The sequence below is a fragment of the Lytechinus variegatus genome, chromosome 15 (assembly GCF_018143015.1).
Source record: "Lytechinus variegatus isolate NC3 chromosome 15, Lvar_3.0, whole genome shotgun sequence".
In the NCBI taxonomy this organism is placed as follows: Eukaryota; Metazoa; Echinodermata; class Echinoidea; order Temnopleuroida; family Toxopneustidae; genus Lytechinus; species Lytechinus variegatus.
This window is the reverse complement of record NC_054754.1, coordinates 858,358-930,446: the sequence shown is the minus strand read 5'-3', so window position 1 is coordinate 930,446 and position 72,089 is coordinate 858,358. Positions and strand designations below refer to the sequence as shown.

The 72,089-nt window shown below is 35.8% G+C and overlaps 1 protein-coding gene and 1 long non-coding RNA gene across 5 annotated transcripts; one reads left to right on the top strand and one right to left on the bottom strand.

Moving 5' to 3' along the window:
- The first annotated feature begins 37,180 nt into the window (after positions 1 to 37,180).
- LOC121428323 lies at positions 37,181 to 47,860 on the top strand. The gene is made up of 3 exons (XR_005971767.1): positions 37,181 to 37,400; positions 45,844 to 46,057; positions 47,217 to 47,860. It is a non-coding gene; the product is annotated as an uncharacterized LOC121428323 (long non-coding RNA).
- A 1,865-nt stretch (positions 47,861 to 49,725) lies between these two features.
- Positions 49,726 to 64,944, bottom strand: LOC121428322 (THAP domain-containing protein 5-like). 4 transcript variants are annotated; one of them, XM_041624889.1, is made up of 6 exons: positions 64,731 to 64,944; positions 57,677 to 57,882; positions 54,765 to 54,905; positions 54,111 to 54,445; positions 51,132 to 51,248; positions 49,726 to 49,938 (listed from the first exon to the last, which is right to left on the bottom strand). In XM_041624889.1, the coding sequence occupies exons 2-5, from the start codon at positions 57,833 to 57,835 to the stop codon at positions 51,245 to 51,247; spliced, it is 639 nt and encodes a 212-aa protein (XP_041480823.1). In that variant the 5' UTR covers positions 57,836 to 57,882; positions 64,731 to 64,944; the 3' UTR covers positions 49,726 to 49,938; positions 51,132 to 51,244. The 4 variants fall into 4 exon arrangements, with proteins under 4 accessions (XP_041480823.1, XP_041480822.1, XP_041480824.1 ...); XM_041624888.1 differs by lacking the exon at positions 64,731 to 64,944 and adding an exon at positions 63,323 to 63,383; XM_041624890.1 differs by lacking the exon at positions 64,731 to 64,944 and adding an exon at positions 61,430 to 61,793.
- Between the last annotated feature and the right edge of the window lie 7,145 nt (positions 64,945 to 72,089).

Below are 72,089 nucleotides of genomic sequence, written 5' to 3'. Positions count from 1 at the left end.
GCAAAAATAACCATCTGATTATGATTTTTTGCATTATTACCCCCCCCCCCACTTTCGGTTCAATCAACTCCCTCCAATTTCAAAATCGTCCGCAGCCCCTGTCTATCCCTTGCCGGATGACTGTAGCCTGTGTTTTGTGTTAATGTGCCCCTCCCATGTTTCATTGACACCTAATATGTAATAGGGATCACACTTTCCCTTGGATAGGCTGTAAAGTGGAGACACTGTGAAGAGGAGACTCATTATCCTTGTGCATTATTTGTCTAATCAGTAGTTGGTGGGCACATTGCAGATTCTTTCCATTTTTAGCACCCAAAGAGTAAACATTTAAAATTTGCATATTTAATATGTAAATACTGCCTGCTAAGAAGTATTCAGCAAACGTTATTATTAATTATTTGATGAAAGCTGTTTTGTATGCATGTACATGTGTGTACGATGAAAACTCCAGGCTAGTTTTGTTGAATAGATTAAACACGGTCAGTTCAGACATGTCATGTTTTTAATACTGTTTAATTACCAATAATGATAATAATTATGATGATGATGATAATGATAGCAATTCTATAGCACCATATTTTACTAAACACAGTAGGTGCAAAGTGCATTACACAAAGACAAAAAGTTATAATGATGTAACAAACCACAAATGTAACAAACATTAAATGAAAATGATAGTCAATGAAAGGCCAATGCTAGTTGTGGTAACGATCTCAAAATGAGTTTGAATAGAATCCAATGCCCACCATAGTGTTTGCAGCTCCATGGTGTTTGTATGTTTAAAATATGTGACAAAAGCTCTGGAAGAAAATGCATAATTGCTGAGAAATTAGCAAAATAAACACGGAATTCCATCAAACAGGACAAATTTTCCAGTTGGATTAATGCTGGGTACTTTTAGAAGTAATATTAATACACGGTCCCACATATGCTTTTTTGTGTTTCATCAGAATTATCGATTTGAGCTGAGATGTCATGATTTTACAAAGATAAGTTTACATTAATGTACCAGATCTACATTAGATGTATGATAATATTTTGACAAAATACCTTGATTTAATTTTAAAAGACGTTCTTATGAAATAATTGTTTTGCTGCAACTGCTGTCTTTATTTTTTTCAGTTAACTTGCTTGGGAGCTGTAACAAAATCCCAATGAAAGGACCTGATGTTCATTCTCAGTCAACTTTAACAGGTTTTTATTTGTCTGAATTACGTCAAGTGAAACTGCATTCTTGATAAAGTTGATAGCAAATGATAAAGTCCTGCAACAAATTTGGTCTCAACCACTCAAATCATACCATTCCAGTCATATATAAATGCAATATGTTGATAGCATTGATTGCAATTTTGATGAAACAGGTTCCTTTAAGATAGAGGTCATTGACTCTATGCAGAAAATAGGAATTTAGAGTTGTTAGAGTGAGTAGAAAGATGTCAGTTGGATGAATCAGATATGTGTGAAGGGCATTGAGTGGTGGCAGCAATTACTTCTCCAGATGTTATTTCTTCCCTGTATTATTTTTAACAAATTCGGAAATACTGTCTATAGATAAATCAACCATCTTTGCTTAATTGTTACAAAAATGTTGTGATAAAGTGACCCATGATTTGATTATGACAAGTGGGGACGGCGTTGTCTAGTGGTTAGGACTCTCATCTTTCAATCAGACAAATGTGGGTTTGAATCCCAGCCATGGCGTGTTTTTCACTGCAAGAAATTTACCCACATTGTGCTGCACTTGACCCAAGTGAGGTGAATGGGTACCGGGTAGGATTTTTCCTTGAATGCTTTAGCCCTATATGGCGGCTCAGCTACAGCCTGGGTAATAATATGATAACTAAGTATCAGGCGCAATAGGAAAATCACATTTTTAAAAAGTTCAATATCTGCTCTTTAATTTGATACCTCATATACACAAAATAGTCAAGAAATAACAAAGTTCTGGTTATTTGACATAAGGTTTGAATTTCGATAAGAGGTTCTACAGGCTAGCGTTCAAACTCACTTGACACTCCGTTTTGTTGACGATCAGCAATGCATTAAGTCTTTTGTTAACCATGCAATAGATTCTGTGGGAAACGGGTGAAAACATGTTTATTTAATGAAATTATGGAAATACAAGCATTTTTTCGAGGGAACATAACCTTTTTACTTCTTGACCCTTTTTGTGATTAAGGTATCAAATAAAAGAGCAGATATTGAACTTTTTAGGTATGTGATGTTCTTTTTGAAATTTAGATACCCCCTGCCAAATGAGTTGTTGGTATCCTTTCTTCAAATTGTTTTTGCTCACTCATGCGTGAATGGGGAATAATCTAAGTAATATCAGATGAAAGAAGAGATTCTAAGCTTTACATTGGTAGGCCATTTGTCTATTGTATTTGTGATTAAGTTATGATAAATCATCGCTTAATCTCAGTTTCGTTTTTTCTGGGATGCACTGCATAAACGGACCATATTAAGTAAAAAAAATTTTATACATCACATATGTACCACATACATATTATCCTTGATACCTGATTAGATGAATGCATGTCACATAACATTCAGAGGGATCAGCTGTAGCACACCAACACATAAAAGCAATGTAATAAATTACTATTGCGCACCCTCAAACAAGAATGAAACTTGAAGAAGGCATCATTGGGCTGCATACTCCATGCGCAGTTAAAATTCAGCAAAATAAAAAGCTAGTGTTAGGCTGACATTGATCTATACTTCTATTAGATCAAGTCCTAGTACTATTCCTCCATAGGTCTAACATTCAATCTATTTTAGTTATTTGGTCTTGTTAGACTTGCCCTCCTTTCACACTGAAAAAAAATCATATTTTGAGTGATGATTCCAGTGAAAAATAAGGCTAATGAGGAATTTTTAGCACGGTTGAAATCAAACTAGAATCACAAACGCTAATCACATTCACAAATTCAATTTCTCCTCCGAAGGTAAATTCCAGTTAAGTTTTACTCAAATTACGGTACAAATTTTTTGTGTGAAAGGTCCGATGATTCTAAAAACGAATTGCAGTCATCATTACAATGATAATTCAAGATTCACGTGTGAAAAGGTCGTACATGTACGTCTGCAAATTATTTGTGTCTGCAAAATGTTTCTAGTTTAAAGCACTATTCAATGTTTTGTCATTCGTGCGACCATTTGAATATTACATTCTCTACATTGAAGGCATCAATTCAACTTGGCTTCACATTGTTGATTAGACTCTTTCAATTTGCACTATATTCAAAACGTTCGCACTCGCTGCCCTTTTACACAGTAAAAAAAAATCATAATTTGAATGATTGAATTTGAATGATACGGCTAATGACGTATACTTAGCAAGTGTGAAACCAATCTAGAACATGATTATAATCACGAACGCTAATCACAGTCACGATACTAGTAACAATCAAGATTCATGTGTGAAAAGGCCCTCAGAAACATTGAATATTTGTACAGTGTACCATCAGAGTCTGGTAGAAAATGACTAGCTGGCTAGTAATTAGCAAATTATATGTGCCACTCTTTAATTTTAGTGAATTTTCCAACAAATATGTGTTTACATGTATGTTGTCAAGTTTCAGCACATTTAAAGGCGAAAGACAGTAGTTGCAGCAAACAATTATTTCATGAGAAAGTCTTTTAAATCAAGGTAAATTACCTCCAAATTGTCATAGATCTAGGTCTGGTACATTGAAATGAACTCATCTTTGTAAAATCATGAAATCTAAGCTGAAAATTGATAATTCTGATGATAACTAATACGGAATATTTAAGCATATGTGTAGTAATATTGCTTCGCGAAATACCTGACATTTGATGGAATTCCGTTCTTATTTTGCTCATTTCTCAGCAATAACGCATTTTCTTCCAAAGCTATTTGGCACTTTATGTTGTTTACACATCTAAACACTTTTTGGTAATTTCATTGGATTATGAACAAACTTATTTTGATATCGTTACCAAAACTGGTATTTACCTTTAAACCTACTGTTAGATTTCAATTTTGTCTCACCTGCATAGCAGAGTGAGACAGGTGCCGCTTTTCAGATGGTGGCGGCAGCAACATCAAATCGTAATTGAAGGTTAAGTGTTTGAAATGACGGTATAAATTACAAAGTATATTGACCAAGTTCTGGAAACTTAGACATAAGGTTAATAATATATTACTGAACATCCTGCCTTAGTTTCAGGTCACATGACCAAGGTCAAAGGTCATTTAGGGTCAATGATCTTGGACCATGTTGGGGGAGTTGATATCGAAATCTTAACCTATGGTAAAGTTTTTGAAATGTCATCAAACTTTATATGGACCTAGTCCATGAAACTTGGCCATATATTACTGAACATTCTGCCTGAGTTTCTAGTCACATGACCAAAGGCCAGATGAGATTACATGCCGTGGTGTGGCATCCTTGTACTTCCACAATTTCCAAATGCTTCTTCTTTGTAATTTTAAGTCAGATTTCAATTCAGTTTGCTTTATATGATAGCACTAGGTGGGGGATTCAAAACTTTTACACAGTATTTTGAAACTCATTGTATATGCTAATTTATGCACATTTTTCAAAATTTACAAAATATGCTAACTCTTGACCGATTTTGATTTTTCTTTCTTCCATCTGTTAGAGCTTTATGAGGTTCACCAAACTTCTGCACAGAATTTTGAAATTTTGACTAGAAACATTTTAATGCTTATCTAGGCATATTCATAAAAATTGTATAAGATGGTTCTTCCTCTTTATTTGTTGACTGAATTCGATTTTTTTAGTACGTAGTTTGCTAAACCTTTTTTTTTTCAAAATAATTTCTCTCTGAAACTTCTCAAGAGTTTTTAAAATCTTTTATTCCTCAATGTAGTTATAATGATGAATGTTTACTGATATTCTTATATTCTGATCTGGTAATGCAGAGAGGGAGACTTTGTTCAAGTATTTGTGTTGATGTGTGCTTGGTCAGCTTGATGATCATACTCAGCTCTCTAACAAGATTTCATAGGGTAATGGTCTCTTGTCTGTGTAAGCATGACCTCAGATAAAGTACAACATGTTTCACTTGAATAATAAGTAGCCTCTTGTCAGATGTTTTTGTATGTGTGGGTGCATGAAGGTGATGGTGATAGATAGGCAAAGATAGATGATTGATTGAGACAGAATGGGGGAATAGAATGATGCAGAGAGAAAGAGAGGCTTCTGCACAGAAATGCTGTTAGTGGCTGTGTTGTTATAGTGCTAAGTCACTAACACCATGATCAGAATGAAAGCGCTGTATGATGCAAGTGTTGTTAGTGGGTTTGAGTCATTGAGTTCAATCTCTGATTTATGTGTAGTGATCAGTGTGAGGGACCTTTTTGGATTTGACTAAACTGATTCTTAATTTGCACCACAGTGTTTATTACCAATTATTATTGGTGTCCTCAGCACTGTTGTGAGTAGTTCAAACATTAGCCCTAATGTTCTGTGTGGTCATGTACATGTAATGTTAGTCTAAAGCCCCTTTTACACCTTCACGGAAGCAACACGGATCATCCCGGATTGTCAATCCGGGGTCATCCGTGTACAGTCCGGGACTACCGTGTACACTCCGGCTACTCATCCGGCGCCATCCTTGATGTACCGGCATGTCCGGGAGAAAAATTGAACATGTTCAATTTTTCATCCCGGAATACACGGACTGATAATCATCCGTGTTCATCCTTGTAGCCTCCTTGTACATCCGTGTAGCTACCGAATGCATCCGGGAGGCTCTTTGTAAGAACCAGGTGATCCTTGTTGATACCGGCTTTATCCGGGGTCAAATGTTTGTATTGTTTGCGTACATGAACAATAGTCTGTATTCATAGCTAGACAAGACCAATATTGGGAGAATTTGAATTCAAGAAGCATTTTGGGGTAAAAGTTGGGAACCGGCCTATTTCACCTAATTTGAAGGTGCTGAATCTGATAAGACCGGTTCCCAAGCCAAATTTTAATGTCTTGACCACCTAATTTACATAAACAAAATGGCTGCCAAATTGACCATTTAAAATCTTATTTCTACAATATTCTTTTATAATACTCGCTTTCATCGACATGGATACTGCAAAATCCTGCATACATAACATGTACCATTCGGGAAAATTTGTTATTTCTGTTTGCGGCTACTTAATTATTCAAATTTATGCATATTTTGCAATTTTATGTATAATTTGATAATTACACCTAAAAAGTTTATTATTTTGGGTACAAATAGCATTTGTATCATTATGATAATTGTTTGGCCCTTAAATATAATATTTAGGTCATTTTTTTAAATGTATTTTATCGTCAGAATACTTGCCTAATGCACTTGATATATACCAGTACAGAATGTGAGCAACCGTGAAGGTCCGTGTAAAGACCCAGTAACATCCGTGATCATCCGGGTATTCCGTGTTGGCTCCGGGAGCATATCAGACAGGATCCCTATTGCTACCTTGCCTATCTTTGTAGACTCCGTACTTTTCCGTACATATCCCTGTTAATAACCAGCTAACTCCGTACTCACTCCGGGAATGCTAGGAAAATACAAATTTGGCACCCCGGATCATCACGGACTGAGATCCGTGATGATCCGTGTTGCATCCGTGAAGTTGTAAAAGGGGCTTAACTGCGCTGGTTAGTGATTCGGCTAACATTATGCTTCTGTGTGTCCAAAGTCTTGCTAAAAGGTACTATTAGTGCTCTGTTGGTGCTAATAATGCTTCTATGAGGCCAGTACAGGAAGAATTAATTGAAAGGAGGGCTGATAGGAGCAGGCAAGAGAGAGAGAGAGAGAAAGAGAGAGAAGTGAGGTAAGAGATTGACATTTCTCATCTACTTTAGATAACACAATAATTACATTGTTGTTATATTTTAATTATTCATAAGGTGGAGGAAGGAGAGGAAGAGGGGAAGGGTGGGGGGGGGGGTGAAGGTTAAGAAGAGGGATTTTTTTTAAAGAAAGAGAGAACACTTTAGATAAAAAAAAATAGATCATTGTGTTCAAATTTTGTGGAGGGTTGTGTTGGAGCTAGAGAGACTAAAGGAGTGGTAAGAGAAGGATATAAAAAGAGAAAAAATAAGAGTAAAGGAGAGAAAAAAAAACAATGTCAACAGAAGATGAAGTTGTTTTTCATCTTCTTTAGATAGCATATGATTTCTGTTATTATCACATCCAATAACACATTTGCAAAATTCTAATGCACCATTAACTACTTTAAAATCTTAGTAGAGGACATTTCACAATTGAGTATCAATTTTCATTAAGTTGAAATTTTTGAATTAAGATTTCAGTAACTACAGTTATTTTCTTAGTTATGTTAGCTTTTTTTTTATATTTATACAATTTTAATCAATTATGCTTCTGATAGAAGTGAACACACTGGTATTTATATTTGACCCAAGTTTAAGTAGATTCAATAAAATGAAGCTAAAGGTCATTTAACATCTAGAGATGCTTGGTGTGTGCTTACCACACTCAGGTGAAATGGCGTAATTTGAATGGAGATCCAAAGATATTTAAGGACATTTTTTTAGGAGGAATAACATAACTTCCACCCCAAAACAAATAACATTGAGGGTTAGTTAGAAATTTGATTACAATATTTGACATAAGCATTATTCCTAGCTGTATGTAAGTGATTTCTTGAATTTCCTTCATATAGATTTTCAAGCTTCACTGCAAAATTTGTTCAGAACCCCAATGAAATACATAGCAATAACAACATTGAAAGTCAAGCATGACAATAATACATTTGTATAAAAAAATGTTACTCTTTGCATGTGTGCTGATAAACCTGCCATTTATGAGTTGGCCTGGACTGTGTGGGATTCATGTATAGCATACCTTATGAGTAATCAATACACCATAAGAGCTACTTTGGGAGCTTATAACAGCATTTGGAGGCTTCTTGCTATTATACTTCAGTATGTGCTTTGCCTCAGGCGGGGAAGATGTATTGAGTTTATGCAGCTCTAGCGCTAGTGTTCAGTTTAAAGGGTCAATACCACCATTTGGGCATTATGCTACATTTAAAAGTAAAGAGTAGCAAATTTTCTTGCATATTTTATCCATTGATTTTGCAGTATATAATTTGTCCATGGTGTAGACGGGAGCAATTTTTAGATTTGTAGCATTTGATTTGCCAACAATTCTGACGCGTTCAAAGGAACGTGTCATAAAAGGGTTTTATTTCCCTGTAAAGCTAGTAGAAAAGAAATATGTTAAGAAAGTAAGTTCTTGTTATAAACTTGCATAGTCCATTTGAGAGGTTGAAATATCTGTATACAATCATGTTTATTTATTGTGAATTATTATACAGTCACCAACAAATCTGAATGCTTTAGAGGAATGAATTACTGTGTTAAAAAGTCAGAGTTTACATTTTTTGTCCAATCTAGAACTTTTCCATCTAATGCCACTAGAATTTTGAGAATGCAATATTTCAATAAATCAATTTCCGACTCTTTTCATGATTTTGAAAATTGCCAAATTTTTATTGATGCTTGTCTGCATGGTAATACTATTTTGGAAATGATAATTCAGATTAAAGTCATTTATTAGATTAATCATTGATAGAATATCATTTAGACCTGATGGGTTAATTTTTATTATAACCAACTCCATAATTTAAATGACCAATCATTGGTTAAAAAATTAAATAAATCAATTTTAGACTCTTTTCATGATTTTGAAAATTGTCAAATTTTTATTGATCAATGCTTGTTTGGTAATACTATTTTGGAAATGATTATTCAGAGTAAAGTCATTAGATCAATCATTGATATAATGTAATTTAGACTTGATGGGTTAAATTTAAATTCTATTTTAACCAACCCAAAAGTTAACTGACCAATTGTGGGTTAAAACAATTCTGGATTTATTTTGCAATCAGTTTTGACTTAAATTTGGTAGGTTCATAATTGAAGCAGTTCATACATTGGTTTTCTGATAGTGTTGTACTGCATGTATTGGCTTTCTCAAGGGCAACATTAGTGTGTTAAGGACACATTTTTTGTACTTATTGTGAACTCAACCATAGTAATTAATTTTCTCTTTAATTATGGGAAGATTAGCTTTCCAAAACATCGATATACTCCTTGTATGGGTCTGTGGCCTTCAGCCCCTTTTTTCCAAAACCAGAAACGTAAAAATCACCATCTGATTTTTTGCATGGTCAGCCCCCCCCCCTCCCCACTTTCAGCTCAGCCACTTACAAAACTGTTCTGCAGCCCCTGTATTTTGCTATTATCCTGCCCCCTTAACTGCTCCGACCAGATTTACATGTCAATTTCAGCGACCATTCTCTGATAGTGTATTTAAAATGCATGAGTTATGTCACTTGCTGTAATACATCCATGGCAGATTTAACTCTTGGTGTTAAATTTGGAAATTGTTTCTTGACATACACATACTACTATATAATATGATTTTCTTTGTATTAGTCTCTGCCATTTTAGACTCCATTTTTAAAGATATCATAAACTTATATGATTAATTATGAATTGCTGCTTTAAGTTTCTTTTATATACTTGTAAGCACAATTTTTAAACAAACATACTATGAATTTCCTATCTTAATTGTATAGATCTAGAAACTATTTAGTGCATTTCACTATAATTGTGTGGAAAATCTATGTCTGATTTCTTTATTTTGACCTAGTTTCTTGGGTTTTCAAGTGCTAAATGTATGTAGATATTTATTTTGAAAATGTGACCACTTATCATTTGATACTTGCATGTAAATTAGTTTAGAAACTGTAGTTTTGCTCTTCATTTTTCCCCCTAATTACTGAAGAAAATAAATGATAGTACTAATTTTAGGGCTCACTGGGAGAACAGTTTTTTGGAAGTTTACTCCCCAGGGTAAATATACTATTATCATTATTATAACATGCGCTGCAATCATATTTCAGAGCCAAAGAAGATAAACACTTATTTAACAATCCTGGGTTCCATTGCATAAAACTTTTCCATAAAAACCCTGGCAAATAAACAAAAACTCTGGCAAAAAATTTGCCAGAGTTTTTTTTATGGCAAAAGTTTTATGCAATGGGTCCCTGGTATGGAAAATCACCCTGAAGAAATGTACATGTAAATGTATGTTGTAAAACTACCAGAAAAATTAGTAAAAAATATTGTTGAGGGTTTGAGGAAAATCCATCAAAGATTAAGTAAGTTGAATATTGAAGGTTTTGATTTATGATATACAAACAGCTGCTCTATGTGTTACATAATATAAATTTAATTTTTGTCTCACCTGCATAGCAGAGTGAGACTAGGCACCGCTTTTCCTATGGCAGAGGCGTCAACATCAAATCTTAATCGAAGGCTAAGTTTGTGAAATTTCATAACTTAGAAAGTATTCAGACCTAGTTCATGAAACTTGGCCATAAGGGCAATCAAATATTACTGAATATCCTGCATGAGTTTCAGGTCTCATGACCAAGGTCAAAGGTCATTTAGGGTCAATGAACTTTGACCAAGTTTGGGGTATTTGTTGAATTACCATCATAACTTTGAAAGTGTATGGATCTGATTCATAACACTTGGACATATAAGAGTCATCAAGTATCACTGAACATCCCATGCAAGTTTCAGGTCACATGACCGAAGTCAAAGATCATTTAAGGTCATTGAACTTGGGCCATTTTGGAGGTGATTATTAGATTGCTGTCATAAATTTCAAAGTTTATAGATATACTTCATAAAATGTGAATATAGGGGTATTCAAGTATCACTCACAAGTCTTAGGTCGCATGATCAATGTCAGATGTCATTTATTGTCAATTTTTTTTTTCAAAAACAAGTGCACACCTAGGTACCAATAATGCAAATAGCATTTCCATTTATTTGAAATCAGGATAAAAGAGCATTGTAGTGAAAATGCCTTGCTCACGGGCATAGGAGCCATGGCCGGGGATCGAACTCCGGACTTTCCATATATAACCAGGTGCCTTAGACCACTCGGCCACGGCACCTCCATTGAACGTAGTATTGTATCGTTATATAATTTTTTTGTGAATAATTATTCGATAGTAGATTTCAAAGTTGGCACTGCTGCTATATTGAATCGCTTGATGCAGGTGAGACTGCCAGAGGCACTCTGCTTGTTTTTTGCTAGAGCAGTTCTAAATACTGCAGTTATTGTATTCCCACCTTAAGCGGTTTCAACCAGGGGCCCGTCTACAAAGAGTTGCGATTGATCCGACCTTGCAACTATGGAAAGCCTGCAAAGTCAACATATAAAATGCATGTTTGTTCAAAAAAATTCTAGATATGCTGATGTATATCCATAAATTCATTGATTTCTTGACGATTTGGTGTGATCTCCTTTGTTTACAAAGGACATTTTGCAAATGATGTAGAAAAAATATGACACTGATGGATTTCTATAGAGTTATGATTGATTGGTTAAATCGTAACTCTTTGTAAGACGGGGCCGTGGTCTACATCATTATACATGTATCATTGATGTTCTCCATTTCTGTACACTTGTAAAGCACTCTTGTAAGATTACTGCTCATATCACACAAGCTTCTACTTCTGTACAGAAGACCATGATAACACACTGATGGAAATCCCATGCTTTCAATTCTGTTGCCTAGCAGCGAAATGATGATGCAGGATGGAGAAAAAAAAGAGAAGTGTAGCCATAAATGGTAAAGATATTGCTCTGCTGTTTTTATGCATGGTTGATTGTACACTGAGCAAGGATGCTTGACAAGTTACACACAAGACTGTCTATAGCTTTGCTATAAGTATTGCAATGCCTTCTATTACTAGATTGTAGTGGTTATTGGAGGTATACCCAGCCGTTACAAGTCAAATTTTTCATTTTTAGTGATAGAAATTCAAATTTGGCATCTAGTGCAATTTCTGGTTATTTTTTATAAAATCATTTCTTTTATTTGTACTTCAGAATTAGAATGATATAATGGTTACAGCTGAATTTTTCAGCCCATTACATGCTTGACAAGAGGTTTTCTGTAAACAAGACAAAATACACTAAGCATTTTAATTTGACCATGCACAAGCTCAAAATGAATTTTTATGTACAATCTGTATTTTCTTTCAATAAAACACATTTCGTTTTTATAACCTTCCCATTAAAATCGTTTTAAGGGCACATATATAATGTAGCAATGAATTTTAATTATGTCATGCACTTTTGGGAGATTTACCCAAACTGAAGGAAAAGACTTTATATGCATTTTCAAACCACGGGTTAATTTTGAATGGCCATCATACCATTTTCCCAGTACCATAATGCAGGGTGCTACATAAGTACTTACCTGATTGCACGGGGCAAGTCGGGCAAGTGTTTTCAAGTTAGGAGTTTTGCGTTAGGAGTTTTTAATCCTTGATTATTTTCTTCTGGGAACCTATATGTCTACAAGCTTTGCTTTTAAATAGGTTCCTCATATCTCACGTAATTGTATTTCCTTGTTAAATACTACAACTATGTTTTTTTTGTCATCATGTTTTCATAATTGTGTTCAAGATGTATGTTTTTGTGGAATGTGAAACAATAAATCAAATCAAATCAAAAGGAAAGACAAACTATTTTCCTGAATTGGGTAAGCAAAATTCACACAGTAGAATGACCAAATTAGGGTCGATATGATATTGACCCTAGTTTTGGTCATGGCAGGCAAGATAAAATCACTTTGGAAAAAGAAATGCAATAACAAAGTAGATCAAGGTTTCATGTCAAAAAGAAAAGGGTCAATGGTTTATAAAACTTCAAAACTTTCTTTTGAAGAGGTAAACAAATTTGTTAAAGGATTTTTTCAGGCAAGTGAAATAGATTTTTGGGCAAGTATTTTCCAAATATTTATAAATTTACTAGCCCAACCGGGCAAGCACTTCTAAAAAGTTAAGTAGCAACCTGCATAGTGGATTCCCCCCCAAATTTTAATAAATCAATCTTACATAAATTCATAATGGAAGGATGCAGACTTTAAATGCAAATAATGGAATATTACACAGATGACACCAGTGAAAACTTCTCCTTGATATCCTTCCATCTTGATCTTTCCAAAACACTTCTGTTCATTTTACCCCAGAAACAGTTATAAAGCTTCAGAAACATCTAAATGCTACATGTGTCATTTTTGTGTCAAATAAATGCATGCATATTTGGTAATTTTTTGAATTTGGTGCACTTGGCTCCCATATAAAAGATCCAATATTTTTTAAAGATTTTTTTTGCTTCTCATATTCATTGATCATCCCAATCTTCCTCTTAACTATAGGTGTCTATGCTCTCCGACATCTCGTTCACTTGTGGTTTGGTAATTTTGTAGGGGAAATATCCTTTACCCGTGCGTTCCCCATATATGCTGTGGAATAGACTGTATGGAGAAATCTGAAAAATCTCTGTTAAATGTCCTTTAAAACTGTTCTTAAAACCTTTCTATTCACTTCATAATTGTTGATGTGCCTTAAGCTCCCTACAGGGTGGATTTTGTGCTTTTTTAAAATGTAATACTTCCACTATTTTAACCCAAAGTAAGAAAAATAGTTATTTTATTTTCTTGAGATGTAATTCTTACTTTTACACAGATTGGATTCTCCTCTCATCGAGGCCTCCAGAGCTTACTAAGGATTGTCATAGCTGGATATATGGATATGCATAAATGATTTAATAATTCCCATAAAAATGATTTAAGGTTTTTAAACTTATGCAGTTGCCATGGTAATTGGAAATTAGGAATGGGAATGGTATCCATTTGCATGAATTTAACACAATGACATGATCAGATATGGCTTTGATGTTAAGAGAGAAGAGGGTCATGTCATACTGGGTTCAGTCCCCAAATAACCATGACCAACTAATCTGAATCATTGTTCAAAGACTAAAACCTTTATGACGTTTAAATCACCCTTCAAGTCATTATATAGTTTGTAAGATATCATGTAAGTCGAAATCATATTTTTTTAGATTTCAATGAAAAATTACCAATATGTATTTTGTACAGTCTCCTTTTACAGTCTGTAGGTAATAAAAAAGATAGATAGAAGGGAAAAGAAGTTATTAAAAAAGTCTCAGTTTTTATGAATCTTTGTAATACTATGGAACTTGTATGTGACCTGCAAGTGATCTGATTAATGATATGCATCAGGGTAATGGTCTTCCATGATGTTCTTGTAATCCATCTTAAATCCATTGGGAAGATGCCCGTAATTAAATAGCCTTGTTGACACATACATGAATATCAGTAAGTGGGCATAGACTATAGCCTGAGGAGATGCCGCTTGTAGAATGCTCCTCTGGTGCCTTGAAGCATGAGTGCTCACGCTTGTCAGATGGGGGAAACGCCATGCGTTGTCTAATTTCTAATGTACCTACCAGAGGTATTAAAGGGGAAAATTACCATCATGCTCAGTATGCAGATGCTTGAAAGTTGCAATATATTTTCTCTCTGCATCTATGGTAAGTGGTGAAGGTATATTGTGTTCAGTAAATCAGAGATAGATAGTAGGAATTCATTACACTTATTTTTAGTTCAGTGGCTGAACTGGTTTAATAATACATCATTAATGAAGGTATTCCTACTTTATCTTTTCTGAATCAATGCACATTTTGTAGGAGGCAAAAGGGTGGCAATATAAAATGAAACTGTAAAAAAGAATCAGTGGCTAGAGCATATTTAAATTACAATACTAGTACTAAAGGCCGAAACTGAACTACAAGTAGATGGGACTAATATGGCTAAAAAGTTTGATATCATATTTTAATACTGCTTCATACATCATTCACTATCACAAGGTCTCTAGCTACAAAGATAATTAATTTTCCTAAAATTTAATATTTCATTTTATTCTAAAAACTTCTAATCACTGATATCTTGTTGATGATGGTACACTTTACTTGCTTATAAAAGCATCTAAAACAGAGACACTTCAAATAAAAACAAATTAGCATTCAATATACATAGACCCAACTAAAAACAGACTATGGATGCATCTCACTATGAAAGAAATTTTGAAGCCTTCCATATGCATGCCAAAGCAAAAGTTTGTAATTGATTATCGCAATGCATATTTTTGATATTTGCGGGGGGATGCATTACGATAAAAGCATGGTAACATATGTGCAATACAGCATCTCCCTGAAGCTTTATATTCTCGGTCATATTAGAAGAGACTTGAAGTAGAAGGCATAGTAATTGCTGAATATATATGAAATATTAGGGCCAATGAATTTGAATAAAGGGGGATATAACCTACCTGTTCTCAACTGATTTTTATTTTTCCTGACACACATAAGGATGAATGGAATATATAGTTTCTCTTCCTGTTCCCTATGGATATGGGAATTTATGTTATGGTATTAAAACATTAAACAGATTTCTTTTAGTGATATAAGTAATTTATAAGTGTTGATTTATTGTCTTTTAAATAATTGTTTTAAAACATGCAAATGTTCGAGCTATCAGCTGGATTTATTAAAATGTTTTAGTTTTCAAATCTAATTTTACAACAAATGACAACAAGGTTATTATTCTTTGTTGGCATATGTAGTAACAATGGCCTACATAGCTCAATTTCATCATTGCATGACATAGTATTATCTGATGAAAATGTTGAAAATAGAAAAGAGGCCCAACTTTTTTTAATAACCTTTTCCGCGTTTTTAAGATGGCAATAATGAAATGATTGATCTCCTGGCAAATCCAATATTAATGACTGTTTCATGGCAATCTACACAAAGTTTAAGGATCAATCATGCAGTGGCATTTACTATTGAAAATAATGCAATGAATGATAAATCCACCCTAAATCAATCAAATTGGGTGATTTCAAGTACGGTGTTGAAGTCTAGTGTTGGTGTTGTGACAACACCAACACTAGCCACAACACCATACTTGAAATCAGGCTGATGTTGGAACTGACCTCGGAAAATATGACATATTTCCGGCAGTTCGCGTTTAAGGCTGGTGTTGAATGCCGTCTGCTGAACCCAGCACTGCTGCTTGTGTGGACGATCTGTGTGCAATTTCTCCATTCACCAACACCAACCCCCAGGGAAAATCATAATTTCAAGTTCGGTGTTGGTGTTGGCAATCTCAAGCTCGTGAACAGGCAGCGAACACAATGGAACATCCCCGCAAAATTAGCTTTTACAGTTAAAGGTATTGTTTAACTTTGTGAGCAGCCGATTTAAAAAATTCTCAAACCAAGATGAAACGTTTGTACAAGTACATGTATTGGAACTAATAAACCCTGAAAACAACCATTATTGAGAATGAAAAGCTATAACTACAAGGCAAACCCAGATTTTGTAAATAGGCGTCTTATAGTTGCCTAAATAGTACACATAAGTGTATGAGATAAATTAAGATGGTGTTTCTGGTCAGTTATATTTCAATTTTTGAAGCACTAAATAATTATTTTCGAACGCAATTTTTTCTGGGCTTCATTTTTGTAACATATAGACACAGGTGACAAGTGTGACCTTCTAGCTCAGATTTTTTAAATGTCAAACCAATGTTAACCAATCACTTTAAAATGAGTACAAATTATTTGAGCTTTATATATTTTGATGAAGAATAATGTTCACTCTTTCAAATTCTTCAATTAATATTAAAGCATTGGTATTCTGTATGATGAGAATTTAATGCATTTCTCTCTGATTTCATTTTCGTTGTTGAGACTTCCTAGGTGAAGTTGAGATGATTTAGCAGCGCAGAGGCGTGACTTCATGTGCTATCGATAACTTAATCGGTATCATTCCTTTGAAGCCAGCTTCGTTCAGAGGCCTTTTTACACTCTCAACACCGAACTTTAATCAGTGTGTGCAAAGATCGCTTCCCGAAAAACGGGTGTGTCCTCGTGCTAAAACCAGCGTAACGAGGCGAAGCGATCTTCAAAATTACATCGCGAAGTGGTTTTCTGAACTGGTTTGGAGGATTGCTTCCAAGACTGCTTTGACCATTCTCATTACCTATTTAACTAGTTTCTAGGGGCGGTATTCTGAACATTGTCTTTTCTCCATATTTTATCTTATTTCAGAGATATGACAAAATCGGTATTCTGGTGGATGTCATAACTTTTGTCACAAAAATTGTCATAAATTTTGTCTCTTCTCTTTAGCGCGCAGCAAAAAAACGGGGGGTAGCAGTCATAAAGTTTGTCATATCTTTTAGTACCAAATATCCCGATACCCTGCCGACTGAATGTCAAGCAAATAATTATATTATTTAGATTAGATTGTGGTATTACTATAGTTTCACTCATCTTCCATGACAATTTTCAAAAAATTATTTTTTCATGCTACAATTAGTTATAGGACTTACATATTCATTCCTCCTTTTTTCTCTGTTTTCCTTACTTTTCTACTTCTCCTCTAAAATTGTTCACAGCTCCGTCTCTCTTTGTAATTAAGCGCATCAATATACGCGTAGTTTCGCGATGCCAGCAACTGTTTTGGGGATACGCCCTACCTGCCACGGGGCTTCCCTATTGGCTAGAAGGGCTCCAACTGGGAACTAACGATGATTTTGATTGGTTTGCTTCCGAAAAGATGGGTGGGAACTTTGAGAGATATGACAGGGAAAAGACAATGTTCAGAATACCGATTTGTGACAATCATAGCGGTGTCACATCTGAGAGAAAAATGACAAAATTTATGACAAAAGTTATGACAGAGTTTCAGAATACCACCCCAGTATACTAGCTTTAGGATGGTAAATAGAGTGGTGTCAGAGTGAGAGAGAGAGAGAAGGGGGGAGGTCACTAGGGGAGGGGGGGAGGAGAAATCAATATCTTAATAGTAAAATCTGCTGTTATTTGAGAACATATTAACCCTTCACAGAATTCATGGTATTGTACATGTATGTCAGTGTCACACATACATTATTCATAGACCCCAATTTTTGTGTGTAATTTTAGTCAGGGAAATGCTCCCAAATATGTATAGCATCATACTGTTCAGATGTGGAATATTCAGTTATTTACAATGCCGAATTACCTTTAACATTTTGGTTAATGTGTTTCATGACAATTTCATATTTATTGGAAATGTACATTAAATATGATGATGAAACAGATAAATTGCATATTTAACCTTGTTTAAAAGACTTGGCTATTTCGAAACATGAAGTGAATTAAATCATGTAAACATGGTATGTAGTCTGTCATGTAAACCTCGGTAATTTGATGAAGTCTCATTTAATATTTTTAAAAATTGTCTTTTCCTTTTTTGCTTCATGCAGAATTTATGTGCATTATGGAATGCACAGCACAGTTCTGGTTAACTCCACCAGATTACTGGTGTGATCCCTTATAGTTAACATGACAGTTTTTGCTATGTAATCGAAACTAATTGAGTTTTGCTACATCATATAAGAATTGGAAGCTACAAGGTAATTTATGATTATAATAGAACCTAAACTAATAACAGGGAGCCTGTTGCTTGAATTTACATTGTAACATTTTGACCACTTTTCATCAAGTTCTTGTTTTGTTGTGTATTGAGTAATCTCCAAGAGTCAGCTTGTTGACTCACCAGTGAACTTGCTGTCCAAAATGAAATCCATTGTCAGCAATTCTTCTCTCTTCTCAAAATCTTATTACTGTAAGAGTTGAATTTTGCTTTATTTAATATAATTGTTTATTTCACACTTTGGCTGTGTGATATGATTTGAGTTGGCTTGTTTTACGACTGATTTTTTGAGGTGATATCTGTGAACATTCGGCCACTCTACAAACTGGTGGCAGCGGTGGGATTTGAACCCACGCCATCGAAATGACTGGTGTGTATTGAAAAGTGACTAAACAACTTTGCCATGTATATACATTTATGTTTAAAAAAAATTGCATTAATTGAATGAAAGAAATACACATGTTCTTTTATATCTATTGCAACTGACAGAAGAACAGCATTCATTGATCTTATATTTTGTTCAAATAAACAAATAAAACGGTTTCATTTGTAAAAGAAGAAAAATGATTAATGTTCTTTTTGGATAATTTCATTTTGGCAAATTTCAAATTATCAAAATCAGAAGAAAATTGTTTTACTGACAGTTGCAAAACTTGCAGATAATGTTTAAAAATATATATATATTTATGGATTTCCTTCATCAAAGAAAGTACTCATCCTCATTTTGTGAATCCAAAAGTTTTCGGAAAACTACTTTTGACAAAAAAAAACTACTTTTTTTGTCAAAAGTAGTTTTCCGAAAACTTTTGGAAAATGTATCAATTTGAAACTTATAAGAATGAGGACATTTTTAGCGAAGAAGGAAGCTTATGTAAGAGTTTAATTTTGCCTTATTTATTATTGTTTATTTCACACTTTGCTTTCCATAGTTCTCTTCACTTCCCATTCTATACTATTGTCACACACCTGTTTCTCTCATTCCTTAGTTTCTACATCACATCATTCCATTGCCATTCCAACTCCATACAGCTTCACATGTTTCTATTGTCATTTTCTCATTTACATTCAGAACATTCTTCTTCATTCATATCATCCTATCTCATCTTCATTGGTTCACCTTTCACCCTTGGTTCTTCCACTTTTCTGGGTTCTTCCATTCTTTCTTTCTCTATTGGTTGAATTTATCATGTGACATTATTTTTGAATATATTTGAATATATAATTTGTAAAGGCAATGCCTTGTGAGGTCTAGATTGCAGACCAATAAATCAGAGCATCACTTGACTTCATTTTGTCAACATCTTTATTTTGAGTTTAGTTCAGCTTCAATTTTATTTTAGGTTCTTCTTATTTTGTGCTTCTGGTTGTTTGATATGATTTGAGTTGGCTTGTTTTACGACTGATTTTTTGAGGTGTATCTGTGAACTTTCGGCCACTCTACATTACCAATTAGATACAGCTCCAATAGTAAAAAGACAAATTCCCTGGCATTCCACAATATGAAAAATAAAGCTATCCATGTTGTTTTTTGGTGACTGGTCCCTTAAAGACACCATACACCCATCAGATCACATCCCTTGCGGCTTTAGATATGAAGAAAAAAGGAATCCGTTTTTCTCTTCCAATATGAAAATACCAAACTTGCTATTATCCTGACAATCCAATAGTCTCTCTGCGTGATTGCATTTAGATTGATAAATCCTCCACCCTCCTCATGGGATCTAGCTTTATCCCCTTAGCTGCTTTCATACTAGAGGTATCTAGATGGGACTAAGATAAATTTATACCATTTCTGTCTACCAGTTATACTGAAAGAAAGTAAAAGTTTATATTAGATTTTTGTTGAAATAGGAACATTCCAATTTGAGGCCGGAATTTGCATAGACAGGTTTTAAAACCAAGGTGTATAAAACCAAGGTGTGTAAATCCAAGGTGTGTAAAAAACAAGGTGTGGAAATCCAAATTGTGTAAAACCATGGTGTGTAAAACCAAGGTGTGTAAATCCAAGGTGTGTAAAACCAAGGTGTGTAAATCCAAGGTGTGTAAATCCAAGGTGTGTAAATCCAAGGTGTGTAAAACCAAGGTGTGTAAATCCAAGGTGTGTAAAACCAAGGTGTGTAAAACCAAGGTGTGTAAATCCAAGGTGTGTAAAACCAAGGTGTGTAAATCCAAGGTGTGTAAAACCAAGGTGTGTAAAACCAAGGTGTGTAAATCCAAGGTGTGTAAAACCAAGGTGTGTAAAACCAAGGTGTGTAAATCCAAGGTGTGTAAAACCAAGGTGTGTAAAACCAAGGTGTGTGAAACCAAGGTGTGTTAAACCAAGGTGTGGAAAACCAATGTGTGTAAATCCAAGGTGTGTAAAACCAAGGTATGAAACCAAGGTGTGTAAACAAGGTGTGTAAAACCAAGGTGTGTAAACCAAGGTGTATAAAACCAAGGTGTGTAAAACCTAGGTGTGAAACCAAGGTGTATAAAACCAAAGGTGTGAAACCATGGTTTGTGCAGATAAGATAAGTGCCAGTTCTTGTGGTAATGATTTCAAAATGAGTTTGTACATATTCCAATATAATGAGGACCTAGGTGTCGGGGGGGGAGGGTGCTACTCAATTTATAGCATGATACCTATGTGCCACACCAAACTTGGGGGTCGGGGGCTCTGGAACGTAATTATAGTCTTAAAATGGGGGTCTCCGGAACGGCTCTTGGACTAACGATTGCTAAAAATGCAATGCCCTGGAACTGACCACATATAAAATGGGAGTCTCCGGAACTCATTTTATATCGCAGCATGGTAGTGCACTGAACGAGAAACACGAGGGTCTCTGAAAACAGGGAAAAATGGGAATTTCTATATAGCTTTCTGAATTGGTGATGCTTTGGAACAGAAATTTAGGCTGAAAATGGAGATCTCGACCGCGACACATACATATCATACTAAGTAGCCCCCCAACCCCCCTCCCCCCGTCCTAGGTGTCTTTGTAATATTAATTGAAAATATGTGCCTTAATATTCTGGAAGAATTAATCGCTAGGAAATAAACAAAAGAAGCATATTTCAATGAATTGGCAGGACAATAATAGTCCACTATATTGGACATCTTCAATGTGATCAGCTTTAGTAGATTTCACGATTTAACACAGTTATCAACATGTAGGATGATTTAGTGACAATTAAAGGGGAAGTTCACCCTGAAGAAAACTTTGTTTTAAAAATAGCAGAAAAAATAGTAAAAAATATTGGTGAGGGTTTCAGGAAAATCCGTTAAAGAGTAAGAAAGTTATTAGAGTTCAAAGTTTTGGATTTGTGACGTCATAAACGAGCAGCTGCCCCATGTGTTATATAATATAAAATGCATGAATTTCAAATTTTGTATGGTTCCTGAAGACTTAATTTTGTTTTCTATTCATGATCGGGTGTGAAATGGTTTGTCTATTGATATATAAAAGATACAGTGAAAACCATTTTCAATTTTCTGAGAAAATGACATTTCATTGATTTTTTTACCATTCGCTATGTAGGAATGCTGCTCGCATATGACGTCACAAATCATATAATTGAAATTCTAATAACTTTTTGATTATTTGATGAATTTTTCTCAAACCTTCGGCAATATTTTTTATTATTTTTTCTGCTATTTTTACAATAAACTTTTTGTCAGGGTGAACTTCCCCTTTAAACAACCAACTCTCTATTGAACTCATTGTTTGCTGCAACTTCTTTCATTGATAATTAATTTCACTTAATTCAGCTGGTATATTTAGAAAGCATTCAATAGTGTAATAATGTAAACATCATGTTTGCCACTATAAATGTAACTGCATTGATAATACAACTGATTATAAGTAGTGTACGCATTAATGATGTAATCATGGTGATCCTTTAGAACCCTGTGATGTTCTCAATGAACACCTGATTTATGCATAATGAATGCATAAGATTTGCATAATGAATGCATGAGCTAAGCATAATGAATACATGAGCTATGCAGAATGAATGCATGAGCTATACATAATGAATGCATGAGATTTGCAAAATAAATGCATGAGATTTGCATAAATATTGGTTTCAAACCATGTATTCACAACCAGTAGTGAATTTTGGGCTTTGACATGATTTCAAGCATGTGCACCTTTTACCATGTTTTGAGGTTCTGATGTCATACTCATAGATTTTGTTATGAATGTCATAACATAAAGTTTATATTTCACCCCTCCATAGACTATATATATAATACATACCTACATTGGTAATTATGGAAAATAAAGTTGAATCGAAAGTTGAATTTTTTGTCTTTGGTGAATTAAGTTCACACAGACCTAATGATCACTTTTTGTCTCGCCTGAATGTAGATCACAGTGACCTAGCGATTAATTTTTTTGTTTTGCCTGAACAGATCATAGAGGGTAACCATTAACCCAGGCCAAACCTGGATTTAACCGATGTCAGTGTGAAAATGGCCCCAATATGTACTCAAGTTCTGAAGAACCATCCAATCATTGCGCAATGCTTGTTTCGAGGGGGTCATTGAAGTGTCCAAGCCTTACAGGCTTTCTGATGAATATTAGAATAACACTAGAAAAAAGTATAGCAACTGTACATCCCAAAGGCTTTGGTTGAATTACCATCTCCATGGCTTACTTGATATGTGTACCCTTCTGACAATGCTAGAGATATTTGTAATGCAATATATTTGTTATTATAACAAATATATGTATTCTACCATCCGCTAGCACAAGGAATGAGTTCCTTTTAAATAGTAAATGAGGAAAATGTGTCATCATTTCAATTTGGAAATAGAGCTTTTGAGATGTTTATATTTCAGGAATTAAGGGTTATGACCCTTTAAGCATTGAATTGAGTTGACAAAATCTTACTGTCATGTACATTAACATGAAACATCACATATGAATAAGAAGCATTTGATAATTGGAGTTAAATATTAATAGCAAAATGCTTATTGAGGTATACCTGCTAGTAATATTACATAGCCTATTATAGGGCATGTAGAAGATATCCCAAATCAAGAACGATGACAATTTTGACAAAGAATTTCAGAGTTTCCTCTTTTCAGTAGACAGCAGTACTGTGGATCAGTGAATTTCTTAACTTTTAACAAGAAGGTCCAGGGTTCCAATATCATCACCAACACGCTCAAATCACAAAGGTACATGCTGTAATAATAACAATAATATATAGTGATTAAGATTACATGTATAGTGCTTATCACAAACATGTCTGTAAGCGCTTAGGCTAACATAGAAAGAGAGAATGAATTTCAGCAAAAATTGAAGTAGTTGTATAGTTCACAGTAGACTGTATACAGTTTTCATTTCATTTATTCAATACTTTCATTAAAAAACATATAACAGTGTAGATATATACACACATATAAAGGAGTGTAAAGAAAACATATGAAACAAATGTGCAAATGAAAGTATTAGGAGAGGCAGAAAGGCAGATACTTATATAAAAAGCCAATCTCCATACATATAAGAAGATTTAAATATTGAATTGTTGATTAAGAGTAGTTGAGGGGCTTAACCTGCGAAGGGAAAGGCGATTTAACAAAAAAAGTAGTTTTTAACATGGATTTGAAAAAGATTATGAATCTGCTTGTTTTATACATTGTGGTAGAATTTACTTCTGTAAATTGAAGTATGATCAGTTGATAAATTCCTGGTTTATGGTTGTGTTTGATTGAATGAAACCACATGACAAGTTCCTTTGTCTATATTTGCCCATCTTTACCCATATGTACATGGGAATTATAGTGCAAGGAATTATTTGAATGCTGTTATCACATGAAAAGTAACCTTGATATTAGGAGTGTATAGTTGTCTCAGATGGATGCCATACTTGAGCAGTAGGCTCATTGGTTTAGATTTAACAGTTCGGATGTGGATAGTGATCAGACAATACCAATTTAGAGCTTTTAGATTTGAATTAAATTACTTGAAATAGATATATATATATATATGTATATATGTAATATTCTTCATCAATATTAACACAATGACAGATATATACCAACTTTTCTCCATTTTTATGAGCTGAAAGGTGCAGGTGTCTGATTGCTAGTATGGTAATTGTCAGATGATTAAAAATACTTTGTTTGGATCAAGTATCCAACAATTCCTTTGACATAACACCCACCAGGATTTCCAACAAATCACTGTAATTTAGGCTTCCAAGGGAGTGATGATGTACATTATAAAACAGAGATACCCGGGTTTTGTATTACTTTCAAAGATAACAGTGTATGTTTTTATTGGCATCTGTTCCACAAATTCAGCTTATTGATATGTTAAATGATATCAAATAGACATCATTAGTTGGATCATGGTGGATCAGAGTCTCGTCTTTGAAACAGAGGGTCGTGGGATCCTTCAGCAAGTAATTTATCCACGCTGTGCTCATAGGCGGCGGAAGCGGGGGGGGGGGGGCGACGTGTCCCCCCCTAAATTTTTTTTCCCTGCGCCCCCCCTAAATTAACGTGGACCCCCCTGAAACATGTATTGTCCCAAAAAAAAATTTAGGTTGATGACCTTTTTTTTTTTTTTTTTTGCTTGTAAAAATTTGTTGGGTTCAAAACCTTTTTTTGGGGGTGCTTGTCAAATTTTTTACCTGTGTCCATCCCAAAATTTCAGGTGGACACCCCCTAAATTTTCGGACGTCCGCCGCCATTGGCTGTGCTGCACTCGACCCAGGTGAGGTGAATGGGTACCCGGCAGGATTAATTCCTTGCATGCACTGAGCGCTGGTGATGGTAGTTCAAGCTAAAGCCAGAGTAGTAATAGCAGCACATTGTATCCTCTGGCAAAAAGTGCTTTATAAATCCAGCTGTTATTATTATTAGTGTTATCTTTGTGTGTTTTTTTCACTCAGTTTTAATGGTCAAACTAATGTCCTATATTCACCTTGATCAAGTAAAATAAGGATAGTTGGTTAGACATAAAGGGGTTGAGCTATCCCAGATACAATTTCTTCTGGACAATTCACATCAAGACGTCTGTCTAAATAGCACACAAATGCATTAGCAGTGTGGTGGTATAACGCACAACACATCACTAGATTAAAAGGGAGTGACAAATAAGCACAAGGGATTGGTTTATGTTACAACTGATGTGATGATGCATGTGTTGAAGAACCCTCAGTAATGTGGTTTGAGCTATATCTGCCATGCTCAGAAGAATTGCTTTGTATGATATACTCATCCTGATGTTCACTAAACACTCCAAAGTGAAGGTAGTACAAGTTTGTATAGGTCTGGAGTGACATAGTTTTGCTGGTGTGATGCTGGCATAAGTGAGAAAGATGAAAGGTGATGGGGGAATGAACTGTATTGGATCTCTGTTCATTTTCTTCATCATATTATGTTACCCCCTTCTACCTTCAGAATAGATTAATAATAATAATATGTTGCATTTATAAAGCGCTTTAGGCATTATATTGATTGGACTATGCAATCAAACTTTTATGAATTGAAAAAGAATTAAATGCAGACAGCAGATACAGGCTGTGAACAGTGGTCACAATTACATTAAACTAAGGGACCAAAATTGAATTGAATTCATATTGTATCGGCAGCGTGCACCCCGCGAGCACACCCCCGCTGCGGTAATTAGTGAACAGGATGTATCTCCCCGCTAGACGCAGCTAGCGGCGGCGCGCTGCTCAGATTAAAGCAGATTAACAGCCCCATTAATCCTAGATTTTATCATTGCAGCTTCTCGCCGCTTCTCGCAGCTTGCACGCGGTCAACTTGCAGGCGAATACTCGTACTCAAAATGATGTGCTTTCTAAATCCGTTGGTGAAATGTGCGCGACCGATGAGGCGATTTTCTTGTCTGCCCGACACGAAATGAAGGTATTAAAGTATGAAATATTGAGCTGAAAAGTGTCTTAGATCTTTAGCAAAATAATTCTTATATACATTTCGAGGTGGAAAGATTCATATTGATATTATTTCCGTTGCGTAATAATGATCTATTTCTTCCAACAAAGTACGATCATCACTTATTCTTAATCCGACCCCGACATGAAATAGGACATAGTAACTTCTAGCAATGTAAGATCATCGCTTGCGTGTTTGTTTAGGTCCGTTCCGGCACGAAATGAAAGTATAAAAGAATGAAATATAGAGCTAAAAAGTGTCTTAAGAGGTTTTAAAAATATTTCTGGTACGTTTCATTGTGGAAAGATTTGTATTCATGTAACTAAACTTTACGAAATAATTATGTATTTCTTAGAACAATGTACGATAATCGCTTGTTCTTGAATTCGACCAGACAATCAATAATACAAGATATGGAATATTAAAAGATAAATGGGTAGTAAATACTTTTAAATAGTTTGAAGGCGGAATGAATCTAATTACCCTTCGTATAGTAATCTACGGTATTTTCCCAAATGTATGATTATCGCTTGCCTGTTTGTTTCCGCTCCGGCACGAAATGAACGGGGAAATTAAGGAAATATTGAGCTAAAAAGTGTTTTTAATGGTTATAAAGATATTTCTGGTACGTTTAAGGTGGAAGGATTCGTATTCATATAATCAAACTTGTGAAATAATTATGCATTTTTTTGAACAATGTCCGATGATCGCTTGTTCTTGAATTCGACCAGACATTTAATAAAATAAAATATATGAAATATATAAATGGGTCGTAGATTATTCAAAATATAGGCCTACTTTTAAATAGTTTTAGGTCCGTTCCGGCACGAAATGAAAGTATAAAAGAATGAAATATTGAGCTAAAAAGTGTCTTAAGAGGTTTTAAAAATATTTCTGGTACGTTTCAATGTGGAAAGATTTGTATTCATGTATCTAAACTTTACGAAATAATTATGTATTTCTTTGAACAATGTACGATAATCGTCGCAATTCGAACAGATATGTAATAAAACAAAATGTATGAAATATTAATAGATTACACGGATCCTAGATTATTCGAAATATACTTTCAAAATGGTTTTAAGGCGGAAAGAATCTAATTACCTTTAGTAATAATCTACGATATTTTCCAACAATGTACGATTATCGCTTGTGTGTTTGTTTCCACTCTGGCACGAAATGAAGGTATAAAAGAATAAAATATTGAGCTAAAAAGTGTTTTTAATTGTGTTAAAAATATTTCTGGTACGTTTCAAGGTGGAAAGATTCGTGTTCATATAATTAAACTTGCGAAATAATTATGCATTTCTTTGAACGATGTCCGACGATCGCTTGTTCTCGAATTCGACCAGACATTTGATAAAACAAAATATATGGAATATTAATAGATATGGGTCGTAGATTATTCGAAATATACTTTTAAATAGTTTTAAGGCGGAAAGAATCCAATTACCTTTCGTTGTAATCTACGGCATTTTCCAACAATGTACGATTATCGCTTGCGTGTTTGTTTCCGCTCTGGCACGAAATGAACCGAGAAATGCAGGTATAAAAAATGACATATTGGGCTAAAAAGTGTCTTAAATGGTTTTGAAAATATTTCTGGTACGTTTCTAGGTGGAAAGATTCGTGTTCATATAATAAAACTTGCGAAATAATTACGTATTTCTTTGAACAATGTACGATAATCGCTTGTTCTTGAATTCGACCAGAAAACAAAATATATGGAACATTGACAGATAACATGTGTCCTAGATTATTTGAAAATAGTTTTAAGGCGGAAATAAAATAACCTTTCTTTTCTTCGCACAATGTACGATGATAGCTTGTTCTTGAATCCGACCCGACATGAAATGACGCAAAATATTTGGCATGTTAATAGATAAAATAGGCCGTAGATTTCTAAATAGTTATGAGGCGGAAAGCATCTGACTGCCTTTCGCAATAATCTACGGTATTTTCAAACAATGTACGATTATCGCTTGTGTTTATTTCTACTCCGACACGAAATACAGGCATAAATGTACGAAATATTGACCAAAAAACTGTCTAATAAATGATTTTATAAATACTTCTAGTACGTTTCAAGGTGGAAGAATTCATATATATCTAATTAACCCTGCTTAAAACTTAACTATTTCTTCCACCAATGCACGATAATCGCTTGTTCCTGTTTTAGAATGATACAATTCACCTTGCCATTAATTTGATGGTTCAAATTACTAAATTTGTGATTTTATGCCATAATATTTGATGCAAAAGAATTCAAGTAATTTCATTTCATTTTATATAATCATTGGATTATTTTGCCGCAGCAGGTGAGTGTAATGGTGCTTCTTCGCAATTCATTATGTTTCCATACTCGTGCAATGTATACACAATTAATCAATTTAGAAGCCCATTGTAACGAGTAGTCTGAAAAACGCTCAAGCGCAATGAAAAGAGCAGGATCTTTCGCAGAATAGTCATGTCCGCTACGCCCATGACCCTTCAATGATAATTAATCAATATAATCTACGTCGGATACTTTCTTTGAAAAGAACTTGCCGCGCATTATATTGTGAAAGCAAATGGCCGCTTTGATCTTTAATGACTTAAACAGCACCATTGTTAGGTATTTAATCAGTTAATCTTAAAAGAGGATAAGAAAGAACATCCTGTGGAGTCTACTTTTTTGCCCTCTTATAATATTTTAATGCTTTTAAAAGTCATCCAACACTAGAATCTTTTGAAAAATTGTTCGGCGATTTCATGTAAACGGGGGGGTGTCGAAAATTATTAGACCTATAAAATCCTGGGCACGTTGAAACCAACAAAGTATGTATAGCCCTTTAGTATAATTATGTACATATATATTTTTAGGGCGGTAATGTCAATAGGCATCTAAAAAGAATACCTTGTTAGAAGGCGGGATTATTAGAACTTTGATTATAACTTACCTTTTGTATCGGCGTGGGGATACAAAATCTTTGCAAATTGTTAACATAATTAAAAGAAAGATAAACTTAAAATTGGGGGGGGGGGTATACAACCAAGTCCATACTAGTGAGGGCACTAATAGATTTACCCGGGCCACAATGCCTAGCTGCCCTATCAGCTACTTTAAAAGATATGCCTCATTATATTGCTATATAACTAGATCAGATTTCATTTGGCCTTTGTAAATGGTGCAAGCACGAAAACACGACACGAAGCGCGCTTGAATTTTCTATAAGGCATATCTTCAACAATTTTGATAGTTTTGACATTTAGAGAACGTTCGTAAATAATCAAATGAATTAAAGCTTCCATTTGTTGGGGAGCCAGGGAGAGGGTGGGATGTATGACATTTTGTGTCCCCTACGCTTATCTGACTTTTGGAAGGACGTGTTCTCCCCCCCCCCCGACATGTTTGATGTCTAACTACCCAAAACATATAATGGTCGGCTTGGTCGCTATTTTTTAAATCCCGTTCTTTAAATTTTCATGATCTACTTTTCATACTTTTTTTTCACATCTTTCAATTCATTGTATTTGCGTTCTTTTCTCTGTTTTTAAACTTTCTTTTGCTCTCGCGATTTTTCAAATTACATTTACAAAATTATAATAACCCGAACCACTTTTGAAATATAATGTTCGTCTGTTTATTGCGTGCTCATTGTAGTTTCCTGTTGGGGTTATTTTTGCACCATTTGGAATAACGTCAATCTGGTCAGGCTTCCTGCTTTCACTCCTGTTCAAAGAATTCTTGTAATTGTTATTTTTGCCAAGAAAAGCACAAAGGTCGTCCTGACAAAAAAAACAAGATGGTAACGTAAATGTTTTCAATGAAGCTCAGGGTCAATGAATTCGATCATGGGCACTTAATCACTCCTTTGTGAAATGACGAAGTGCCAGTTGCCCGAACTTGTCACAATAGCTCTAATTCTATAAGGAATTAAATCTATTGTTCCTTCGCATTTCATCGTTGAGAGGATAAAAGCACATTTGCAACATATTTTGCAGCTCTAACCTTGTTGACAAATTAGACACAGAAGAAAAGTGACGCCTATTGGACAAAATTGTTAAAAAAAGACGAGATGTAAAATAATCATCAACAATTGCGTATGCATCAATTAACTAGAAATGGCACGAAAGTGGCAATGATATTGCATGGAGTGGAAATAGAGCATGTCGTCCCTTTTTCAGTCCACGTTCATTTACCGCCATGTGCTGTGTATATAGAGCAACATAAAATTCTGAACGCAAAATATATTTTGTCATATTATCATTATATATGTATTACTGTTTTTTTTAATCCCCTTGCCCGCCATCCGGGGTAGGAGGATGGGCGGCGGCAGGGTAATTTTGATTACGGGGAGGAGTAACTTTTATTGTATACTTAATTTCATATCGGGTCGGATCAAGAACAAGCAATAATTGCATCTTCTTAGAAGATGTAGATATTATAGCGTAGTGCGAATTATATTCTTTCCGTTCCAAAGCTCGTCAGAAGTATATTTTTAATAATTCAAGATCTTTATGAACTCGATATTTGTCAGTTTTATGTCGGGTCGGATCTCTTTCCGATTCGAAACCTTTTAGAAGTATCAGCTAGATCGAAACTCTGTATATAGGTATATCTATGATTTTCTTAAAGTCGACCATCATTTTATAACGGGTCGGACCAAGAACAACAATCGTATGTTGTTGGAAGATATAGGTATTCATAGCCCAACAATAATCAATTATTTCCACATCGAAAGTCTTAAAACATATTTTTATTGACAGACGATATCTTTTAACTCGATATTCCATACTGAAATACTTTCATCTCATGTCGGATTGGATCAAGAATAAGAAATTTTGCGACTTTTATTCCATTAAAATATTGCCTTTTCGACTTTGTCGGGAAAATTAGTCATTTCATTTTTTTCTGACAGAACATGGGTTCGTCCATATACGGGAATATCAGTTATTTAAATCGTTTACACTCGCATTAAATTTAAAATCATGCATGATCGATCCTGCATTAATTTGAGATGTTTGTAACTCCATTTCATTTGCCTTTCCGATATTGCCGGGAAAGTGTCATTTACGTTCTCAGAGAACATGAATTCAGTCCTGAAGATATATGAAATTTATCTTAAATTGTTTGCACCTCAAAACAATCGCTCTTACATCAACACATGATCAATCGGAAATGATGGCGAAAATCAAAGAACGACAGAGATATTCCATGCATCCAGCAATGGAATCGGTTCGCGAAATATACGCAGTAGCACCCATTCATCATGTTCATAATAAAATATAGAGGGTGAAGAGTTTCCTCATTTGAATAAAAACATGCGGCACTAAAAAAAGGATTGTCACATGTATCAGTTCCTATTATGTGTGTAATGGCCCTAGCCTATTTATTCACAAAATGTTGCTAAACTAAAAAATAGGCCTCAAATGATTGGATTTATCAAATACTGCAGTATGGAAATTACAATGAGTATCATACAGTTTCACTTTTTTTTCAAAACTTTGATGTTTTGTATGGGATGTCATCTGGATCCCAAGCGTTTTCTTTTTCTTCATTCAATGTTTTTTTTATAATAAGAAAAAAAAAACTATGGACTACTAAACCGCACATCCGGGTTTTTTTTATTATTGTTCCTGCTCGAAATGATATAGAGCGATCAAAAGACGGCGTTTGTAATTTGCATTCGACCCTTAACGCCCCCGCAATCCCCCCTTCCCCTCTGCGTGTGGTCTTTAGCGTCACTAGGGAATTAACGCACTATAGAAAACCGGTGGATGAAAGGCTGATCGGATTTAATCCCGTGCCTAGAAAGACAGTATTGAAGATTATTGATACTGAAAAGCACTGATTTTTATACCGAGACTTAAACCTCGGTCACATTTGATGTACGGCAGCCGTAAGGCGAATTAAAACAGCCGTTTATTCATTTGTTTTATATACAAACCACCTATATGCAGCTGGTTCAAAAATGTTAAAACGGCTGTTTCCGACTCGCCGTACAGCCGCCGTAGAGCAAATGTGACCGAGGTAGAAATGGTAAAAAAAATTGACAAGCAAAAAAAGTCTTCACGTAGGAGAGGGGTCACTTATGGCTCGTCGGGATCACTTTGGACTCGTCAGGGGGGAGGGGGCAGGGATACGTCACTTGCATGTGTGACTCGTCAGGGGGGCAGTCTGCCCCCCCCCCCTTATTAGGTACGCTAATGGTGCTGATCGTTGACTTTGGCCAGTTTATTAGGTCCGGTAAGAGGTAAAGGGTTGGATCAATTTTTTAAACGTCTCAGATTAATTGAAAATCGTTCGAGACAGAAATTATTTCAAAATTGTTTTGATTTGGAAATTATATTGAAATAATTTAATTTCCTTTGAGAATAAACACTCTCCTAAAAAGAAGTACAATTCACTTATCTTTTCAATTAAGTCATAAATATAAGTCCTAAATACATTAGATAAATGGTCTCAACTCTCAGATCACAGCTCATGATCGATCGGAACGTATTTCAAAATTGTTTTGAGGTGGAAATTATATAGAATTTATTTCAGATACCATAAGCTCTTTTTCCTGAAATAAATATTATTCGCTTATCTTTCCAATAAAAGGGAAATACGTTGGAATAAAAGTACTCAACATCTTAGTCTTAGATTAATGCACGATCGTTCGAGACGTATTTTTGAAATTGTTTTGAAGTGGAAATTATATATCATGAAATCAATTAAAACCTTCCAATGTAAACTTTTATTCTCCTGGAAGAAATACAATCGCGTATTTTTCCAAAAAAAGTCCAAAAGAAGCAGATTGCGTTTCCAATAATTTTCTAGAATCAAGAGTGCCTACAATATCAAAAATTCGGCATAAGTTAAACAAAAAACCCAACATAAATATACCCAAACAATTTATACGATGTCAGAAACAAAATCGAAATGTCAAAAAACCAAAACAAAAATATCATAAAAGGAAGTATTTCAAACCAACATAAAAAGTAAGGCAGTATGTCTAACAAAGAAGAAGTAGACATTTTGTTGATTTGCGATTTAGCGTGTTTGATGATATGGCGTCATTATCATTCTCCAAAATTTAGTTTGCCGTTGATATCAATGTTCGCACTAATTTAGTTACATTCGGGCATCATATTCATATTGTGTCATTTTATCTGGCCTCTGTCAGAAAAAATAAATGTTCTAAAAATATTAATCTTCCCGTGGCAAAGATGAATAGGCCTACCCCTCTAGTTATACACTCTTGGCGGACATTATCCGGCGAGTTGGATGATATAGGCCTATTCATACCAAGATGTCTCAAACTATGGCCTTAATAGAGGTAAAAAAAAACTATGCATGGGTACCATTCGTGCAACTGCTCGATCATTAATATTCTTTTTAAACGAACGGTTTGTCTTGCGCTTCTTGATTTTCATGCTCGGGAATTAATATTTTTGTCAGTGCCAAGAAGCAACGTTGACGTTCGGATAAAACGGGATAAAATAGGCGTGTAATCCATCTGTATCCGGTCCCAAAATCATACGTTAAAAAAAGGTCATTAATTCAACTTATTTTTCATGTGTGAATCTTCCGTGTCAATCTCAACTCGAAAGCTGCAACATTTTCGAAATCGGCAGTATTTCTATTGATGGCGTTAATTTTCAGTTCAGTTCGTTGACAACGGAAACTATTGAGAACCATCGACTTATCGAGATCGAGAATTTTTGTCATATTCATAATTATGCGCACGTGTTGATCTATAGTACTCGGTCGCCATGCGACACGATGCGGCCGAGCATATTCTATCGCTAGCTAGCTGTAGTCATTTCCAATAGAGCGTGCTTGCATGAAATGCTTCGATACGGACATAAAAGAGGAACGCCTTTCATTATCATGCTTTTAAATATAATAATTTGAAGTCGAGTAGCACGACAAGTGGAACTAGTACAGGCACCACGACGTACATGTTTACTCTTCATTCCGGGTCTTCATTCCAGAGCGAGTCGCGGAATTGAAGGCTAGCCGTGGCCGGCGCGGGGTGAGATTGCCTTTGCGAATTTTGATAGAAATGGGGGCAGCGACAGCGCAGCTAGCGGCCGCTAGCTGCCGCTAGATGCAGCGAGCTGAGGATTAAATCTATAATCAAATGTAACATAAAGTATGGCAGCGAGCGGCAGCAGGCACAGGGGGAGCTGCGAGAGCGGATGTGAGTTCTATTGTGCTTTAATTATCGCAGCTAGCTGCCGCTGGCCGACGCTATTATCCCGTCTTAGAGTGTGCAAGCGTACGCTCGCGGGGTGCACGCTGCCAATGCAATATGGATGGGCTCCCTAAGTGAACTGAATTGAATTGAAATCAGTTTAGATCGATATAAAATAATTTTCAATGAATCAAGAGTTTGATTGGTTTGCTATTTTCAGCTGATCCAAAATTTATTGTAAATACAGGTAATTAACACAGGTTAATTTTCTCTTGTTTTGTTGTTTCTTCAGTGTTAAGAAAACAGCTCTACTCTTGAAAGGTTACTTTCTGTGAATAACAATTTATGACAATTTTATGAGATATTGAATTCATATGTATAATAAAAAAGGCATATATATGGACCATCTATCTGATGTTTAAGGCATGACAAGGTCTTACTATTAAAAAATTTCCAAGTGATAAGAAGTATTTGAAATTCAATACACTTCCAGATTGACAAGCAAACTAACTTAATGATTTGAAGAAATGTGTTGATATTAAAACTTCTTGCATCTGAATTCTGAGCATATATCAGTTTATTGAGATTGCATGAGATTATAGCAAAAAAGAGTATTTATTAGCATAGCAGCAGACATATTTTCAAGAATAGTATGAATATGATATTAAACTGATTGACACATTATGTTCACATGTGCATCCATTTTACATTTTTTCATCAAATACAAGTGCGAGATTTCAAACTGATGACACAACGAATACCTCAGTCGACTTTGCTTTACAGTGGCTGTACAGCAAGTCAAAAACAGCCATTTTGTAATAGCTACTTATCTAGGTGGTTTGAATAAAAAAAGAACAAAACAGATGTTTTTGATCACCATAGAGCAAATGTGACTGAGGTATCCTGCATAGTATAATATAGTAGTAATAATATGTCCATTTATATAGCGCAGTTACTATGTGCATATATTCAACTGCGCTTTGATACTCGGCATCATATTATTACCCTGGCTGTAGCTGAGCCGCCATATTAATAGGCGCTAAAGCATTCAAGGAAAAATTCCTACCAGGTACCCATTCACCTCACCTGGGTTGAGTGCGGCACAATGTGGATAAATTTCTTGCCGAAGGAAATTACACCATGGCTGGGATTCCATGGCTGGGATTCCATGGCTGGGATATAGTAATACAAATGATGCTGCAACTTAGAATTAATGATAAGCAACACTGCTGTTCTTTCATTTAATTTTAACTTGTAACTTAGCATCCATAACCACATATCTTTAGTATTCTATTCCTAAACGAACCCTTACAGACACTAGCACTGTAAGTTGAATAAAAGACCATAATTGTGTACCATCTGCATACATAATATCATGTTTATTTAAGAGGGCTGAACATTATAGGGCACACCAGAGGAAGTTTAACAGGAGAGGAAATATTTTCACTGATCTTGACAACTGTTGATCTCTACTGAAGATAAGATGAAAACCAATCAAGTACAACTATTCCTCTGCACAAACATTTTAAATGATACAATATTAACAAATCAAATGCGCAAAGGAACATCAGAGAGTAAAAAGAGCATCTTGTCATTGACAAAGAATAACATTTTAACCAGAGTGATTTCTACTTCATAACACTTCTTTATCATCGGTTAATGTTTTCATATGTGAAAGGTGATAACCATAAAATTTATGAGATATTGTAGTACCTAGCATTGAGTGTAACTCATCCAGGATAGTGGATATTACTGAATCTCCTTGCTAGGTCCCATTAAGGTATTAAGTGGTGTATGTCCAGGCAATGTTGGTTTGTTCTTTTAATGTATAGTGCGTCCAAAAAAAAAACTATACACTTTTAAAAGGCTGCCATATAAAAAATGTATCATTTTGGGGGAAAAGATAGATGGAAAGCCAATAAAGTCAACTTTCAAACTACACCAAAATGTTGGAAAACTATTCATGCTTGAGCGAGCACTGCCCACTGAAATAAGAGTATGAAAATGAGGGTGGGCTGGAAATTATGGGGCGCCAAGTGTCCGCCAGTATATTCTGTGCAATTCAAGCAATTCCGTACACAAAATGTGTTTTTATTCAGACGTAAATCTTTTCGTCATGACGCTGTTTTATTTCGTACACGAAATTTATTTTGTGTCACACAAAATTAATTTTGTCTCAACGAAAAAAATTTCGTCTAGACGAAATGTAATTGCGTCCACAAACTTTTTTTGGCGTGCCATACTCCGTCCAATTCACGCCATTCCGTACACAAAAGTTTTTTTGTTCATATGAAAATGATTTCGTCATGATGCAATTTTATTTCGTATACGAAATTATTCTTGTCACACAAAATAAATTTTCGTCGAGACAAAATGTAATTTCGTCCACAAAATTTATTTCGTACACACGAAATGAATTTTGATCTAACGAAATGGCACCCCAAGTGTTCAAAGGAAAATTCTGTAGGAAAATTTGTGTTTCACTCCAACGAAATTCATTTCGTCATGATGCAGTGTGATTTCGTATACGAAATTTATTTTGTGTCACACTTATAATCAATTTCGTCGAGACGGAATAAAATTGCGTCCTCAAAATTCATTTCGTTGCGATGCGAATATCTATTCCGTCGATGAAATGATTTTGTGTCACATCACAAAAAATTCTGTCGACGAAATGATTTTGTGTCACATCACAAAAAATTCCGTCCATGTAAAATAATTCTGTCTCCTCTTTCTGGCAGGGTATATGAGATCGTCGCTGATTGGCTGCACCTTGCTCAAGCCGATCTTCGATCGATCGATATCCGGCCGCGGGACGGTCACACTCACAGGTCGGCATGTTGGTGAACCTTTCCTGTTTAGCTTAGATTTCACGTTATCATGGTTATTCATGCCAACAAGAGCTGCAAACAACTTCTCTAATTAGTAGAATGTGGACGGACATTGCATTCGTAAGTTCAGCTATGTTTGAATTACGTTGAAAACAAAATGGGAAATCGTAGTGGTTGCCATACCTGCTACTTTCATTTGCAAGAAGCTGTGTACTGTAAAAATTATAGTCCCATGTATTCAAGTTTGTGTACTGTAGTCAGACAAAGGGGGGGGGGATTGGTCTTTTCTGCACACCTAAAATGGTGAGGAATTATACAGGCTGAAGATATTTTGGCCTAGAACTTAGCAAATAATGTAAAATTCATACAGAGCAAAATGCTGAAAATTTCATTGAAATCAGATGACAAATATATTTTTTTTTAATTTGAAATAACAAATTTATTCAACAGTTTGGGCATGTTGGGCGGGCTTGGCTGCAACTTGGCGCAAGTTTACCCAGCCTCACTAACCTCGTACCCCGGGGCCGGGGCACTTGAACAAAAAAGTGGTGGGGGTGTGCCGCAGGAGAGACAAAAACGGGGGCCTTGGGCTTGGAGCGGGAGTATTGTAAAAAGGAGGGTCCTCGGAACGGGGTTTGGAACTAAAATTTTGTGAAATGGGGGTCCTTGGAAGTTGGAACGGATCGATCGCCAGCGTGTGAGTACGTGCGTATGCATCCCTATGGAACGGGCATCCGTGATGCAGCTAGCGCAGCCTCCGCCGGGTGCGCTCGCTCAGAGACGATGGTCGGACAGCGCTCTGTGGCCGCTTTTCACCAAAATTGCAGCAGATCAATGCGACCGGAATGGCGTAACGAAAAATATGCGAAGCTTTGGAGCGAATTTCTTCTTTTTTCTAGATAAGAACAAAATGCTTTGCCTTGGAGCAGCTTTCTTTGTTTTTTTCTCAATAAGACAAAAATGCCATGCCTTGGCTTGGAACGGAAATTTGGGTGTAAAAATGGGGGTCCCCTCCGCGGCACATACCCACTATGCATTATATACTGAGTGCCCCCCCCCCCGGGCCTCGTACTAGTGTGAGTGCCCTAGCCTACTCCACTTACACGTATTGCGATGTTTCAGTCTTGATTCAGGCCCTCTTCAAATTCAGCTCCTCTGTAATTATGCTCTCGCAGACAAAGTCCGGAGGGGGCATTAAGCGTTCCACCTGTCCATTGATTTGCCTGCCTCCCCCCCCCCCACCCCCACTTGGTTTCAGTGCAATAAATTGAAATATATTTGATTGTTTTTTTTTTAAATTTAGGTGTGTTGGTAGATGACACTCTAGGCACCGTGCCTATTAATTCCTGTGTTAAAAAAGTGAGTGCACGCGAATTAAAAGTTGGACTTAAATTACTAGATTTTAACATGGAACTCCATTAAGAAAACTATTTTTAATTAGTCCCTAGATACTACTTCTTTTCTTGGGGTATTGAAGCCTATTCGTCCAGAACTTGCTCAACTTTTGCGACTAGCCTTGTCGCCATAGGGTTGTACACATCCTCGTTTAATACTGATTGTCACGTGACATGGCAATGTGTGTGTGTGTGTGTCGTTAGGCTGTTTGGCCTGTATTCAAGGCGTTCTATCCGTTATGATTTTATATTGAGGCAGAATACATCAGGTATAGGCCCATGTCAAGTCAAATCGATACAGGGATCGAGGAGGGGGGAGGGGTAGAGCAAAAAATTCCCAGTCACATGGTATGAAAATGATATTTTTTAATGATTGTTCATGCATTAGGGCAAACCCCTGTGTGGCAGGAGCATGATGAGTAAAAAAAATGAAATAGTAGAAAGAGGCCGAAACATATGGCACGTGGGAATAAAGTTGCTTTATATGTTCCAAGCGAATGAAGCAAGCGAGAAAAAACCTTTCGTGCAAATCTAAATTTGAGACAGATATCTTACCTTACACTTTTCCTAATTTTGGTTTCTTTAATTCCCTTCATTTTTTTATATCTTGGTTGTACGTAGAACATTCGGGGGGCATGCACTGGGCATAACCCTGGCTTGTGTACCCCAGTGCTAAATCAGCAGGTGGGTTTATTTTATCTTTTTCATGGTCAAAATAAAGTCCCTGACAATTTCCATTGAAAAAACAATGAAAAACAAAGTTGAAAAACAATGAAATACATAAGAAATTTAGAAAACAATAGAATACATAAGAAAATAAACATGATGTTGAAATTTTTAAAAATAAATTTGATCAGATGCCTATCTAGAGTAGGTGAAACAAAAATTAGCATTTCAGGGGCATTATTTTATTAATTAGAGCAAACTAATGATTTTACGCAAAAATTAGCATAATTAATGAAACATGAGATTTTTTGCATAATTTGATGTGATAATTTGGTAGATTATGCCATGGGTAATGTGTGCCAATTTTCGTCGCGATCGCGCAATCGACGTCCGAGATCATAAGGGGGCGCTGAATCAGCCCCCCTCCCCAGTCTTCTTAGGCATCGAAATAGCCCAGTCTATTTAGGGTTAATCATGATTAAAACTAGAGGTAAATCCAAGATTTTCCAAAGTAGGGGGGGGGGTGGGGTGAATTTTCTCAAGTACAATTAGACAACTCCCAAAAAAGGTTCTCACTTAAAAAAAACCGGTCATTTTGTCTCACGTAAAGTGATGGTCACTAAAAATGAAAGTCATTTCGTTCGCGTGATATTCGGCAAGCTCCCCCCAAAAAAATAAATAAGAAAAGGGAAAGTCATTTTGTCCATGTTATATTTGGCAACCCCCCCAAAAAAAAAATTAAAATTAAAAAAAAGGTTTTAACTGTAATAATGATCGAAGGTAATTTTGTCTTGCGTAAAATTTGACAAATGAAAAATAAGATTGTCACTAAAAAAATGAATGTAATTTTGACCCACATAAAATTTGGCAAGCCCCCCCCAAAAAAAAAATGAAAAGGTTTTAACAAGCAAAAAAAAGGCTAAAAAGAGAAAGAAGAGACAAGAATATGAACGAAATATATCCCCATTACAAATAATGCTGTGATCATCATGAGGGAGGGGTCGCATAACTAATATAATTCCAAAATATTTACTATAAATCTCAATAGGGGGATCGTGTAGAAATGCTCACCAACAGTGAGCATTAATATAATCCATTTTAATTTCAACTAATTTTATAAAGTATTAAATGTCTTCCCACCAAATGAAAGTCATATCGCATAACTCCAATTTGTATTAAGGCGTACATTTACCAAAGTCTTGAGTTTGAAATCAGATTCAGAACAGCATTGTCCAACCGACAACCCATATTTTGGGTAATGTCGCCTATGAGGTCCAAACATTAACATTAATCATTGGTACTAGGAGTGTGTGTGTGTATTTTGAGTTTTTGACAGACGTATATCAATCAGGTTTGATTATTTACGTCTGGGACCGACCTTTAATGTCACAATCCGAAAGACGTGATCAGGGCTCGAACCTCTGCATCAATGTGTAACTTCCCCACAGCTTGGAGTGGGTGACACCATAGGAGTGGATGACACCATAGTAATAATAATATTCCACATATTTATATAGCGCTTAATGCATCGGAACGACGTCTCTAAGAGACTAAGCGCTTTCCAGACTCAGTATTACCACGGTCATCAGAACCTTGTATGCCTGCGTACAATGTATGCACCTTCTCCACTCCCTGGGGAGCACTCCAACAAGAGTTCCAAGACTCAATTGCTAGGCATACTACATTATACATAGGCTTTCACATCCTACCAGGTACCCATTTAACACCTGGTGGAGAGTGGCAAAGTGGATTAACGCCTTGCCAAAGGACGCTAGTCCATGGCGGGATTCGAACACACGACCCTCTGATAGTACAGGCCAAGTTTGAATTTGGAGTCGGCAGGTCAAAACACATTAAATATGCAATTAAGTTTCCGCATGATAATGTCTTTTTTATGAGTTATGAAATATTCTACTTATTTGAACAAATTTGGGTGTGTAGGTAGATGATACCAATACAGGCTAAGTTCGAATTCGGAATATGCTGGTCAAAGATCACAGCTCATTAAATATGCAAGTTGGATTCCTCACGATATCTTATCAAAAGTCATCAGATTTTTTAAAATTTGGGTGTGTTGGTAGATGATGATGCACAGCATTTATATAGTGCCATATATCTGTTAAAGACATTCCAAGGCGTATTGGAGGAGCCAGCCAATCTGGGTCGCCTACAAGGGTGCGCACACAGAACTGTGACCCGCAGGTATCTCCTCCCAATTACTGGTTGGGGGTATCCGGGTGGACCACTACACTGGGTCATTAAATATGCGAGTTGGTTTCTTATAAAATAACATCAATATGAAATAATCACGTAGGCCTTATATAAAAAGTGCAAAGGCAAGCAATTTTTTTTCTTACTTTTTTTGGAACTTTTATATATGTATTTAGGATGTATTTTGTCCTGAAAATTTAACATTCTAGGCACCGTTTGTGATCCTGAACAAGATGTGTGTGTTCTAGATAATTACTGAGAATGCCAAGCACGAACATAATTTTTAATAAGTGTTCTAGCATGATCCTGTTAAGGACTGTTTAACCATGAGGATGGTACATATTTCAATAATGGGAATGCGAAGCACGAGCTGAAAATTGTTGACATTCCGACCTAAAAAAAATGGTCATTTGTTCTATGCACTAGATCATAAAATGATAGGTACGTAACTAAATAATTGATGCGAGTGCAAATTGGGAATTTGAGTGTGGCAAACTGATTCTGTTTGGTTCTGCTTGCGTAGACTGGGGCCCGTTTCTCAACACCGTTAAGTCTTCTAACTTCTTAACTAAATTGGAAATAGTTAGCTACCTGTTAGCGAACTGTTTCACGAATCCCTCTTTGCCAAGATCGGGGACAACTTGACCAAATAGTTATGACATCTCCAAACCTGTCATAACTTACTTCTTTCTTAAGGGTCAAGTCCACCTCAGAAAAAATGTTGATTTGAATCAATGGAGAAAGACCAGACAAGCACAATGCTGAAAATTTCATCAAAATCGGATGTAAAATAATAAATCAATGACATTTCAAAGTTTCGCTTATTTTGAACAAAATAGTTATATTAACGAGCCAGTTACATTCAAATGAGAGAGTCGATGATGTCACTCACTATTTCTTTTGTTTTTTTATTGTTTGAATTATACAATATTTCATTTTTTACAAATTTGACAATTAGGACCTCCTTGCCTGAAGCACAAAATGTTAAAATAATGTAATTCCACGTGTTCAGGGAGGAATGACACTTCATTTCACATGACAATGACGAGAAATAAAAATAATTCATATTTCATATAATAGATTACAAAAGAAATAGTGAGTGATGTCATCAGTTTCTCATTTGCATATCGACCGAGATGTGCATAACTGTTTTGTGAAATGAAGCGAAACTTTAGAATGCCATAACTTTCTTATTTTACATGCAATTTTGATGAAATTTTCAGTGTTATGGTTGTTGAATTTTTCTCTTTTTATTCAAATAAAGTTTTTGTTGGAGTGGACTTGTCCTTTATGTAGTGATATCATGTGGATAGACTGTGACATTCAAATGAGCCTCGAAATTTGAAAATTTTATTACGTAATAATTTAAAGAAAAATGAATTATATAGCAAACAAGTGGGATAAATCATTCAATAGTAATTGTAATGCACAGAAATTATAACAAGTGTTAATTTAAGGTAGTAAAATAATTGAATTGACAAAGATTCTACCACTTCAGGTCATCCATAATTGGACTCGTTTTCAGACCCTTATCAAAATTTTAATAAATTCTTCCTCTAATATACGCATAGCATTCATAAAATTGTGCGTTTAGGTATCTAAAGAGTTTAACAATCCATGATAATATATTTTTTGATGATGTTTGGAATCCTGAAAATCTGTTTGATTATCATCATGTTAAAGGCAAAAAGAAGCTGCTGAAAACTGCTTATCTAAAAAAAAAAGAGCCAATGGAGTAAATTAGAGAGTCAAAAGGGGGCCTAAGCTTTCGATCCTAGCAGAATCTTCGTCGGAGGCAAAATGACAAACATATAAAGTGGAACAACCATGATATAGACCACAAACATCCAACAGCAACACTAGAAACCATCATGTTAGGAAGAAAGCCTTATGGTTTACTTACGTAAACTATTCAAATTTTATATCTTGGGATAAATATCTCAATGTCCACTTACATGTGATTTTTTTTATCATGATATGAATTAGTGTTAATTTCATTTCCTCAGAAATTTAATGCCCATGTCTGCATGTTTAAGTACTTTTTAAGCATATTTTGCCTCTATTTTTTGCAACTTTTGGAAAATTTGCTATTTTGTGACTAAGGCTACGTCTGGTATGTACTTTCCACCAATAGTATCAATATGATATTAATGGATTCTAGTTAATCCTTTTGGGTAATTTTGGAACTAATTCTGTGTTTGGTAGATAAATAGGACTAACTTGTCCAGGTGTTGAGAAACGGGCCCCTGCTGATGAGTAGGCCTAGAGTTTTTATGCCCCTGCAGATGAGGCCCGGAGGGGGCATTAAGTGTTGCCCCTGTCAGCCCCCCCCCCCTTGGTTTCCGCGCAATAACTTGAAAAACATTCAATGGATTTAAAAAAATTTGGTGTGTAGGTAGATGTCACCAAAATACAGGCTAAGTTCACAGCTCATTATGCAAGTTGGTTCAAAATTTATTTTTTTGATTACATTTATATGCGTATTGATTTCTGCATGATATTAAGTTCAATCATATTGAATGGATTTCTGATCGCGTTAACTGGGGCCCGGGTTGGCACGTTTTAACCAGTGTGTTTTAAAACACATTTTTTTTACTTGTGTGTTATAAATAAATCCTCTTTCTCTTCCCCCCTTTACTCTTTCTTGATTGCTTTGTCATGTTCCTCTTCTCCCTGTTCAATCTTGCACAGCAATCAATATTAAGAATATCATTTTAACAAACAAATCTATGTGATTAGCTCACTTTTATCTACAATAAATTCGTAAACATGGCAGGGCCACACAACATTCAAGACTATTTTTGGAATGCATGCATGGTTACGCAGTTATGATATACACAAGTGCATATTATCAGATCCCGAATTGCTTAAAAACTTGATTTCATGTACAACTCAATGTGAGTCATTGCCAAAATTTGTATCTGTATCATTATTTTCAGAAATTGCTGAAAATTTCTATTAGTAATAAATTTGAAAATCTGTACATAAGAAAAATGAAAAAGTAAAAAAAAAAACATTACCAGTAACCTACATAGACTGGGCTATTTCATTTCCTAAGAAGACTGGGGGGGGGGGGGCTTTATGATCTGGGCAGTCAATCATGGGATCACAGCGATGATTGGCAAACGCATTACCCATGGTATATTCTAAAAAACTATAATCAAATTTTGCCTAAATCTCATTGCTAATTTACGCGTAAAATCAAAAGTTTGCTCTAATTAACTAAATAATGCCCCTGAAATGATCACTTTTGGTTCACAGACTCAATATATTTCAACATCACACTTATTTTCTTATGTGTTTATTGTTGTTTCAATGGAAATAGTCGGGGACCATATTTGACCGTAAAAAAGTTGAAATTAATTGATTTTAATCAGTAAAAGGAAATATAATGGCACATTTATGAATTATGGCTAAAAACACTATTCCATAGATTTGTACGCAAATTCACATTTTTCCAGCAACTTTTGGTCTGCATGCACTTCCAAAATGTTGTGTAATTTCGAAAGCACATACCAGGGGGTCGCAATTTTGGTCTCAAAAGTTGCGCGAGACTCGAAAAAGTGAGTGATGCTGTAAGTCTGTGAGTGATGCGGTAAAAAAAATTGTGCAGTGGATTTATTGCAAAATATGACAAGGGGGTAAATCAGCCCCCAGTCTCATAAGGGTTAAAAACATTATATAGGCCTACTGATTGTTTTTAATATACATTTGATCAGAATTCCTGAATTAAAAAAATAAGTAGTTCAAGGGCTATATTTATAGGTTTGAATTGAATTTGTATTTTATGCCCTAAAATTGGTATAATTGATTCAAATGAAATAAAGCATATTGATTTACCCGAAATGAAATTAAGCTTTGAAACCCAATGTATATCATTTTTTCCATTGTGCAAATTCTCCTCGCCCCCCCCCCCTCGATTGACAAGACTCAGGACACCTAGGGACAACACGTATATAATCATGTATTAGGAATGAAATGTCATATTACTTATAAAGTGTTTTTTTTTGTAGGCATTCAATTTCCATGATTTAGTAATTTGGGGGGAAATATCAACTTTTCTGTTCAAAATTCATAAACAAAATTGTGGTAATCTCTTATTAAAACATCAAGAACTGAAATCTTATTTTATTTAGTGTATAGTTTAATTGATTTACAGAAAATTGCATCATAAAACAATAAAAAAACATTTTGTACTACAATTCTGCGGGGGCATCTGTTTCCTTTGGACACGTCAAACTTTCTTAATTATGTGTAATTGATTCTATGACATGTGTTTACATTTGCTGCAGATTCCCATTCAGCCATTGGACTGAACCGGTACCAAGACCGGAACTGTAACACAGTAAGGATGGTCAATATGAAGCGAGCTTCATTGAATTCCTCCAAGAGCTCTGTACTCTGTTCTGATCATTTTGAAGATGCTTGCTTTGACCTGGGCAGACGATACGTCTTAAACAGGATGCTGTCCCAACCATATTTGATTTCCCGCCTCGTCTTCAGAAGGTACAGTGGATCTATATCATACATGCGTTCTAAAGAAATATATATTCTGTTTTATCTACCTTTGTTTTGATAGAACATTGCTTTAATTATTCAATTTTCAGTAGCAAAATAGAGATGAAAATTATCCTAATCAGGAGGATAACCATGGACCGGGGCCTATACTGTGTATTTACAGTAAACTACTAAATAAATATATTTTTTAAAATTTGGTTTAACTCATAATCCTGGGCTACTTTGAGATTGCATAGCCCAGGGAGGGGGAGGTGGGCTTTTTTGGTCCCCCTCTTCAGATCTTGCCTCTGATCAAAACGAAAACCAATGCACACATCAACATCAATGTAATCTGCAAGCATGGAACTAAAGGTTACAGAATTCATTAAAATTTATTGTTAATAAATTATTTATTGTTAATAAATTAGTAATGCTAATTTATGCGTAATAGAGAATTCTTTGTTTTAAAGGTTAATCTCTAAAGAATTCCCGAAATTCTATGATTTCTAACAAAGTTGCTCAAAAATAAATGGTAAATGACATTTCTAATCTTATGTATTTTATTGTTTCTATAATTCCATATGTATTTCTTTGTTTTGGGGCCTTATGTATTTTATAGTTTTTTTAATGGGATCTGTTCATGGCACTATTCTGATTATAAAAAGCAAAGATTTGATTATTTTCAACCAATAAGTGCAAGAATAATGATAAATTTGTCAATTATGACTGAAAATAGAATTTCCATTGGATTAAATGTGTATACAAAATAATATTTTTGAGCAATTTTTGGTCCGACATAAACTCATAAAATGTTGCGTAACTGAATATCCGGGTGTCTCAAAAGCTCTGCAGAATTGACCAAAAAGTAATCATGGTACCTCATTTCTCATTGTGGACTTATCATGAAAAATGTGGATGGGAGGGGGGCTTATTAAGCCCCCCCCCCCCCCGGGGCTAGAAAGGGTTTATATATCATCATGTATATTTTAAAAAAATTATCTTGTTGCAAGTCACTGCAAAAGGTTTGATTTCTAAACGAATATTGTTCTTCATGGATAATCGAATATTTGATTGAAAAATTATCTTTGAATAGTTATCTTTTCATTCTTGTATCTGTTTTTGTTCAATATTCTTTTTTCTTATTTTTTTATTAATTCGTCTCCTACAGAATTCACCCAAACCAAGGTATTTCCCAAAAGACTTTTCGATTCAGCAAACAACCTCCCAGATACTGCAAAGACACCAGTGCCAAAGTCTTCAGCACCTTAATTTCTCGAAGACCACTCCTACTGAATACCAGAAAGTCCAAGAGGGGTAAAGTGGAAGTCAACAACAATAATGGACTGTATTAAAACTTGGAGAAGAGGCTGAAAACCACACAGAAGTCCTACCTTATACATTACTTGCTTTTAAGTTTGGACAAACATTGATTTGCACAACTTTACAACAAAAAATTTACGCTGTGTGGATTCTGATTATTTAAAATAGCTCAATGAAAACGTTTATCACTGGGCATGTAACAAAAATGAATTCATTGAATTTGAAGATGTCTTACAGTATATTCATTCTGATTTGAATGTCAGAAGAGAAAAAAGTTTGTGAAAAGTAGGAATGACGGCAAGCTGACAGAAGAATAGAATACATGTAGGATAGAACAAGGCCACAGTTATAAATGAGCTGTTGGATAGAGACAAAAAGATGAATTAAGAATGGGGGTGATAGAGAAATAGAGACAGGAATTGGGGAGCCTGTGATGAATGCCTGAGAAAGTAAAAATTACCATATTTTATTTTTTTAAGGATTTGAACAGTCAGGAAGAATGTGGTCTTTTTTCTGTTGTTATTTCTCAAAATACTGGTATGTTTTGTGTACAGAAAGGGGTATAATCCTTTGCAATAATCACTCTCACAGAAAATATTAACTAATCAAAAGAAAAGTCAAATATTTCACTGATTTACAATTGTTCGGTCACTCTCATATCTAAAGTTACCCCCCCCCCCATCATTTCAAGGTATTGGAGAGAGAGGTTGGGCAGGACATGGCTGTCAGCAGAAAAAAAATGCAGGGTGGGGCAAAACAATTTTGGGATATGTGCGAGGGAGCGAATGCGACAGAGCAGAATTTTGTGGGGGGGATATATGCGAGAGAGCAAAATGACAGAAGGAAAATGCAGGGGCCAAGAGATTTGAGGAATATGTAAGAGGGAGCGAAGTGACCAAGCAGAAGAAATGTAGAGGACAACAAATTGTTGGGTATGTGAGGGAGCAAAGCAACCAATTAAAAAAGGAGGTTAGTCAAAACGTTCTTGAATATGAGTAAGGAAGCAACTTGTTCACTTCCGAGCAGTAGGACTCGTTTTAAAATAGCTTAGGAAATATGTGTTTCCTAAGCATGGTAAACACATATTGTAGGCCTATAGTACAATTTAGGTGCTCTAAGAGTTAAATTCTGAATGAGCTGCATTTGCTGGTAAATCATGCGCAGAGGATCTTTGTCTTTTATCCATTTCTACACTTTTCTTTAGATTTCAGTTTTAAGGCGGGAAGGATCCCACCCTCCTGTGGATGCTAATATTTTGACTGACCCTGGGTAAATAGAATAATTACAAAAACAAAAATGATGTTTTAATATGAGATTTTTTAATGCCCCTTGAAAGTCCACCATCTTTCTCACTCTCTCCATCTTTCTTTTTATTCATTTTAACTTTCCAATTCTTTCTCTCTTGATATCTATAAAGTTCAGGTTCACCCTTTTAACTTGCACTATTCCAAGCCCCCAACCAATTGGCATCCACAGGAGTGGGGCTTCCCCCTAGAAAATAAAGTCAAACAAAAGAAAAATGTGGAAAATAGAAATGGATAAAGACAAATAATCCTCTACGCATGTCTTACCTACCAATACAGTTCATTCACAATTTAATTCTTGCAACACCTAAATTCTACTATGAGTTTACCATACTTAGAAAATGCATATTTCCTATGCCATTTTTAAACAAGTCCCTATCGCTGGGAGTGAACGTGTTGCTCACCAGCACGAATTCGAAAATATTTTGATTGACCTGGGGCCCGTTTCATAAAACATTTGCCGCAGCGGCAACTCCCATTTTCTGCGGCAAATCTCAAAACAGCGGCAAATGACAATTTCTGCGGCAATATTTGATGCAGCTATTTGAGCTGCGTCAAATATTTGCCGCAGATACTTTCAGGGGCAAATGACAATTTCTGCGACAATATTTGATCTATTTGAGTTGCGTCAAATATTGCAGCAGAAACGGCTTTTTCATCAAAATATCAACAATTTGGAGGGCCTAACAACCATATTGCTAAAGTTTTTGATGATATTGAATTGATAAATTGCTTTTTGTCATTCTAAATAGAAAATACAGGTATTTTCACTCATTGACAAATAAAAGTAGATATTTATTGAATCACTAAATTTATTGAATTGAATTTACTGAATTTATTAAAGTCAAATTTATTTCATTAAATAGATACATAGGAACATCCATTGTGTTCCTGCAAATTTACACTTTAAAAAAGTATTTCTTTATCCTGTAAAAGAATGAATAATTGTCTCAGTTTGTCAAAGATGTTGCGTCATTGGCTTTTGAGTTTCAATTAGATTCATTTCATTATTCATAAGTGTTTTTTTTGCTGCTGTTGGTTTTTTCTGATGTGTTTGTTGAAACTCCAGCTGAAGCTGTGGTTGCTGTTAACGTTCCCGGAGTGCTTGTTGGACACCTTGATGTTGTTGAGGTTGCCAGTGTGGTTTTTGCATCTCCTGCAGAAATTGTTGATGCTGCTGTAGTTGTTGCTGTTGGTCAATGTAGTGTTACATCTCCTGTGTGTTTGCTGCTGTTTTTGCTCCTACTGTGCATGTGATTGAAGTACCTGAAATAGTAATTAATTTATAATGCATATGAGCAAGATACTCCCGGGGGGGGGGGGGCACTCGACCAAAAATGTGGTGGGGGTGTGCCGCGGGCGAGACAAAAAACGGGGGCCTTGGAGCGGGCTTATTGTAAAAAGGAGGGTCCTCGGAACGGGCTTCAAAACGACAAATGTTTGTGAAAACGGGGGTCCTTGGAACGGATCGCCAGCGTGTGAGTGCGTATGCATCCCCACGGAACGGTCATGCGTGCATGATGCAGCTAGCGCGGCCTCCGCCGGGGGAGCTCTGCGGCCGCTTTTCACCAAAATTCGACTCGTTCAATGCGATCGGAGCGGCGTAACGAAAAATATGCTAGCTTTGGAGCGGATTTCCCTCTTCTTTTTTCTCGATAAGAAAATGCTATGCCTTGGAGCGGCTTTCTTTGTTCTTTTTATCAACAAGGCAAAAATGCTATGCCTTGGAACGGAAATTTGAGTGTGAAAATGGGGGTCCCCTCCGCGGCACATACCCACTATGCATTATATACTGAGTGCCCCCCCCCCGGAAGATACTAAACTTATTCCTAATTTCAATTTCATTGTTAACCCTTAATAGAGTGGGGGGGGGGGGTGGAGGCACCTCTTGGTACTTTGCAAGATTTATCCAAATGGACAAGATCCTCAGGCACTCCCGGGATGACCTACCAGAATAGCCTCACAGTAAGGTGTATTAACAGGATTTTGTACTCATAACATTCAGTTGATTTTGCATGAACTCAATTCATCAAATGAATGTAAAGGGTCTACCAGTAAAAAAAATTCTGTGAGCTTTTTCGGGTAATCTTTCTGAGTCCTTTTACTCCTTTAATGAAATATTAATAATTAAATACATGATGAAGTGAGTTTGACAGTTATTTGACATGTTGCATCTTATGTGCTAGTGGTGGGGTCAATCATTATAGAAATGCAGAATATACATGTACATGTACCAATTTGGCAAGAGAAAGCAAGTCACATTATCGACCAATGATTGATATTGGTTTGTTACTTTTGCAGCTGAAAAAAAAATCATCAACACCTCAAACTAAGAGTTTAATTCTAAAATTTGGATTCCTGACAAAGAGCAAATCAAGAAGACAAAAATAATTCAAATTGTTATTATGACTTACTTTCTATGCCAAAATGAATCAGAATTATAAATAAGTTTAACTTACCTTTAAAATCACATTTCTCGGCTCTTTATCTGGCTCTTCAAACCCTTCAGTTGTTGATTCTGGCATGACTTTCTGATACTATTTTGTGTCCTTCTGGAACTGTGGACAAAACCTCACCTGAAGGAATAAATTAAAATTTTCAAAAAATGTTTGGCACTATAATTTTTTTTCTCACATGAATACATTACATGTATATCAAAAGAAAAGAAAAGGAAACTTCATTTGACTATTAGGTTTTTGTCAGGGGGGGGGGGGGTAAAGGGGTCAAGATGGGTCAATATGATGAACAAAAATGCAATAGTAAATAATATATAAGGATCAATCTCTGGTTGAAAAACGTCACTTCATGCAATTATTCCTCATAATTCATCTTGCACACACATATACACATAGTGAGGATGGGTGAGAGAGAGCGAGCATCGTCATCGTACATGCAAAAAGTATTAAATCCATCACTGATGTATAGATGGGGGCCATGCCCCCCAGTCAGACTGCAGGTCCCAAGAGAGTGGCTTCTTTCATCCAAATGATATTCATGACTTGAGATGTTTTGTATATTTAATGAGCTTGACGCGGACCATAACACCTTTTCATTCGGTCATTGCTGCTCTAACTGTGCATCGAATTTCATGAATTTGGTACCATTGTAAAGAAGAAGAATCATTCTTTCATGTCATATGTTTGGATTTATTCAAAGATTTTGTAATATAGGTTCAAAGTTTGATCTAAAATATGCTATAAAATAAATATTTTCACCAGACAAAAGTTGCTATTTTCACACTTTATTTGTGTTTGAGCCCAAATGATTTTTATATCATGATCATGATAAAGCTGAATATGTATGCTTTGAAACGATATAGGTTTCAAAATAAGAATTGGTTTAATCGGGTCAAGATCACACTTTTCATTTGCCAAGTACATAAAGCAGTTTGAAAACAAGAATACTGCATTCTGATTGGTCAAATAGACCACCCAGTGGCAAATTCCAACGGTTCCAGTGCCAGGGTTCGTAGGAAGGTCACACTTCCCATGTGGTAATCTCCTCAAATACCCTGTGCCTGTTGTTCTGTGAACCTTATCCAGCCAATCAGAACTCTGGATTTCATGCAAGTACAAAATTACAGAAATCTCGTATTGTACCTTAGTGGGAAAAGTGTGATCTTGACCCGATTAAAAGGTGCCGCATATCAAGAGTGGCATTGTGAGAAAGAAAAGAAGTTCAGCTTTATGGTGATATGGATATCATTGAGGCTCAAAATAAAAAGTTTGCACAATGTGCAAAAGAAAATGGAAGAAGAAAATTAAGTTTTGAGGCACACTTTCAGGCCAGAAATTTACTTATTTAACAAAATATTGTATACAAAATAAATGACCAATATGAAAGAGTAACTTTTACTCTATCTGATAGTGCAATAATATTTAATTTAACTTGAGGTTAAAAAGAAATGCCAGTAGTTGCAGTAAACACTGATTTCATGAGAAAGTCTGGCTTAATTGTCAGTATATCATCGAGGATCTAGATTTGGTAAAGTTACATAAACTGAACTTTGTGAAATCTTGAAATCTACGCTGAAAAATGTTCACACTGAAGATCACCAACACAGATAGGCACACGTGGGACAGTGTATTATTATTGCTGGAATATGAGCTTATTTTGCTTATTTCTCAGCAATTACACAATTTCTTCCAGAATCCTTTGGCACATATTTTTTATTCATACAAACAGACACTTGGGTGGTCATTATATTAGATTCTGTAAAAAGTCATTTTGAGATCGTTACCAATACTGGAATTTCTCTTTAAAACAGGTAAATTCTTAGACTCGAGAAAGAAAATCTCATGAATCACAAGATTTTGCAAGGATTCAGCCACGAGATGATTTGGATGTATCTGGACTTTTTGCTCATTAGCATAGGGACCTGCGGTCTGACTGCCCCCCCCCCCAATGTTTAACGACCAAGAAAGAAAAGGAGAAAAAGAAAGAAAGCGAACGAGAAAGGGTGAAATAGAGAGTATTTACTGGATATTATTACGTCAAAATCTTTCCAAATTTTGATTTCTGTATTAAAAAGTTCTAAAATTTTGCACACTCCCTTCGCTCTCTTTGGAGAACTTTTGTTCCATTCGCCATATTTAGCCCTCTCAAAATATTTGGCTCATTACGCCACTGAATTCAATTGTAAGAATTTTATGTTTGCTTAATGTAGACTTAATCTAACCCTAATAAGACTGCCAGGGTATTTTGGAGGCAGGAAAGATGGGCGGAAGGGGAGTGGGGGCCCTCAAGATTGACCGTTAATTGCGCAATTGTGAAGAAATGCAAAATGCCTGCCACAGATGAAAAAATTGTATATTTGATCATTCTAAAATTATTTAGAATTATATGTTTTACTAAATCATGCATGAAATTAGAATTTGGCTGGAAATCTATAAACACAGACCTTGAAGTTTTTGTTCAGACACATAAAAATTAATTGATATCACATACCTTTCATATGTATTTTTTTCCTTTCTTAAGTATTTCTTTGTTTTTTTTTACTTTTTTTATATTGTTGACAAAATTTTCTGATCATAAGCACAATGAAATTAATAGATTTTAATCAGTAAAAATAAACATTAACCGGTACGATACAATTATGAATTCTGGCTAGAAACAGATTTTGCATTGGATTTGTCCATGAAATCACATTTTAGTGCAATTCTGACATGTGTACTTACACAATGCACAATGTTGCATAATTGCAGAACCGGGTACCCAGGTGTCACAAATTTTGTCTGAACACTCATAAACTTTTTTTAAAAAAGGCTTTATAATGACGCGGCACAATCTTTCACGTTGTGGATTTATCGTGAAAATTTTTGGGCTCCCACGGCCTTTTTAGGGTTAAATCAGATAGCACATCATGATGGGTTTTACTGATATTCATTCTGCAACCCATATTTCAAAGACTATCCATCATATCTGACATTGATTTTTACCTGTGGCAGTATGTTAGTCTCTGCATTTCTACAACTGTGGCCAAATATTCTACTACTAGTTCATTAGATGGGCCCATGGCATTTTTCTTATTGTAGGAGACTGGCAAGCCCTGGCTTTGAAGTTCCTGGTATATCCTTCTCCAGCTGCAATATCTGGTCAGTTGAGGACTTGGGGGCTTTGTGTCAGGAGTGGTCTTGGTAATGGCGGTGGCAATGGTGATGGCAGTGACAGAAGCAGACTTGGTGGTGGTGACTGCAATTGCAGCATTGTTGATGGTGGTATATGCCTCATCACGACCAACATTAGCTCCTGCTGCCATGCTGCTGGTCTCCATCTATTATGTTTTAAATAGAATAAAACATTAAAACAATTGATTATTAACACATCAACTTCAGAACACTAGCATATTGATAATAAAACTTATAGATTAGCAGTCAAAGCATAAAATGAACTTCCACAGAAGAGTACATGTACCTTCTAATAGAATTTCAGACCACCTTGAGGATGTTATGCTCAAAGCAAGGTTTTTATTTGACAACATTGGTCAGAGGGACATGGATTTAAATGTCAGAATACAACTGGTATCATTGGTTGATCAATCATACTGTACAATACCCCATTTAGATATATGTTGCTGTTATCTTCCACTTTACCCCTCTTAGATTTTTGGCATTGAGTAGTAGTCCCAGGGAAGGTGCTGAAGACTTTGGTACAGGTGTCTTTGCAGTATCTGGGAGGTTGCTTGCTGAATCTAAATGACTTTCTTTCGAGGGTTTCCCTGGTTTGTGTGCATTCTGTACGAGAAGAGTGAATAAAAAAAAAAAACATTAAAAAAAGAAGAAAAATTGAATAAACCGAGATGCAAGAATGAAAAAATGACTTTAAATTTGTCAAATTAATATTCAATAGTACATTTAGAATAATATTTGTTTAGAAATGAATCCTTTTCAATGGACTTGCAGCAAAATAAACATGTTTAAATATTCATGATGATTTATTAACCCTATCTGGCCCCAAAGGAGGAAGGGGGGGTCTTAAAGGGATGGTCCAGGCTGAAAATATTTATATCTTAATACATAGAGTAGAATCCACTGAGCAAAATGCTGAAAATGTCATCAAAATCGGATAACAAATAATAAAGTTATTGAAGTTTAAAGTTTAGCAATATTTTGAGAAAATAGTCATATCATGAATATTCATTAGGTGGGATGATGTCACATCCCCACTTTCTGTTTGGTTCATAAAATCATAATTTTTTCATTATTTCATACATGTGTAAATGATGTGTCTCCATTATGATGAAATAAGTTTCAGCAATTAATATCTAATGTACTAAATCAGTTGTCAATCCAATTTTTCTAGTTCTTGGAGGATAAAATTTAATAAACATAATTTCATATAATAAAATTCAAAAGAACAATTTGAGATGTGACATCATCAGCCCACCTAATGAATATTCATGACGACCGTTTTCACAAACTACTGTTATAAACTATCAAATTCAATAACTTGATTATTTGTCATCTGATTTTGATGAAATTTTCGGCATTTTGCTCAGTGACTTCTACTCTATTTATTAAGCTACATGTATAAATATTTTCAGCCTGGACCATCACTTTAATAAGCCCCCCTCCACATGTTTTGCAATAATTCCACAGTTAGAAACATGTCCTCATATTTTTTTTGTTGGTCAAGTCTCGCAGAAGTTTAGGGACCAAGTTTGCGGCATCCGGATACGCAGTAATGCAACAATGTATGAGTTCATGTCGGACCTAGAATTGCTCAAAAACATTATTTTTCTTACAAATCTAATCCAATGGAAATTCTATTTTAAATCATAAATGACAAATGCATCATTATTCTTGCACTTATTGGTTGAAATTATAAAATCTTTGCTTTGTCTCAAAATATTATATCTATATTTTGATATTAATAGATGCTCTAAGATCTTATCTTTGAAATGGCATTTAAAAAATAAATTCATGCTTGAGCGAACACGGGACGTTTTATACTTTTAGACTTTTGGCTAATCAGCAGACTTATAATATATTCATTATCTTTGCCATAATTTTCGAAAAATGCTGTCAAATTTCACTAATAAATTTATTCATTTACCTGAATTACATTGGTTTTAATTTGAACTTCTTTTACCTTTGAATTTTCCTTCATAAGTAAGAAGAGACTTTCTTGTCAACCCAAGTGAGAAGATTTGCATTTTTAATTGGGAGAATTTGTAATCATTCAAATCCTTTTTATTATGTGAAACAAATTATGTTATGGTACCTTTGATAATAATTATGTGAAACAATTTATGTAATGGTACCTATAAAAGACATGAATCCTATTTTCAAGGGGTCATTGAATCCTTCACCAAGTTTAATTATGTGCTTGACAGGACAAACAAGAAAATATTCATGTCTTTCAATGGCAATGGTGTATTGAGTCAATTTTGAAGGAGGAAGATATGGCAGATCAGGTAAAATGCATTAAAAAGTTGTGAAGCGAGCAAGCAAAAATTTCCAGTTTTTACTAAAATATCCAATTTTGTGATTTTGACATAATATTCAGAATAATATCATATTTCACTTTCTATGTTTTCTGTTATTTTTCTTTCCACTTTTTTCCTTGGTCATAATTTTGTATTGGGAGGGGGGGGGGGAGCACCCCGAGCCCCCACCCTCAGTATGCCACTGTTCAAAGGCATCATTACCTTTGCAGAACACAATGAAAGGATTCGAAAAAAAACACGCTCTACCATAATTTGGTTTAAAAAAATGTTCTTGCCTAAGGAATATTCAAAACTAAAAGAGAACATATTAAAAAGGAACAACACCACAACTATCCAAATAAATAAGTAGATTTGGAAATGAATTTTGACTGCATAATTCGAAAATTATGGCAAAGATAATGAAAAGGTTAAGAGGAATTCTGCTGATAGCAAGAAGTCCGACCATCATATTATGCCATTTTGGCGCAAGCTTCCTTTTTTACCCCAGACAAAACAAAAATTTGTGTTTGCGTAAGCACGAACAAAACCAAATTATTTTAATAGCATTTGAAGGATAAGACTCCATAGCATGTATTGACACCAAAATATTGAGATCATAATTTGAAACAAAAATTTTATAGACTTTTCAAATCTATCCCATTTTTTCATACGCACTGTAGAACTTGGGAACTTATTTAGAGATTTACTTAACTGTACAGCAGAGAATTCTCTATTTATGCATAAAATAATTTATCAAAAATGAATTTTAATAAATTATGAAAAATCAGCAATACACCCTTAGCTTTGCAATTTCAAAGAAGCTCATGCTAATTATGTAGGGCTAAACCAAATTTTTAATTTGTTTGATCATTTAGTAAGCGTTAACTTAAAATACACAGTCCCCTGGTACACAGTATAGGCCGAGGTCCATGGTGACCCTCCCGAATAGGATAATTTTCATTTCTCTTTGGCTACTGAGAATGGAATATTCAAAACATTGTTCTGTCAAACCAAAGGTAGATAGATAATACAGAGATTATATTTCTTTAAAACACGTATGATATAGATCTACTGTACCTTCTGATGACGAGGCGGCAAATTAAATGTGGTTGGGACAGCATCCTGTCTTAGACGAATCGTTTGCCCAGTCCTGTCAAAGCAAGCATCTTCAAAATGATCAGAACAGAGTTCAGAGCTCTTGGAGGAATTCGATGAAGCTTGCTTCATATTGACCATCCATACTGTGTTACAGTACCAGTTCAGTCCAACGGCTGAATGGGAATCTGCAGCAAATGTAAACACATGTCATGAAATCAATTATATATAATTAAGAAAACTCTAGGCCTACTCAGCAGCGGCCCGTTTATCAACACCTGGACAAGTGAGTCATATTTATCTACTAACCACAGAGTTAGTTCCTATCTTTAGGATTTTTTACAAGAAATAATCCATTAATAACGTTATATTGAGACTATCGGTAGAAAGTACAAGAGATGTAGCCTTAATCACATAATAGCATAATTTTCAAAAAGTTAAATCATGATAAAACTTGCAATTATTGTGATAAATCAGGAAATACATCCAATCAAAAAAATAGCAGAGCCAAAACTAGAACAAAAGCTTCAATCTCTGTTAAAGGGGAATCCAACCCAAATAAAAACTTGTTCTTAGGGGAATAAGAAAAATCAGTCAAGTTGATAGGTGAAAGTTTGAACACTATCTGACAAATAATAAGAAAGTTATTTTTTTAAAGTTGTGAATATTGGTAATCCCTAGATCCACGAGACTGCAAATTGGCCACATATGTGATGTCACAGTGATGTAAGGCAAGGACTACTCTTCCATGTACTCCAATACATAAAATGGCTAATATGTCATTTTTTCAAATGTTTTACTTCAAATTTTTATTTTTCTTTCACATGAGGACATAAAACAATATACTACCAGGGTTATATTTAGATTACTGCCCCAGGGGAAGGGCAGTTAGGAGAAAAACACAAATCCCTGATAATTAAGTACATGGCCTATGGGAAAGTTGTCCTTGCCTCTTGTCATAATTTACTTACCCAGTTGCCACTTTGAAATCTACATAATCATAGGGATTTCAATTTTAAAGCAGCCATAACTTTCTTATTGTTGGTCCGATTTCTTTCAAACTTTCACCATTCTGTTTTATCTAATTTTCTCCTTTCCAACACTATATTTTATGACCAAGGCTGGATTCCCCTTAAGTGTAAAGGCATCCGGCCGAGCGTTGTTGGAGCGGTCGTGGAGCGGAGAGAAAAAAAAATCATCACTGCTCGCTACCGTTTACCATTTTCAAGTTCGATTTTAGTTTTTTTGTTTTCGATTTTTTCCCCCATTTTGAGAGAAAAATTCTACCCTCTTTCCCTACCGCTCCAACAACGCTCGGCCGGTGTGACCATGCCTTTATGTTGGTTGTTCAGCTGAATTTCGTTGGCTTCACTCACCAAATACAGAAAAAGATATAAAAATACTCCTCGAGACAGAGGGCTGCCAGCTGTCTACTAAAGGCAAAACATGCATCAAACATAATTAAACCATGCAGACTTGGGGATTAAAATGCCGAGAAAAATGAAATCATCACTAATTCATTTTGAACATGACTAAAAAACAAGGCAAAAGCAATTTTTGTCTCGCCCACTTATGAAAATAACCAGAAATATTGTGATTTGCGAGGGCACGCAAGAATTATATCGAAACTTCATTGTGAAATTACTGGGATGGAATAACACTTGTCATACCAGCCTTGCACGTAAACTTTAATATTGACCTGAAAATGACCTTTGACCTTACCATGTGACATCCGACTGCAGCATAAGTCTGCAAGTTTGGTTGAAAAGTGACTTACGGTTGCGGAGTTAGGTGTCATAAGAGAGTCTTGCATGTAAACTTTAACCTGTAGATGACCTTTGACCTTTCCATGTGACCTCTGACTGCAGCATAACATGCAGGTCCCCCAAGTCCATCTACCTTCCAAGTTTGGTTGAAAAGTGACTTACGGTTGCGGAGTTAGGTGTCATAAGAGAGTCTTGCATGTAAACTTTAACCTGTAAATGACCTTTGACCTTTCCATGTGACCTCCGACTGCAGCATAACATGCACGTCCCCCAAGTCTATCCAACATCCAAGTTTGGTTGAAAAGTGACTTACGGTTGCGGAGTTAGTTTTCATAAGAGAGTCTTGCATGTAAACTTTGACGTTGACCTGAAAATGACCTTTGAACTTATCATGTGACCTCCCACTTCAGCGTAACATGTGCAGGTCCCCCAAGTCCATCTACTGTCCATGTTAGGTTGAAAAGCGACTTACATTTGCGAAGTTAGGTGTCCTGCATGTAAACTTTAACGTTGACCTGAAAATGACCTTCGACCTTACCATGTGACCTCTGACTGTAGCATAACATGCAGGTCCCCCAAGTCCATCGACCATCCATGTTTGATTGAAAAGTGACTTATGGTTGCGGAGTTAGGTGTCATAAGAGTCTTGCATGTAAACTTTAACCTGTAAATGATATTTTACCTTACCATGTGACCTCTGACTGCAGCATAACATGCACGTCCCCCAAGTCTATCCAACATCCAAGTTTGGTTGAAAAGTGACTTACGGTTGCGGAGTTAGGTGTCATAAGAGTCTTGCATGTGAACTGTAACGTTGACCTGAAAATGACCTTTGACCTTACCATATGACCTCAGACTGCAGCATAACATGCAGGTCCCCCAAGTCCATCTACCATCCAAGTTTGGTTGAAAAGCGACTTACGGTTGTGGAGTTAGGTGTCATAAAAGTGTTGCATGTAAACTTTAACGTTGACCTGAAAATGACCTTTGACCTTACCATGTGACCTCTGACTGCAGCTCAACATGCAGGTCACCCAGGTCCATCTACCATCCATGTTTGGTTTAAAAGCGACTTACGGTTGTGGAGTTATGTGTCATTACAGGTTTGTGACGGACGGACAGACGACATTTGGATCCCTTAGTCTCGCCTTCACCTCTGGTGGGCAGGACAAATATGTCATACGGACGTTGAGATATGCCGCGAGAGCTTTTCTCGAAAGGGTGGGTTGAGGAGGAAAGTCAAACAAAACACACCTTTTCGGGACAACCGGGGGAACTTTCCATGAAAGGCTGCATGTGTTTAATATTTTTTCTGAACCAATCGTTTCTATGAAAATTAGTCTTGAAATAACAATATAACAGTAATATAGACACTAGACAGAGGTGCATAGATGGGGGGAGGCTTGGGATGCTCTCCCCCCCCCCAAAAAAAAAAGGGAAAGAAAAATGAAATATAACATTTTCTGAATATTTTTATGTCAAGCTACAAAATGTGATTTTTTTTAATGAAAAGCTTGCTCGCTCACAACTTCTATTGAATTTTGCCTGATATGACACATCTGACTCCCTCAAAATCTTGGGCTCATTTTGTCTCTGATTATTAGGAGAAAAAGAGAGCTTGCAGTTTTTGTGATTCTGAATAAAATTTCATATTAATGAAGTAATTCTGGACACAAAATAATTACACAAAGCCATATGGAATTATGAGAAATAGTAAACAAATATATCAGGCTTTGAGAAAGTATAGTTGAATTATTTATCCGAGGTTGGTCTGACAATTACTTCCTGAGGGGCGAAGCCCCGAGGGAAATATAGTAGTTTTGCCAGTCCAACCGAGGATTAATAATTCCCACTATGCTTTCGAATGAAACGCCTGATATATTTGTTTTTTATCCAACTTTTTATAATTTATAACCAAAATCTATGTGATGAGCTTGCAAAGTCCGGTTACTTGAGTTGAATTACCTACTTTTCTCTGAGCCATCGTGCTCAGCAGAACGCAGATCAGTGCCTGTGCCGACACATCGCTGGACTTGCCGGGAGAGAGAGCGCGCTGGCCGGTGTGCCTGAGAGTTTAGCTAGATCCAGTTTTGTGAAATAATGATGTCAGACCTCGATATACTAGTATCCAAAAATATATCGAGGTATGACGTCAGAGTTGAAATATATTCGGTCACATGATGCTACTTGAACCAATAGTACTATACATGATTTACTCTATGTAGGATATAATGTATTCTATTCTATAGGCGTAAGTATTTGCATAGAAGTGTGATGAAACAAATCAGTGGCGAAGTGAGCCAAAGTTTTGAAGGGGCTAGATATGAATAATTGGGCAGATCTTTTTTTGTGAGCGAGCAAAAAAAATAAAAATATTTAACTTTATAAATATCCAATGAAAGCATAATATTCAGAAAAAATATATTTCACCATTTTCTTTTCTACTTTCTTGGTCATAATTTATTTTTGTAGGAGAGGAGAGGGGGCAAGCGCCCGAAGACCCCCTCGCCTCATCTGTGCACTGAAGAAATTACTTTGAAACTGACTTTCCTTTGCAAGCTGCTGGATAATCTTTATATAATAGTTACCATGCAAGGACGGCTGCACTGCCGAGACTATTGAAAATAAATACATGAAAATGCACAAAATTTGTGTTTTCCCTTCTTTCCTTCCGTTTTGTTTCACCTGCATAGGAGAGTAAAATTATATTATAGGCGCTGTTTTTCTGACGGTGGCGGCATCAACACCAAATCTTAACAAAAGGTTGTGTTTTTTAAATGAAAACTTAGAAACCTAGTTCATGAAATTTGGGCATAAGGTTAATCAAGTATTGCTAAACGTCCTGCCTGAGTTTCAGGTCACTCAGTTGTTGTGTGTCCGTACAGGTTGTGTGTCCACACGATCAATGTTAGAAAGTCATTTGAAAAAAGTTAGAAGCGAAGTTTCATCAAATTTTAGTACAAAATGTTGGGAAATATAAAGAACAAAATAGAAGATGATAACAAGTATTGAATTCATATTTTTAGTGTAATCCAAAGACAAAAAGGAAGGCTTCAAAAAGATTGTTTACATTCATAATTCCGAAGCTTCGTTATTCCGAAGGTTTGGATATTCCGGAGGTTCGTTAATCTGAAAGCGAAATAAGGTTCGTTGTTCCGAAGGTCCGACAATCCAAAAATTGAAATGACGTTCGTTGTTCCAAAGGTTCGTTAATCCGAAAAGGAATAATGAGAGTCATAATTCCGAAGGTTCGTTAGTCCGAAAAAAAATGAGGTTCGTTGTTCATTTAGTTTTTTCGGATTAACGAACCTCATTTCGTTTTCGGATTAACAAACCTCATTTCGTTTTCGGACTAACGAACCTTCGGAATTATCACTCATTATTCCTTTTCGGATTAACGAACCTTCGGAATTACGCCACAAATGTTCGGATTAACGAACCCTTTTTCGATTTAACGAACATTGTGGTTCAGGCAATAATGAATTCACGTGTTTTGGAATTACGAACCTTCTGAATTACGAAGTGTAACCAAAAGATAACATGTCCGGACACTGGACCCCCTCCTATATTAGTTTTGTTTTTAAAGATCGTGATGTTCCATGAGTTTTATATTTCCCCATAAAATCCCACCTTTGTCACTCGGAATATCAGATCGACTTAACGGACACGATGTTCAGCCAGATGGAGCGTATAGTAGTGGTGGTGAAGTGGAGCCGGCACAAACATCGCTCGAAGTAACTAAACTTGTACTAGTAATGAGTGGGGCTAGGACCTAGGCCAAACATACTTAGGCTACCACAACAGGCGATAGGCTTTCTTACCCCTCCAAAGATAACTTCTTAAATTGGAGATAAAATTTTACCTTCTAGGGTGACCTTTTCTTGGACTTGCCCTATACCCTGTACCATGAACCGTTTTGGCAGTGGATATCTAAGTCAGTGGGTCGCGCATGGGATCTCATTCTTCTGGTTTCCATACCACATGATTTTTCTGTGCGCGGTGGCGCATCTTTGGGCCCGAGCCGAGATAGGCCTCGACTCTAACATTAGAGTCTACGGACAAGCCCAACTCATAGTCAAGGGTTCATTACATGCAGAAACAGATCTAGAGGGGGGGTTGCAACCCCCCCCAAAAAAAAAAAAAATCTGGGGACCATTTTTTTTAAATCTTATCTTTTTTAAAAAACTTGTAATTTTATTTTATTCTATTTCTATGTAGTATTCATTTAATTTATTATTATTATTTATTTGGGGGGGAGGGTTGGGCGAACAAATGTCACATAGTCCTTTTTGCCCCCCATCAGCTTTTTTGAGGACACGGGCCACCGCGGAAGTGACAATCTAGGCCAGGGTTGCTGATTCTCATCCCCAAACAAAAATCCCCCCATTAAAAAAAAAAAAAATGGGGGATTGCAACTTAATTTTACAAATTTTCATGGGGGTTAATTTGGCAACGACCTCTATATCAAAAATAGTGGTGTTTTAGATGCAAGGAAACGCCATTTTCACACACAGATTTTCAAAAATTTTCCCTACGTGGGAGGGGGGGGGGGGGACACCCCCCAAACACCCTCGCTTGCTCCGCTCGCTTGGACTCGGTCGCTACGCTCCCTCACATACCACCCCAACCCCCCCTTTATAAAAGCTGGATCCGCCCCTGACATGCCACAGCGCACAGAAAAACCAAGCCATTACTTAGAAGTGGTGTGTTTAATTATGGACGTGGACATCACTTGCAGAAGTGGGATCGCAGCAAGCCAGCATGCGCGACCCACTAACTCATTAACTGTCAATTCGAAATCCACTGCCAAACATGGTTCAATGGTTTAATTTACCAGTATTAATACTAACCTCGCAATGCGTGTGGGTGCCCAAGCTAAAGCTGTTTTTAATAATCTAAAAATAAAATCACGTCAATCACTGACTCAGTCTCAGACAGTCAATAATTATATAAAATTTGTCATCCAATGAAGTTTCCAATTTCAACATGCATTTTGCTCTGAGTCAGTCTGAGTATGAATTTTACACCATTTATCAAAATCTAGGCCTAAATATCAGCCTGTATAATTCATTACCATTTTAGGTGTGCACAAAAGACCAATCCCCCTGGCCTGGCATGGGCATGGTCGACTACAGTAGGACCCTACACAAACTTGAATACACGGGACTATAAATTGCACAGCTTCTTGCAAATGCAAGTTTGGCAACGACTAACGAATTCCCATTTTGTTTTCAACGTAATTTTGAAGTCGAAAACATAGCTAAACTTACGAATGCAATGTCCGTCCACATTCTACCAATTAGAGAAGTTGTTTGCAGCTCTCGTTGACATGAATAACGTGAAATCTAAGCTAAACAAGAAAGGTTCACCAACATGCCGACCTGTGAGTGTGACCGTCCCGCGCCCGGATATCGATCGAGCGAAGATATCGGCTTGAGCAAGGTGCAGCCAATCAGCGACGATCTCATATTCCCTGCCAGAAAGAGGAGACAGAATTATTTTACATGGACAGAATTTTTTGTGATGTGACACAAAATCATTTCGTCGACGGAATTTTTTGTGATGTGACACAAAATCATTTCGTTGACGGAATAAATATTTGCATCGCAACGAAATGAATTTCGAGGACGCAATTTTATTTCGTCTCGAGGAAATTGATTATAAGTGTGACACAAAATAAATTTCGTATACAAAATCAAACTGCATCATGACGAAATGAATTTCGTTGGAGTGAAACACATATTTTCCTACAGAATTTTCCTTTGGACAATTGGGGTGCTATTTCGTTAGATCAAAATTCATTTCGTGTGTACGAAATAAATTTTGTGGACCAAATTACATTTCGTCGCGACGAAAATTTATTTTGTGTGACAAGAATAATTTCGTATACGAAATAAAACTGCGTCATGACGAAATCATTTTCATACGAACAAAAAAACTTTTGTGTACGGAATGACGTGAATTGGACGGAATTTACCATCGGACATTTGGTGCGCCATTTTGTATGGCACGCCAAATGAAGTTTGTGGACGCAATTACATTTTGTCTAAACGAAATTTATTTTGTGCATTTCGTCGAGACGAAAATGATTTTGTGTGACACAAAATAAATTTCGTGTACGAAATTAGAAAAGCGTCATGACAAAAAGATTTTCGTCTGAATAAAAACACATTTTGTGTACGGAATTGCTTGAATTGCACAGAATATACTGGCGTACACTTGGCACGCCATAGGAAATAGCCTTCCAATTTCTTTCAGGTTTTTTTGTTTGGTACTTGCAAAGTTGAGGGTTATTTGGTGAATTAATGATCAGTTGTGATCAGTTTGTTGTTTGTGAAAAATATAATGCATGAATGGTCATGAATTGCAATTTTTAGTGCAGCATTTTTACTTTATCATGTGGATCTCAGCAATGTGTTCATGAGAATCAGGAGAACAGGGGGTAAGATAGGACTTGAGTAGGCGAAGTATACGTTGACGGGATAAAGGTCAACAGAACATTTAGCAGCCCCTCCCTCCATCTCTACCCCCCTTCCCTTCTCTCCTCCTGAGAGACTAAGCTCAGCTAGGCTGGGCAGGACTTAGCCTTATAGTTTTTGTCTCACCGGCGTAGCAGAGTGAGACTATAGGCGCCGCTTTTCCGACGCGACGGCGGCGTCAACATCAAATCTTAACCTAAGGTTAAGTTTTTGAAATGACATCATAACTTAGAAAGTACTGTATATGGACCTAGTTCATGAAACTTGGACATAAGGTCGATCAAGTATCACCAAACATCCTGCATGAGTTTCACGTCACATGACCAAGGTCAAAGGTCATTTAGGGTCAATGAACTTTGGCCGATTTGGGGTCGATCTATTGAATTACAATCAAAACTTTAAAAGTTTTTGGATCTGATTCATGAAACTTGGACATAATAGTAATCAGGTATCATTGAACATCCTGTGCAAGTTTCAGGTCACATGATCAAGGTCATTTAGGGTCAATGAACTTTGGCCGAATGGGGGTATTTGTTGAATTACCATCATAACTTTGAAAGTATGTTGGTCTATTTCATAAAACTTGGACATAAGAGTAATCAAGTATCACTGAACATCCTGTGCGCATTTAAGGTCACATGACCAGGGTCAAAAGTCAATGAACTTTGGCCATAATGGGGGTATCTGTTGAATTACCATCATAACTTTGCAAGTTTATTGATCTGACTTTTGAAACTTGGACATGAGAGTAATCAAGTATCACTGAATATCCTGTGCAAGTTTCAGGGCACATGATCAAGGTCAAAGGTCATGTGAGATCAATGAACTTGGCCACATTGGGGGTATTTGTTGAATTACCATCCTATCTCTGTAAGTGTATTGGTCTAATTCATAAAACGTGGAAATAAGAGTAAGTAAGTATCACTGAACATCTTGTGTGAGTTATAGTAGTTTTCAAAGTCAGCATTGCTGCTATGTTGAATCGCGTGATGCAGGTGAGACGGCCAAAGGCATTCCACTTGTTTTGAGTGGTTAGTCCTTTGGTACTTACAAAGCTAAGGGTGTTTAGCTAAATTAATGAGTGAGATAAGCTTTGGTTTCTTAGGTAAATTCCATGAGTTACTAAACTGAAATTTAATAATGAGTGAACAGGAATTGTAATTTTAGTGTAGCATATTAATCTTGTGGACCTCAGAAGTGTGTTTGTGAGAGTCAGAGTAATGTGATGGTACCTGTTACAAGCAAGAGGGCGAGATATGCTAAGACTTGGTTAAAAGGGCATTCCTCTTCTTTTTTTCGTTTTACAAATTAAATATCATATGTACCCTCCACCTCCATTTCCCAGCCCCCCCCCCCTCTCTCTCTCATTCTCACTTCCTGGATTGTAGCCTATTCAAAACTTAACTGCCAAGTGACGGGTGGCTGATGGTCAGGTTTTTTTTATGATTACCAAGAAATTTACTGATTATGATGATTAATAAAGTAATTTGACAAAAACTGAATGTTTGATTGATCACATTGCACATTGAATTAGTTGATTTACTGATAAATTGTTGATTAAATGATTGATAGGAAAGAGTTGATGTCCCGATTCAGAATTTATCATTAAATCAACATTCTGTTCTGGACTTCACGTGTACATGACAATAGCCATCAGTCTCTCAATAGGAGCGGGAGGGCGGGAAATAGGAAGGGGGCGGGGGCAGAAAGTTCTGTTGACCCTTATTCCATCAACCTACTTATCCCACTTAAGCCCTATTTTCCCCGACACCCATGAATGCATTGCTGAGATCCACAAGATATTGTTGAAATGCTGCCCAAAAAGTGTAATTTGTGTTCACTCGTGCATTAAAGTTCAATTTAATAATTTATGAAATATGTTTAAACAACCAAAATTCGTCACGGTTGATCATTAATTTATCACAACACCCTTAACTTTGCAAGTTCCAAAGGATTTGCCTCTCAAAAACTGACATAAATTGGAAGGCTAATTCCAGCCCACCCTAATTTTCATACCATTTGTTTAAGTGGGCAGTGCTCGCTGAAGCATCAATAGTTTTCCAACTTTTTGTGTCATTTAAAAGATGACTTTATTGGCTTTCCATATATATATAAGTCTTTCCCCAAAAGTGATATACTTTTTATTTAGCAGCCATTTCAAAAGTGTATATTTTTTTTGGACACACTGTAGAGTCCTATCAATAACTCTGTGAAACTGTCCATGCTAAAGAGAGTCCATGATATCCCTCACCATTTCTTTTGTTTTTATTGTTTGAATAATACAATATTTCATTTTTTACAGATTTGACAATTATGACCAACTTGACTGAACCATAAAATGTTAAAACAATGGTAATACCACATGTTCAAGGGAGGAATAAAACTTTCTTTCAAAGGACAATGGGGAGGAAATTGGAATTATTTATATTTTGTGTAATAAATAATAGTGAGTGAGTGATGTCATCAGTCCCCTGATTTGCATATTGACCAGGATGTGAATATAACTGTTTTGTGAAATTAAGCGAAACTTGAAAATTTCATAAATATCTTTTTTTTTATATAAGATTTTGATGAAATTTTCAGTGTTCAGCTTGTTGGATTTTTCTCTTTTTATTCAAATCAATATCTATTGTGTTTGTTCTCTCAGCTTGCCATGGACGCTCTACATTTACGCCGTTTTACATCCACTATATCAGATGTATACGAGACATTCCGTGGTTACTTTACCGTTTGTTAAAGAAGCATATCTGTCTAAATTCTAAAATAGACTGAAGACTAGCATAATATCAATAATGAATATTGATTGAAGGATTATTGTCATGAAAAGTTGGATGCACGAGACTCAAGAAACTTATGAGACAAAACTTCTAGTAATACAAGGTGGAGAGTGTAAAATAATATTTGTTTTGTACCTCCATTTCTCCTCCTTTATCTTAAGCAAATGTAAATGAAGCATGTGTGTTGAGATCATGCCATGAAAACACAAAATGTGGTCTGTATTGACTAGTGACTGGTCAGTGACATGTATACACAGGTTCTCATACACATAATGTGTCTCTATATAAGAATCTCTGTTAGTGGTCACTATCAACGGTTCCATGATATTTGCTCCAACAACAAATTCTGCTATGAATTCCACGCAATAGTTGAATGACTTCCTTCAACCTTATAGATTTAACACTATACCCTACCCTAAATCTAAACATACATGTCAAATCCTAGTTCTTATAGTCAGGAGCAGTTGTCGCAGGAGCAAATTTTGTGTTACCCCATTGGCAGGTGTCTGCTATAGAGATACATGTAGGTTTTACTCAATTGATTTATTCTTCACAAATAACAAAAAGGGAAAATTTACTTCCAGATCCCTGATATAATGAAATTTCTTGTCTCATTGAATATGGCAGTTCTCTTCAAAAGCTGTAATTCAATCAAGCTGACTGTTTCATCAATATGTAATATCAGTGTACATGTTGCTACAGCATTCATGTCATAATGTATGCAAAAAACAATTGCTGATTTTTTTTCTGTGAAGCAGCATCAATTTGTATGCAAATTTAGGGCAGTTGTCAGTTTGCATCAGACTTTGGGTGGACAGTTTTCTTGACAAAGATATTCTAGGAGAGCTTTACTTACTCACTTGGAAAACACCTCCTTGCATTGCGTAGCAGACTGGAAAATGTGAAATGTGATTAGAGTGGAGTTAGACACATTTAAGCAAACCCTGCCTGTTTTCAAGTCTGAACTGAACTGAATTTTTTAAAGAAAATAATGGGGCATCTGAAAGGGAGGGGAAAAAGAGGATTTAGATGTCTGTCTCTGTGCACTATCCTTTTTGATACATGCATGTAGAAAGCAAGTTTTGTAGATGGGAATAACTTTTGACAAGGCAAAGATGTGGATGACTTGAAAATCACACCTGAAAATAATGCTGAAATGGTTAAAAAAAACATGTTATATCAAAGTAAATACATTATTGCAATAGCAAGTAGCAAGAAATCATTGACCAAGTGGCACTGAAAATTTGATAAAAGACTAGAATTGTAACTATATTTCCAAGTATTTGAATGCTTTCAGAGTTGAATGAGTGAGAGTTGATTAGGTGTCATCCACACAGCTTGCATCTGAAGAGTCTTACTAAATCAACTTTACATAAATGATTATTTGCCAGAACATCAGAATATTGTTCAGTTGTTTAACATTGTTTGATAAATAGTATCACCCTGAATTTTATAGAAATCAATTAATTTTACAGGTAACTTTCACTTTTCTGTAGGTTTTTCTTTTTGTACAAGAAGTTATGAATTTTTAATCTCAAATTTGTCTTTTTGCTGGTTTTCATAAGACCAGCTAAATGTGTATTCATTGAAAGGTACTTTGATGCCCTTTGAAATGTGTTAGAATTATGTTGATGTGTTATACATGGTGTTACTTTGCAATGCAATCACCAATGAATATCTGAAATGAGATCATTCATCCACCTATGATGCTGTTAAGACAGCGGCTTGTGATGGTATCTATCCAACTAGCTTTCACTATAACAGTCTGCCTTGAACCCCCTACCACATGCAACAGCACCTGCATCAAGTATTTACTGACATATATTCAACTCTGGAGTAACTCTGATCACATGATGATTGATTAACGTTTATTATGGTTGATGGCTTGATAATACTGCATCAACAATTATTCACATATTCAAGAGCATTGAATTTGTTTACAGTACTTTTCTGTTTAGCTCTGTCACATTAAGTTTTAGCAGTTGACATTTTGCTCTGTTAGTTGCATAATTGATTGTTTATTCTTGTCAATGGTGTGTAAGCAAGGACAAGGGAGTGATGAAGGGAGGATGAGAAGGATATGGAGAGAGAGGAAGAGAGAGGGATGAGAGAGTGATGAAGGGAGGATGAGAAGGATATGGAGAAAGAGAGGAAGAGAGAGGGATGAGAGAGTGATGAAGGGAGGATGAGAAGGATATGGAGAAAGAGAGGAAGAGAGAGGGATGAGAGAGTGATGAAGGGAGGATGAGAAGGATATGGAGAAAGAGAGGAAGAGAGAGGGATGAGAGAGTGATGAAGGGAGGATGAGAAGGATATGGAGAAAGAGGGGAAGAGAGAGGGATGAGAGGGATGAAGGGGGTAGTTTCATATCTACTCTAGAGAACACATTCATTGGATGATTATATAATGTTATGTGTGATCGCAGTAAGAGGGAGAGAGAGAGAGAGAGAGAGAGAAGAGGGGGTTGTGAGATAGTGAGGGAAAGATATAGCTTTGAGGAAGGAAAATGAGGAATGAAGAGAGAGATGTATACCAGTATATATACATGTAAATAAAAAAGATGAGAAATAAAGATAGCGAAATGGAAGAAAAGGAGGGGGATGCGTTTTTTGTGTGGCTAAGACCAGCAGATGTCCATGCAGTCCTCTTAATCTTTTTCCTTGTTTAGATCTTTTACTTTGCAAATCATTTTCAATATTGTGATCCCTGATGATTTGTTCCAATAAAACCTTTAATTTTAAAGTGAACTTTATAATGATATAAAAAGCAAGATTGGTACCTGTGGACTCAATCTCGGGACAACACAGGAAATACTATTTCATCCCTGAAGAGAAGATATCACTTAAAACCAAAACAGTTTACATTATCCAGACCGCCTCAAAGTTGATCAGTTCCACTTATTTTCTGATCAAGTGGTTGTTTCATAAAGCTGTTTGTAACTTAAGAGTGACTTTAAGAATGACTGGTGATCCCTTCTTACAGTAAGTGGTATATTGAATCGGCAATGGTTTAGCGCGTGAGAAAGGATCACCAGTTGTTCTTAAAGTCACTCTTAACTTACAAACAGCTTTATGAAATAGCCGCCAGGATGTTTGCCCTGATCTACCCCGATCAGAAAATACCAGGTAATTTTGGAAGTGTGAAAGCAAATTACATGAAATATCCCCCAAAGAAACAAGCTGCTAAATAGTAAGTACTTTCTTCAATAACGGTAATTTTTGTAGGGATTTCTTTCAAGGTCACTGGTATTTCGGCAGTGTGAAAACAAATTATGGGAACTAATTATTTTGGTGTGGGTGGCAGTTGAGCTTGCGAGTTGGAATCGCACGCCTTTACTGCTTATCATACCATACTGTGCATGATCCTAACTTCA

Bases quoted from the DNA above. Each gene is read 5' to 3' on its own strand.
- LOC121428322 (XM_041624888.1), bottom strand. From the start codon at position 63,368: ATGGTACAGGGTATAGGGCAAGTCCAAGAAAAGGTCACCCTAGAAG. The intron at 57,883-63,322 runs GTAAAATTTTAT...CATTTGCTGCAG, and splicing joins AGAAAAGGTCACCCTAGAAG to ATTCCCATTCAGCCGTTGGA. The intron at 54,446-54,764 runs GTAAAGTGGAAG...AAAACATAATAG, and splicing joins ATGCCAAAAATCTAAGAGGG to ATGGAGACCAGCAGCATGGC.